Raw genomic sequence first — 72,089 nt, 5'->3', positions numbered from 1 at the left:
GAATGAATTACCCCCCGGCGCTGAGCCTGAGGGGAAGTTTGTTTATATTTTTTCCCAAACAACTTATCATGAGGCCGAGGATTCAAAAATGATAAGAGGCCAAGAAAGCGAGTAACAGTGGCTGTGAAGTTTCCTATTTGTTGACTTTGGAGACTTTCCTCCTCCACTGATACTTCCTTCTTGGCAACCAAATGTTGTGAACCACGCATATATGAACCGTATTTCTTTTCTATTTCTATCCGATGTGGGATATAGACTAAATTTTGTCAAAAAGGTTGGTGTAAGGAATGCCTCTGGTATCGAGCTTGACAGCCTTAAATACCAGTGGGCCCTCCTTACACCGTAATTAACTATTTGAATATTCCCATATATAACAGAATGTAGCATATACTTTTTTGTCGACGTGGGATAGAAAGTTTTAAGCACAGGCCATAACTCATGTTTTTTGTGTGTTTTTTGTTTTTTTTTGTAAAAATCATTGTGACGAATGCGTTTTAGCAGCTTGCTTCTAATTGCATAAAAAATGCATAGTGCGACTTGGCATGCATAAAAATTGCCTAATGCGATGCATGCATAAAAGTTGCATAATCATAGAGTAGTATGGCCCCCCATTTTTATAAAAAGAAACAAAAATAGAGGAGAGTTGTACTGAATATAGAAGCAAAATAAAGAAAAGTTTGGCTGACTGTGGACATATTCAGCCTTATTTGTGAAGAATTTGTAGCAAAATTGACAAACTTAACTAATGGAAATACCTTTTCAGGTGTATTGCGTTCCAAGGACGCGCAATGGGACGTCCGCCAGCTTCGGCCAAACGATATGCTCCTTTCCCCACTACTTCGGTAACCCTGTAGGGTCCGGTCCAATTAGGTTCCAGTTTCTTTACATGAGCTGTCTCCTGCTTCAAAACCCAATCGCCTACCACAAAGTTCCTGAATCTGACGCGTTTGTTATAACTGTTACACACCTGCTGTTGGTATGCCGCGAGCCGAATTGTTGCTGCATCTCTCCTTTCGTTCACAAGATCAAGGCTATGTTCGAGTTGTTGCTCATTGTTCCCTTCCAGTACCAAGGATGTCCGAAGGGTTGGGATTATGGACTCGGTAGGAATGACAGCTTTGGATCCATATGCCATAGCAAATGGGTTTCTCCCGTGGGTCGTCTTGGAGTGGTTCGATAGGCCCAGAGCACTCGAGGGAGATTCTCGTACCACTTTGTCTTCAATTTCTCCAATTTTTTCTTTAAGCACCCGAATATCGTGCGATTAGTTATTTCAGCTTGCCCATTGCCTTGTGGATGACTAACTGCAGCCAATTTTTGCAGGATTCCATGTTCGCTAAAGAACTTTCTTGTACTTCTGTTATCGAGGTTCTTACCATTGTCCATTACGATGACTTTTGGTACCCCAAACCGGCAAATAATATTGCTCCAAATGAAATGCTTTACTTCTTCGTGGGTGACGCTAGAGAAGGCTTCAGCTTCCACCCACTTGGTGAAGTAATCCGTAGCCAGAAGCACATGCTCCTTTTTTTCCATGGTTTTGGGTAACGGTCCTACTATATCAATCCCCCATTGGGCGAACGGCTATGGATTAGCCATGGCATGCAAACCTTCGGCAGGTTGATGCTTTATTGGACCATGGCGCTGACACTTGTCACATCTTCTTGAGTATTCCTCGGCATTCCGAGCCAAGTATGGCAAAAAATAACCCTATGTTAGAATTTTGTGTGCAAGGGATCTTCTTCCCGAGTGGTTTCCACAATCTCCTTCATGAATTTGTTTTAGAATTGTGAGAGCCTCAGTAGGGGTTAAACACTTGAGATAAGGACCGGAGAATGACCTTCGGTACAACTGGTTATTGATGATTGCGTACTTAGCCGCGGTAAGCCTAAGCTTCCTTGCCTCAGCTTTTTGATTTGGGAGAACTCCTTCCTTGAGGTAGGCCTCGATTGGATCAATCCAGCAGGGCTCGCGTGGAACTTCCGGGATCACCATCACCTCTTGCCGGGGATTAATGCTGGGTTCTTCGAGAACATCGATTGGAACAAGCCGAATCAACTCTTCGTCTAAAGATGATGCGGCTGCGGCCAATCGATCTGCTTCGGCATTTTCGTCTCGTGGTACCTGATAGAACTCGATTTGATCGAACTCCCGGATAGCACTCTCTACAGCATCTTTGTATGACTTCATACGTTCCTCCTTGGGAGAATAGTGCCCTGTCACTTGATTGATCACAAGCTGTGAGTCACTAAAAACTTTTAAACACCGTACCTGTAGCTGTTTAGCTAGCCGAAGTCCGGCGAGCAACGCCTCATACTCGGCCTCGTTATTAGTAGATGGGAAATCTAGCAAAATTGACTGCTGCAACTTGGTACCCTCGGGTGTTGTGATGTCAATCCCGGCCCCTGCCCTTTTCTGGTTGGAAGAGCCATCAACCTGTAACTCCCAGTACGGCTCTTGAAGTGTCGGTTCCTCAGGTTAATCTTCGTACTCTAGTAGGAAATCCGCTACTGACTGCCCTTTGTGAGATACCTTCGGTGCATAGGTGATGTCAAAAGAGCTAAGTTCAATAGCCCATTTTGTAATTCGACCAGACAGGTCTGGTTTAGCTAGGATAGCCCGTATAGGGTGATTTGTAAGTGCCACTATGCTGTGAGACTCGAAGTAATGTCGAAGTTTCCTCTTGGCATAAAATAACGCCAAAATTACATTTTCTGTCTTGCTGTACCGTGTCTCGGCATCCGTCATCGTTTTGCTTGTGTAAAAGATTGGGTTCTGAACCTTGCCTCCTTCTTTGATCAATACTGCGCTTGTTGCTACAGTTGATACTGCCAAGTACAGGATGAGAGTGTCTCCGGGCGTTGGAGCAGAAAGGATTGGGGGTTTGTCATGTAGCTTTTCAATTGATTGAGAGTAGGGGTGGCAATTCGGGTTCGCGTGTCATAATCGTGTCGTGTTGAAGTAGGGGTATAACACTAAACAGGTCAACCCGAACACGACACGATTAATAATCGTGTCACATATCCTAAACCCGAACACGACATGTTTATTAAACGGGTAACACGACACGACACGTGTAACCCGTTTAATAAACGTGTCGTGTTAGACACACCAAACACGACGTGTTTAACGACCTATTTAACATGTTTACCGTTTAACCTGTTTAACCCGTTTAACCTGTTTAAAGTGGCGAAGGCCCAAAGATTAAAATACTAGCAAACATCCAAAAGAGAGATTAAATGCCAAAGATAAAGATTAAGTCACAAGTCATAAGTTACAAACTGAAATAAAGATAAGTCATAAGTTATTACAGACCGAAATAAAAATATTTAATAGAAATGTCAAGTAACATGCAATCTTCTTAAAAGCCAAAAATCCACAACTCAAAAACTTCCTTCTGGAATTTGCATGCACTCTTTTCTGAAACACCCAAAAGTAGAAATTCCTACAAAATAGGTAAGTGTAAAATAAGTTTAGATAATAATAATTAAAAAAAAAAAAACAGATTGAAATATAAAAGATTGCATATAACAAATTATGTGAAAAATAAAACAAATGTAAAGGGCTTTTTTACCTAGCTGGATTTTAATATTCGGTCACGCTAACACTGGTGGAACATTGGCCTTCAACAGGGTCATCATTGTTGATATTAAGTTTCATCACATTATCAATCAAGTCATCCACTTGAAGCTTCATTGTATCTATAGTAAAACATACACAAAAAATTTATTACTTCACTATTTTCTGCAATAATAAAAATATAATTTGAAATTTATTATAAGTTATTTACCTTTCAAACCAAAAAGCCAATCCCTCGTGCATACCAAAGCCTCCACATTTTCTGGTTTAAGTGCACTACGATATTGATCTAGAACCCGACCACCAACACTAAACGCAGACTCAGAAGCAACTGTAGTGATTGGAATGCTCAATATATCACGAGCCATTTGAGCAAGCACGGGATACCTAAACTGATTGGCTTTCCAATAGGTAAGCACGTCAAGGTTCGCATTCCTATTGATTTTTGGTTCATCTAAATAGAGTTCCAACTCTGATTTTTGGGCATTTCCAAGCAATTTATCATTCTCAAATGAGTCAAATTCCTACATTTCAGTAATTAAGAAAAACAAATAGATCAATCAATGCTAAAAGTAGAAAAATAAATAGATGTAATGAATAAAATAGGCATTAAATGAATTTAATATCTCACAAAAGTATTATTCACCTTCATAACATCAATGAACTTTTTAGTTAACTGTCCTTCATCAACTTGCCGGTTCCCACTTTCATCATTTGGTGAAGATGTGGATTTGGTGGTACAAGCCATAGGAGAATTCAACAAATATTGATCAAAAAGGTTAAACAATGCATCACGAACTAGTGTGCTCTCAATGTTGTTATCACCATTAAGCTTGTTATAGCTAAAAATAACAAACCCAAGCTTGTATCTAGGATCTAAAATCACAGCAATAGCGAGAATCATGCTATAATCAGACCAATACTTTGCAAACTTTGAATACATTTGAGTTGCCATCTTGCTCATAAACTGATCCTTACTATCCATTTCCTCTCGCAATGTCAATTGAACCGAAAACACAGATGGAAAATACAAGTTTGCTGTAGGATACTTGGATCCAGAAAAGATGTTTATAACATCATAAAAAACAGTCAAGAACTTGTAAATCTTTTCTATCCTACTCCACTCCTCTTGAGATGGGCAGAACTTGTAATTTGAATCACTCAACTGCAAATGACAAAAAGCCCGACGATAATAAATGGCTGACTCAAGCATAAGATATGTCGCATTCCATCTTGTAGGAACATCTTGCCTTAACCCTCTTTTACATTCTAAGGAAACATGAGAGACACATTCCAAGAATTTTTGTTTCCTCATTTGAGAACCTTTGACATATTTAACACTCTCACGAATCTTTATGATAGATTCATCAACCTCTTTTAACCCCTCTTGCACTATCAAATTTAAGATATGTGCACAACAACGAATGTGAAAAAACTCCCCACCACTTAATAAAGCATCATTCAAATTAAGTTGAGACTTCAGCAATTCAACAAATGAACAGTTTGAAGAAGCATTGTCTAGAGTAATTGAAAATAGTTTCTTTTCAATCCCCCATTTAGTTAGCAATGTATAAATCTTTTCTGTCAAAGCAAGACCATTGTGTGGTGATGGCATGTAAGAGAAGTTCAAAACTCTTTTTTGTAAGCGCCAATCCACATCAATAAAATGTGCAGTAAGAGATAAGTACCCATCAGTAGTCAGAGAAGACCACAAATCAGATGTTAGAGAAATCCCACCATTTGTTGATTCCAACATATGTCGAAGTCTACCCTTTTCATTTTTATGCATCCTTAATATGTCAGCCTTGGCTGTGTTCCTACTTACGGGCTGAGCCTCCTCATTTAAATAACGACACATGTTTCTAATGCCCTCATATTCAACAAATTGAAATGGTAGATCATGCATAATGATAGCAGCACTCACTAACTCACGAAATTTATTAAAATCAAACTTAGAAGCACGCATAGATATGGATCCAGATGACTGAGATAAAAGCAACTGACCTATGTCCCGTGTATCCCTCCTAACACACGAATCTATATGCCTCTTTAAATTACCAGTGCCATACCTGCCCTCCGCAATATACTCAGTCCCACACTTTTTACATCTGCATCTTCTTTTCTTGTCCTTGCCGGGTGGAAGTATATCATAGTGCAACCAAACTTTTGATGTGAGTTTTCTTTTGCGCTTCGAGTCCTGTTTCTTTTTCGGTTGCACTTGCACATCTGCATTTTCATTCTGATCCACTTCAAGGTCAATTAAATCAAGATCATCTTCTGATCCACTTTCGTCAAGTCTCATGGCAGAATCCATCTAAATATTACCAAAAATAAATAAATAAATCAAACATATATAATAATTAATAAAGAGGATATATATAATAATTGATCAAACAAAAATTAAACAACTTGACCTATTCACCCCCTTTAAATTATTAAGTGTGAATCACAACTTAATCAACATAACAAAATATTCGACTAAGACGATAAGGGTGCAGGATACAATAAACGTTTTATAAAAAGCGTTATTGTGTTACGGTTCCAATGTTTCTATGATTTTATTAATAAAAAATTGTTGTAGTGCAAAGTTGAATATGTCTTGAAAAAGAACCCACAATACCCTCTTTTCTTTCATGATTTTATTTCCCAACTTTTATTAATATAAAATTGTTGCAGTGTTTGCATTGTCTTGCTCTTTTATCTTTCATGATTTTTTTTTTTCCTTTTATTAATATAAACTATATCATTCCAGTGGAATAAAATTGGTCCGTTTAGATCTTCCTAGTCACAGTGCCGCTCATACTCTCTACAATGAGTTGGCAATTTTGAACTAGTCAAACTGTCACATAGTTGAATATCTATTGACCTACATTACAAGTAAAAAACTTTAGTGGTGGTAGAGTTTGAATTAACTTAAACTTCTATAAATAGTAATTTGTAAGTGTCAATTAATTAAAAATTATATCATTTTTTTTTAGATATATATTATTACTAATTAATTCTTTATTATTCTATTATTTATTTTATTATTTTACTAAATAAGACAAACGAGGTAAAGCCACGTTCGCCTTAACAAAGCCCTTAATTAAGATATGATTGTCTCCTTAGAATGAGACCAAAGTGAGAATAATTGTAGATTCTGTAAATCAAACTTTTGACTTTGATCATAATAGTGGTAGTATTTGAACCATTTTCCAATTGGAAATTGTCCCCCTTGGTTCAAATGAAATAAGCTTACCAATTCACCTCCAGTCAAGCTTTGACTTTGATCAAACTACTACTACTACCTACTGCACTAATAAATTGATGTCACAACAACTAAAGGCGATTTGAAAGAAACAATAATAATGGAAAAAAATAACAATAATAATGGAAAAAAAAATAACAATAATAATGGAAAAAAAAATAGATAAAACTTGTTTAAAAGTAGATCTGAAAGAAAAAAATTAAAGAAAACTTGTTTTCAAATAGATCTGACAGAGGAAAGACAAAAAAAAATCGACCTCTTGTTGTTTCAGAGTAGATCTGAAAGAGAGAAGACAAAAAAATTAAAGAAAAGTATAAAACTTACTTCGTGTTCTTCGCTGGTTCGCTCGAAGTGTAGACTGTAGTGTTCTTGAACTTCTTGGTCGCTCGAGGTGTGCTGGTGTGGTGTGGATTTGAGAGAGAAAAGGAGTTGTCTGGGTTGAATTTTTCAGAGAGAGAGAGAGAGAGAGGAAAGAGGAGAGACCGAGAGACTGAAGAGTGAACCGTGATTCTGTGAAGCACTGAAGGCGCCGCGTAAGGTAGTGTTCAATGATTTCAATCTGTTGATATAATTTGTATAATAGCCTTAATAGGGTTTCTTGTGTAACAATAAAATGACCAAAATGTCCCTAATAATCAGGTCAAAACAGGTAACGGGTTAGACGGGTTCATGGGTGACACATTTAATTAAACGGGTTAAACGGGTTGAGCCACATGAACCCGAACACGACACGTTTAACTAAACGGGTTATTCGTGTCAACCCGTTTACGACACGAACCCGTTTATGGTAAACCCATTACCCATTTAACTCGTGTCGTGTACGTGTCGTGTTGGCGGGTCGTGTCGAACTTTGCCACCCCTAATTGAGAGCTTCCTGTTGCTGAGGTCCCCACATATCTTTGTTTTTGGATCGAATAACATCAAAGAAAGGTTTATACTTATCAGATAATCGGGATATGAACCGGCTGAGAGCCGCAATTCGGCCGATTAGAACTTGCACTTCCCTGCGGGTTTTTGGCTCCTGGTTCTGTATGAGTGCCTTTACCTGAGCTGGGCTTACTTCTATTCCTCTTTTATTTACGACGTGCCCGAGGAACTGTCCTGACGAGACAGCGAAGGAGCACTTGGTGGGGTTCAGCTTCATATTGTACCTCTTGAGAGTATCAAAGACCTCCTGGAGATGCTTCGGGTGGTCCTCTTTCCGTATTCTTTTGACCACCATATCATCGATATAGGCTTTAACTGTATTCCCCAGCAGATTATTGAAAATTTTATTGACAAGTCGCTGGTAGGTGGCTCCGGCATTCTTTAGACCGAAGGGCATCACTCTGTAGCAGTAAGTGCCCGTCTCTGTGATGAAAGCGGTTTTCTCCTCATCTTCAGGATTCATGGGAATCTGATTATAGCCGGAGTATGCATCGAGGAATGTGAGCTTCTCATAACCTGTCGTAGCATCCACCATTTGATCAATCTTGGGCAGAGGGAAGCTATCTTTTGGGCAAGCTTTGTTAAGGTTGGTATAATCTACGCATACCCTTCATTTCCTATTCTTCTTTTGAACGACTACTACATTTGAGAGCCATTGTGGGTATTGCACCTCTCGAATGAATCCTGCTTGTAATAGTTTATTTACGGCTATTATGCGATTCCGTTCAGGTGCGAACCGTCGGTGCCTCTGCTTGACTGGCCTGAATTCTGGGTTAACCCTTAAACTATGGCATAAGACCATAGGATCGATTCCCACCATGTCCGAGTGATCCCAGGCAAAGACATCCGAATTGCACCGAATGACCCTGATCAATGCTTCTTTCTCTTCGGCTGTGCAAGATGAGCCAATGTAGGTGACCTTCTGAGGGTCTCCGAGGAATACCTCTATAGCTTCGAGGGACTCCTCGGTAGGTGCTTCAGCCTCAGCTTCTTCCTCTGCCTTAAGATACTTGGGCAGAGGATATTGTAACTGCTATTTGATTGCGCCTTTGGGATTCGCCTCTAACTGAGGTGATTTCGACTCCTTCTTTGCTTCATGTAGCGTTAGCATGTAACATTCTTTTGCAGCCACCTGGTCTCCCTAGAGGTTGATGACTTCCCTGCCATCTGGGGATAAACACCTCATTACTTGATGAAGGGTAGAGGGGACTCCATTCATACGATGGATCCAACCTCTCCCCATAATGAGGTTATAAGATGGATGAATCTCCGTCACGACAAAGTTCTCCTTCAGAGTCCTTTTTGCTGCAGTAACGGATAGATCGATCACCCCAAGCGGATTTACCTTAGTACCATCAAATCCCATTAGGGGGCTGGAAGTTGGCCTGATGGACGATGGTGAAACCCCCAACTGATCAAAAGCTGTTTTTGTAATGATGTTGGCGCTACTTCCCAGATCTATCAGCACCCTCCTGATCATATAATTTGCTACCAGGAGGCTAATGACCAAGAGGTCCTCATGCGGGCGCTGGACTCTAGACAGATCATTGTTACCGAATCCAATATTGATGCTGCCTGGTGCAACCGTGTTTACCGAAGACAATCTTCGTAACTTATGAGCCTCTCTCAGCCTGGATCTGTACAACTCTTCAGATTCTTCATCATCCTCTGACCTTCCGTGTATTGCATGGATAACCTTTACCTGACCGCCCTCTACCCGTCGAGGGTTAACTTCCCGAGGTTTTACGTACTCCTTCGTGGCGAGATACTCCACCAACTCTCCTCTCGCTATCATGCTTTCTACCTGTCGCTGAAGGGACCTGCAGTCATTGATGGTATGCCCATAGTCTCTATGGTAGGCACAATGTTTGCTTTTGTCCCTCTGCTCCAAGGGTTGTTTCATGGGCTAAGGAGTTGCGAACCTCGTCTTATTCTCTTGGAATAGGCGCGCTAAGGTAGTACGGAGAGGGGTAAGCCTATCCTCTATCCTTCGCTTCTTCTCAGGTGCTTGGGTGACTTGTGTGGCGGTATGAGGAACCTTCTGCATCCTTGTGCTCGCAGCTTTCTCTCGAGACTTGTTTTCCACTGTCACGAGGGTAGCGTGCTGTGCACGGTGGGCTACGTTTTCCTCCAGCCGAATGTAGATTTATGCCCTAGCGTTCAAAGTCTGCATATCCGGGGGGGAATATTTGACCAAGGATGTGTGAAACTTGGTTCCCTGGATCATTGCCAACTTAAATGTTTCGATTGCCGTAGCAGGGTGGCAATCTGCTATCTCCGAGGCCTCCATGTTAAACTTGGATAAGAAATCTTGCAGAGTTTCTCCCTTCCTTTGCCTTATGGTGAAAAGGCTGGTGATACTTTTTTTCTGCTTCTTATTTCCGCAATACTGGGCTAAGAACATAGTGCACAAGGTCTCATAATCAGGGATAGACTTGTGTGGCCTATTCCTGAACCATTCTAACGCTGCACCGGTTAAACTGGTAGGAAAAACCTTACACATCCACAGATCGTTATGATCGTCCAGTGCCATTTTTTGCGCATAATGATCGAGATGCCGAGAGGGGTCTCCTGTCCCATCGAACTGGGTGAAGGATGGCATAGTGAACTTCTTTGGTCTCTCCACAAGGTACACATCGTCAGTAAAGGGGGTCTTGACCAAGGAGTTCTTGTGCTCTCTAGCCATCTCGGCTGGTGTCTGAACTCTTAATAGCTTCTTTTTGTCGAAGGCATCTTGTACGCGTGCGCCATCTAGAACGCTATTGGACCATACCGTAAGCCTATGGCTGGACTCGGCCTGTTCGTCCTGTGTGCGGCACGGGAGATTATCCAAAGCAACCGCCTTGGACCTCGTCCCTTACTTTTGCTGAACCTCATTAGGTCGAGCCCCGTTGGGTGGTGTCCCGTTGGCCGGAGGCTCGTGAACTGGAGGTAAATTCTGGGTGGGGGGTGGTGCTGCAGCATCGCCTGGTGGTGGTTGTGGCGTTAGCCTGGCCATTGCCGTGTGCAGCGTATGAGTCTGCTGCTGAAGCGCAGCTATCTGGGCGACACTCGTATCGTTTGCTTACCGGAGTGTCTCAAATTGGTGCAAGAACTCTTCTCGCATCTTTTGCATCAATTCTATCTGTTGATTCATTGCTGACTCTTTGTTTGACATTCCAGATACGACTAAGGATTTGATTTGAAGAACAAGTGGGAGTATATTTTTATACGTTTCCCACAGACGGCGCCAAAGTGTAAGTGCAAAATTTCGCTCAACCAATAATGATTGAGAAAAATAGAACAACACACTCAAAAGAACAATAAGAATAAATAAGAACAGTGTATAGAGAAGCGTAGAATTGCTTGATCCCTTTATTGGAGGTCTTAGCCTCTATTTATATACAAAAGATTGTAAAATTATGGTAGGACTCGCGTTGCTTGCCCTCCAATTCTTTCTATATAAACATTCTTTACTAATAGAGTTCTTTCCATTGTATAATTTTGCATACATAGAACTTGCCTTGTACAGAACTTCCTATCTCAGAATTTTCCTTCTACGGTAAATCTTTCAACTGGTAGGACTTGTGCATTCTTGAATAACTGGGCTGAACATATTTTGATCCGGCTGGGCTTGAGTAACGGACCGGATGTTAAATACTAACAAGTTGGGCTGATGACCTCTTGATTCGGCCTTGATGGAGGTTGGAGGACAAATAACAATGGTCTTGGGCTGTAAATACCCTCAATTTGGGCTTGAGCATGATGGGCCTTATATGTCCTTAGAATGTAGGTATGTGTAGGGGCGACGTGTGCGCTTGTTATTGGAGGGAGTTTTTTTCCCTCCACAACAGGGTTCTGAGATGTTTCATGTTATTTCATAACCAACGCTCTAATGGAAAGCAGGATTGTTGTTATAGTTATTTATGAGTGTATGTGTGAATGACAATATATACTGATATTATTTTTCTTTCAAATATTTTTATTTTTATTTTGATAATTACCTTTTATTACTATATAATGGTAAAATTAAATATAGAAACTAAAAATAGGATGAGTATGATTTTGAGTTTAAAAAAAAAATGATATAGGTAGATTTGATAAATGACCGTTACATTAATCTAAGGCTCCATATAAAAAGTGTGTATTAATTTTTTTAAGAGCAAAAGACCACGACTATATATATATATATATATATATATATATATATATATATATATTATGGTTCATCGTATCACTGTTGCACACTTCCATAAACAAAACTATTCGGTCAGTTTGTATCGATATTCATGTGAATCCATTATATCGCTATCGCAAACATGACTGGAACCATGGTTTATAATATGAAAGTAGGATGGGTATGATCAAAACCAGGATTGTATGTAGAATGGTATAAAAATTATGTTTTTATTATCCTTTTCAAAATTTATTTAGTCTTTCATATTCTTGCGAAATAAATTTATCTTATTTAGTGTTGATGATAGATTCTGCGCAACCCGGATCTGATCTGACTTCCTGAACAAAGAGAAGAAAAGGTGATCCTCTTGAACAAAGAGAAGAAAATGTGATTCTACAAACACCGGTGTGTTACCGATGTAGTAGGCTCCGACGAATAAGTCAGTGTGTGAAGTAATCTCTCTAGAGAAATCAAGAAATCGAGTTAGGATTTATTACATACCTCCAAACGTCGATTAGCCCCCTTTATTTATAGGGCTTAAGTCAGGAAGTCACGTAGAGTTACCGTTGTCTTCATCCTTATCATAATCTGTAGGCTTAATCCTTATCATAATCTGTATGTTTAATCCTTATCGTAATCTGTAATCTTTATCGTAATCTGTAAATCTTATGAGATAGCGTGTTAATTTAACAACCTTCCCTTATCCACGGGTATTTAATTTATACATCCATCAGTTGCCCCCTATGATAACCCAAGTTTTTCAACCCGGTGTGTCAGTGATGAACCGAAAGTTGATCCGATAACGGATCTAAATTGCGGAAGGGAAAGATAAACTAAATTCTCTAGATATACAGATCATCTCTAAGACACAAGAGTGACCTTCCATGAAGTTACGGAACTCAAGTAGTAACCGAAAGCGAAAGCTAACATGAAAAGGGTCAAATGGTACCCTATGGTACCAATGACAACCAAAGGAACAAGATCTAGTTCAAACTAGACCAGGTACACCACTAAATGGCTTAAACAAGATCAACAAGGTTAAATGGGAATGAATGAAGCAAGGTTAACCTGTTTAGGCAACAAACCAACCAAAACTCACAAGGCACCTCCATTTCAGTCAACCGAAATGGAGCATCGGTCTACCGAAATGAGCCTGGAAAAAGAAAAATAATTTTCTAGGCTATATACATCCTTGTAGATTAATTCTTATATAAAGAAAAAAATAATACTAATTTTCTAGATTTGATACAAGGCATACATATAAGTTGTATAATAATGAGAAACACTCAATACAATACACAAATAATCCTAAAACATCCCCTACCTCAATTTGAGATGAAAATCTCAAAAGCCCACCGAAAAAAAAGTGTTCTGAATCCGACGATATCAAAGGGTTTTGTCGTGGACAACACAATGAACAAGAATCCCCAAGAAGCCCCATCAAAATCACAACTTGACTTCAAACCCAAACTCAAAAAATGGTTAAAAATGGGTTCTAATAAGGGGGAAAGGTAGAGCATGACGAGGGGAACAATAAACGTGAAGGCCGAAGACTTTTCACTTAGGAAATCAAGTGGAAGAGAAGAAGAAAAGGTGGCAGCCCAAGGAGCTCCCATGGTTGCCAGCCAAGAGGGGGAAGAAGATGATCAAAATTTGACTTTTATTTTTTAAGTCTCTTATTTATAGAAAATCTCAAAAAGTGCACCGAAAGGGCCCCACCGGGTCCAGAAAAGTGAATTTTGAGCAGACGCGCTCAAACGGTGAAACTCCGTGAGCAAAAAAGATTCAAAATGAGAAAACATGAATAACGGAAGAAACGACATTGAAAACCGAGTCTCGAGCAGAAAGATATGCCCCGAACAAGTTTGGCGGCAACCGGAGTTAGAAATTCTGAAACTGAAGAAAAACGACTAAAACGGAATTCTAAGAGTACACTGCTCAACGAAATGTGAAAATGAATCTCGTATGAGGATCCAGACTCCAGACGAGGTATTTTTGCAATAACTTTCGCTAATTGCACAATGGCCCCTCCAAAAAGTGAAAACTGCACTAATGACCCAGAATGAAAATATATTTCAAAAATATTTTCTTAAAAACCCCTGAAATAAAATATCTTCAAAAGATATTTACGAAAAACACCCCAAGAAAAGAAAATAATTCCAAAGAACTATGCATTCATGCCCCTATGGACACCGGGAGCAACCAGAGTACTTTCTTATAAAAGTAAAGATATGTGTTTCGTGGAAACCACTTAGAATGAAGATATGTGAAGTCAAAAATTAACTCCGAACACAAGAAGTGAGGTTATGCCAACAAGGTGACAAACGAAGAAAAGACAAAATAGGGAAAATGACGAAATAGGGAAAAAGACGAAATGTGAATAGTGTCGAAGAACGAAAAATGTGGAAATGATTTGGTTCTCAAAGGAAGTTGTCAATCCAAAGAAAAGAGTCTCGGAAATCATTCCAGAGTACTCGAGATGACATTAAGCGACGAGAAACTGAACTCAGAAAGGAAAAGACTAACGGAAAGAAAAATATTCGTAAAAATCTGAGAAAAGTAAATGAAGGAAAAAGACTGGGTCATTACACCCACCGTTTCGAAGGATTGTTTGACAAACCGTTAGAATTGTAGTAGAGCCTTATCCATTAACCTGACTCATATTGCCCATTCGCCAATACAGTCGGGGGTCGAGCTAATAGATAGTTAGAACTGTAATAAAGCCTTGTCGATTAGCCTGACTCATATTGCCACTTCGCGAATACAGTCAGGGGTCGAGCTAATAGATAGTTAGAATTGTAGTTAGAATCTTGTCCATTAGCCTGACTCATATTGCCACTTCGCAAATACAGTTGGGGGTTGAGCTAATAGATAGTTAGAATTGTAGTAGAGCCTTGTCCATTAGCCTGACTCATATTGCCACTTCGTGAATACAGTCGGGGTCGAGCTAATAGATAGTTAACATTTAGTATAAAATCCAACACTTTAATTAGCCTAATTACATTTACAATAACAAAAATTAATTTAATAATAAAAAATAACAAATAAGAGAGAGCCGACTTTATTAGTAGGCACAATCCAATTCTTGTCAACATTTTTATGGATCGATCCTTCGTGGATTCTTGCACAAATTTGGATTCCACAATCTTTCTAATAACATGATTTCCTAAACAACTAGGTTGAATCTTCTTGATATTTAAGCGGTTGGATTGGGGGTCTAGTGAGCTTTTAGGGCTTTAATACTTTTTTGATTTTTTTTTAATTATTTAATTCAATTTAAAATTATCATAAAATGAAGAAAGAATAAAAGTATAAATTATAGATTATAAAAAAATATTGATTTAATATTTTTTTATTATTAAATGGGATGGAACAGGGTTGGATTTGGCGGGTTTTAAACTCCCTTCCCCAACTCACCTATAATCCTATAAAAATTATCCTAAAGTCGTACAGATAGGGCAGACACTTAAATTGATATCATATTGCTTAACTTAAGATGTTATTGCTTTTCCACCAATCCTAAATTAAATTAAAAATATATAAAAAATCATCAACTCGTTTTTAACCTTTCAACATAAATATGTTAATCTTTTTTTACCAATGCAAGTTAAATTAAAAAAATAAATACCAAAATCATATTGCCTCAAATTTGGATATAAAAGAAAAAGAATTATGAACTCAATTTTTACCTTTCAAACAAAAAATAAAATTTAATAATTTGAATAGAAAGAAAATTGAACCAATTCATGCCTAAATGCTAAAATAAGAAAAACATATATCATTGGCCCTGTGTATGCTTTTATCTCATTGGTCCCTAACATAAGTTTCTAATATAATTAATGGGTGAACGTGAACCAAAACTTTGAATGCTATTTGATTTTTAGATATAGTTCTAGTAGAGTTCGCATTTTTAGTAGATCAATTTGTAAAATTGAACTTAATCAAGGGATTTTAAAGGCATTAAATATCAATAGAAGATATATATGTATATATACATATATCTTTTGTATGAAAAAAAAAAAAAACAACAACTACTAAAATATTTTTCAAAAAATATTTTTTTATTTTCTGGTGTTTTGTTGTTGTAAAATATCTACAAAGAAAAAAAATATTAAAATTTAACAAAAATAACTTATTCATTAATTTTCGGCAAGTTATTTTACATGTCCCACCCGATGGACTCGACTTTAACCTTGACGTATATCTTTACCAAACACCGAGAAAGTAAAAATAAAAGAATATTTGACCTGAAAAAAAAAGAATAACTTACGTAAAAACAAACGGAGCCTAAGTAAAAATGCAATTAAGTTATGATGCACATTTGATTTTACTAAAAATTGTTGCATAGTGCCATAGGCGACATAATCGTGTTGCATGTTTAGGTAATTTGTTGTAAATTAAGTATGCGATTAGTACTTTATAAATGTAATTAAGCTATGTTGCTTTTGCAAAATATAATACAAATATCTAATCTGAATAAGTTAAAATATTTATGTTAATAATTTAACGCAATTATATGTTTAATAATATATACTATCAATTAAGTTTAAAACAGGAATAATAATAATAATAATTAGATAATTATTTTTAAAAAGTAAAATAATAATTTAAAGAGTTAAAGTTAGAGATTGAAAGGACTCGCTTATGATGCTTTAAAACACGACCTACCTCACATAAGATGATCTTGATTCGAGATAAGAGAGGGAGGATGAAAATACTTTTTTAATATTTAAGAGGATAGTTGTGGTATTTGATACAAGTTATTTATTTATCTATAAAGTTAGGGTTGGAGGTGTCACATTTTTAAAATTAGAGTGTAATATGAGAAAAATAGAGTGACACCTTTTAAGTCACGTAAAGCATGAGTGGGAGCGCAAAAATAATAAAATTAAGTCACAAATATTGAAAAAATGAGCAGAAATGCATTAGGAGCCTGAAAGCGTTACCCGTTGATAAAGTTTGTGTGACTTAGACACCCCCTCTCTTCCTCAAAAAATAATTTTATATAGTAGAACTTTTTTAGTTATCATTTGCTAAATCACAATTTGTATCAAGGGCCCACTCCAAAGTTATTTATATATTAATATAGGTAATTTTATCTTAGTCAAAAAAAAAAAAAAAAAAATTATACTTAGTATTAGCCCACTCAAACAAGTCCAAATAAACTAAATTTATATTTACTATTAGCTTATCCCATTAACAATTTCTGGATCAGCCTTAATTTGTATGACTACTTATTGTATAAGTTATTAAAGTAGTAATTTTGGCTTTTAAAAATTTGAAATATTTTGTCTAGTTAAAATGATTTGTTTCTTAGTATTTCATCAGAGTAATAATAATACGTATTTTTAAGAGCAAAATTAATGTAACTTATACCAATCAAGAGCATCTGCACCGCGTCTAGCCAAAGCCTTTTTTTTGAGATCGGAATTTTTTTTTGTTTTTGTTTTTGCCTTTAGCAAAACGGTGACGTTTTGCATGAAGTTTTTTTTATTTATTCTTATTTTTTTAAAGGTTAGGAATAATGCCTTAAGGCACTATTTGATAGGATGGTTTTTTTTCGACAACTAAAAAAATAGGTTGTTTTGAGCTCTTTTTTTTTTTTTTTAAATAATAAAATTCATTAAATAAAAAATATATTGTTTAGGTATTGTTTGTCCAATATATATATATATATTTGGGCCAAAAATAAATTAAAAAACTTTTTTTCCCCCTTAAAATTTATTTTTTAAAATTTGTTTTGTTTTTTTGTTTTTTTGTTTTTTTTTTTTTTTTTTGCTTTAAATTTTAAATTTATGACACAAACAATGCATTTGGCCTTTAAGGCACTGTTTGGCTGACACAAATAGTGCCTTAACTGCTATATTTTAAAAAAAAAAGTTTAAAAATTCAATTTTATAAAACTTTTTTTTTTAAAAATAATTAAAATTAAAAACTCATTTTTTTTATTCCCATAAGATTTTGTAATCCTTATTTTTTTAATTTAATTTTAATTTTAAATTTTATTTTTTAGATATAGAAAATTCAGAGAGTTTGATGAAGTGCATATTTTTTGAAAACAAAAGATGCTGACATGATTCTCGAAATTACTAATGTGACTTTAAAAATAATTAAAGTGACATTTTTAAAGTTCCAAAATTCGGAATGAGGGGGGTACAAATGGCCTAAGTCATTGGCAATGTCTACTCACACTATACACACTGGTAGTGTTTCTCCAAGACAGAAGGGTTAGTTTTGTCATTTGAGAAAAAAGGATAGCTGCCCTCTTACGTGGCATACAGCAGTTGAGCCATATCCTCGTTTATCTTATGCCAAACGAAGGGCTCAAAGGCTTCAAGGCAATCGCTTTCCGGACTCACCTCAGCCCCTCAAAACCAAACACACTTTATCCGAAAGGACCACATCCGATCATCCACCAACCTACCATAATAACTTGTATATCGATTAGATCGGCAGAATCAACGGTCTCTGGACCGAACAATCTAGGTTTTCAAACTAATCATCTGGGTACATACTATTGCATTTGGTAGACCATGTCACACCATATCAACCATTAATAAATTTTTTATGAGAAAACAGAGAAACAAAAATTCAAAAACCTTCTTGTTGCAATTACTAACACCACTTCAGAGTTTCACACACTGAGAGGTGTTGAGCTTCAAAGCAGAGAACTTTGATGGCAAAACCAGTTTCAATTGAGGTTTGGAACCCTAATGGGAAGCACAGAGTTATCAGCACAAAACCCATGCCCGGAACCAGGTGGATTAATCTCTTAATCGAACAAGATTGTCGCGTAGAAGTAATAATCTTCATCACCTAAATACTCTCTCTATGTATATATCTATGTGCGTGTTCTTTTTTATTTTGAACATGCCTTGTAATCGTGATAGATTTTGTTCAAAATCGTTTTCAGATATGCACACAGAAAAAAACTATATTGTCTATTGAAGATATCATTGCTCTGATCGGCGATAAGTGTGATGGAGTGATTGGACAGGTATTTATACAATTCTGTATAATTGGGTTGTGTTGGCTATGTTTGGAAATGATCACTTTTTATTTGTTTCTCGAAATTATGGTTTTTGTGTTCTGGGTTTGTTTGGATTGATCTTGTTTTGGTGCGTTTCAGTTGACTGAAGATTGGGGGGAGACACTGTTCTCTGCATTGAGCAGAGCAGGAGGCAAAGCTTTCAGCAACATGGCTGTTGGATACAACAATGTTGATGTAGATGCTGCCACTAAGTATGGTGTTGCTGTTGGAAATACTCCTGTAAGTTTATTTTTCTCTGGAATCTATTCGTGTTCATGTTCATATTTGTTTTAATGAATGTTAGTAAATTCATGTGGAGTATACATGTTATGAAGAATAGTTGCATTTGTAGTGATTGATAAAATGTTCCACAGAAAATTTATCATTACTGGCATGTCATTGTTCTCTTGGCACAACGCAACCTTCTCGCGATGCATTAGTCTTAGCTACATTAAACAGCATGTATTGCCCCCTTTGTTGATCCGGGGAAGCCCCAATCAGCAAAACATTTGTATTCATTCTTTGGTTCATTTATAGGCAAATACAATATTCTTGGATACGTTTGGGCATAAAACTGATTCTATAAATATGCTTCATGAGAAAATAGTTACTATTTTGGCTTTGTATGATCCAGATAAGGAAAAGTTTTGACATTGTTGCAATGCTCTTTTTATTAGGGAGTACTCACGGAGACTACGGCAGAGTTAGCAGCTTCACTTTCTTTGGCAGCAGCGAGAAGGATTGTTGAAGCAGATGAGTTCATGAGGGGAGGTTTATATGATGGATGGCTTCCTAATCTGTATGACTACTATTACTTACCATTACCTTTGCTTAGTTTCTGTATATGTTACTTGAAAATATACAAATTTCAAGTGCTTCAAAGATGAAACATGACCTGATTTGGCTTCTACTTTCTAATAGATTTGTGGGGAACTTGCTTAAAGGACAGACTGTTGGTGTGATTGGAGCTGGTCGTATTGGATCCGCTTATGCTAGAATGATGGTAATCTCCTTACTGCTAACAGAATATCTCATGCAAGTTTTAAAACTAGACCAGATTCACCTCATCCACATTATTTGGTTGGATGCTGGATTAATTAGTGCATTTATAGGTAGTAGGTACTCATGAGTTCTATAAATTGGTAACTCAATTTGGAAAAAAGTTGTTTATTTCAGGATGAGATTTTACCACAAAAAAGAATTATCTGATCTGTTCTAGAAAAATTACCGGGCACATCGCCCTCAATCTTTATCTCATTGGTACATTTTATGGTCTTTTGCTGCATAAGACCAAACTATATTTTAACTGATCTAATCTCATTGTATCTTCAATAGATGATATTCCAACTGCTCACAAATGTATTCATTTATATATGTTTATCCTTTTTTGTCTTACCACACATCCTTCTCAACATATGAACTGCAGCGACATTCATGTTATGAACAGGTTATTTCTTGATGGGCCAACATTTTGTCTCCTAAAGTTTGTCTATTCTTTATAAAATTCCCTGTTAGTCTTAAGTTATATTTATATCCCTATTTTTATATCCAGTTTTCCTAAATTTACATTCCATATGACAATTTTCTCCTTGGTATACTACACTCTTTTGATGCTAAAGCTTCTCTCCAGACCTTTAAATTAACGTTTATCCTTGCTTTAATATAGTGAATAAAAATAATATCATTAGAAAGGAGCACGTATCATGTTTCATTCTCAACATGTTTTAGTAGTTTTTCCATAACTAACCAAAAATATATATATATATATATATATATATATATATATATATATATATGCTTTAATGTTGACCTGTAAGCTGCTAAGCTTATAGTCATAGCTCCATAGTACATGTCATTTATCATGTCAATAGTACATGTCATTTATATATTTTTTCTTCACTCTATCTTTTTAGTCTCCTGACTAGATGTCCCTTGCCATTTTGGGAGCATAAAAGAGTTGCACACTGCATCAGTTAAGGGGCACATTGTAGTATTTAATCAAATATTCTCAGTATTCATGTTCAAAAGGGAGTCCGGCAATGTTTTGTTACTGTACCAGCTGACAGTACAACATAGAAAGAGTTAGGCAAGGTATAACCAGAGAAAAAAATCTTGGATTTTATGCCTGTTTTCTGTTCTCTTTTCTCTTTCTTCACTGAACAATCACGGGCCTGTTTCTCATTTAGATATTCTCAAGTACATTTTCATGACTAGCGAGTTGATTCTCACAGACCACTGCTTGACTTGGCTCTGAGGGACTCCAAATATTGATCTGTAGGGATGAATAATTTCTGTTGTTCTACTGTAACAGGTTGAAGGGTTCAAAATGAACCTAATTTACTTTGATCTGTACCAAGCCACACGCCTAGAAAAGTTCGTTACAGGTACGTCTGAGTCAATCTTTTGAAACTAATCAGTTTCCCTAACTACATGCTTATATCAATTTGTTCACCTGTTGCAGCTTATGGTCAGTTCCTAAAAGCCAATGGCGAACCACCTGTTACTTGGAAAAGAGCATCAAGCATGGATGAGGTTCTCCGAGAAGCCGATGTGGTAACACACTTTTGCTCAGAGTTATTATGCATTTTAGGTTTTTTAATTATAGTCATGCTTTAAATAATATGGGTTTGCTTGATACTCTTGTTAGATAAGTCTTCATCCAATCCTGGACAAAACAACTTATCATCTGGTAAATAAAGAAAGGCTCTCAAAGATGAAGAAGGTGAATCTTGAATGGGTGCTATGTTGTTCTTGATAATTCAATTAAGGAAATAGATAGCAAGTGCTTGTCACTTAAAATCATGCATTCTAAATCTATAGGAAGCGATCCTTGTGAACTGTAGTAGGGGGCCTGTGGTTGATGAAGCAGCTCTTGTAGAGCATCTGAAAGAGAATCCTATGTTTCGAGTTGGTCTTGATGTCTTTGAGGTAAGTTAATCCTCCTTCCAGTCTAGGGTCATATCAATTTGCAAATTACTTCCAAGTTAATGTATAAATTATTAATTAATGGTGTTGTATTAGGAAGAGCCTTACATGAAACCTGGGCTGGCCGACATGAAGAATGCTATCGTGGTACCTCACATTGCTTCTGCTTCCAAGGTAATTTGCTTGATTTTCCATCGATCACGCATAGTTTGAAGATTGAAAGAAAAACTTTAACAATAAAAGCCTACAGAGTTTTCCACACTCAGAAGTTTATCTATTTGTTACTCTGTTGCCAAAATATTTACCCTCCCAAATGGTTCATGTAGTGGACTCGCGAAGGAATGGCCACTTTGGCTGCTTTGAATGTCCTGGTATGCAATCTGGGCGCTAAAGAACTTGTTATCTCGAACTGCAACAGTCTGTTTAAATTTGATTTCTGTTAGTTTGAGTTTTCTGGTCTGGCTTGGCAGTGATATTTAGACTTCTAATAAAAACTATGACAATGCTTATCTGTGCAAAATATAGGGAAAGATTAAAGGATACCCAGTTTGGTTCGATCCAAATCGTGTAGAACCATTCATGAATGAGAATGCTCCACCTCCTGCTGCATGCCCAAGCATTGTCAATTCAAAAGCCTTGGGTATAGTATTTTATCATCTGAACTTTGCCAATTATAAGCCATTTCTCTAATACCCATCTTTTCTTACAGGTTTACCGGTTTCAAAGCTGTAAGCACGGATGCCTTATCAGTGATCCGTACTCCATAGGGCCCGTAATGCAGATGTACTCATTTTTTGAGGATGATGGTGCTCTATAGCGAGTTTTCATTTATGGAGAGTGCTTGTAACATTGTATAATCTTAAGAGGAACACTGATAACATTGTATAATCTTAAGAGGAACACTGATAACATTGTATATTTGCTGCACTGTCTTATATATAGTGGCATTTTGATCATGTCTAATGTAAGGGCTTTCAGTGGCTTCCCATCTTCTGAGTCTATAATGGCATTTGTGATTATGAGTCTTTCTGGATTCTATGCCCTTGATTAATTTGATAATCTTTCTTCTTCGTCCACTACTATATTTTAACTGACTATCCGAGAGTAAAAGCAAGGTCAGTGTGATTACTTGGTTTTCTTACAGGGAACAATATAATTGGAATGCTGATCAATGATCAAAATCACAATTATCATATATATATATATATATAATTTTGGTTCAGCAGTTGCAACTTTTGGATTTAACCATACAATTTTTTAATTGAATCTTTATATTCAAATCTGAATGGTTCTTACTTATATTTGATGTGCTTGTGACCCACCAAAAAAAAAAAATGCAACAGATGTTGAAATTGTGAGTTCTGTTTTCCAACCATTATTCTTTCTATTTATTAGAAATTCCTATCGCCGAACAAAAAGTTAAGAGTAGGGGAGAGAAGAAAAGAAAGCAAGCCTCACGCATTTCACTCTCCGCCCTTGATTGCCCGCAAATCCTTTTATCTTTCAAATAAAAAATTAAAAAAAAAAAGAGAAAAGAAAAGAAGAAAAAAATATATAGGACTTGAGAGGATTAAATAAATAGAAAATTATTCAAATCAATTTAGTATAATCACTACTTTTAATTTATATACCTATCATTGATTTAAGGTAATGTTTCGTACATTACCAAAAAAAAAAAAAAAAAAAAAAAAATGAAGAAGAAGAAGATAACATTAATTAGAAGGAAAAAGAAAAGAAAGTAGAGGATAGTGTTAATTATTTGTAGTTTTTGGTTGATTAATAAAGAAAAAAAAAATTGATAGTAATCATGTTTGGAGAAGGAAATGAAATGAAACTATTGTATTGAATTTTCAACTATATTCTCTTTCATAGAATTTTTTTTTTTATAAATATGAGGGTAAATTTAGTATTAACAAAATTTCATTAAAGTGTTAGCCTTTTATTTCATTTCCTCTTATTTATTTTTTTTGGAGAATAACAAGAGTTACTATTCATGCCTAATTCTATCCCTCCAAATTCTTTATTTTCTTTTCCATCCAACATTTCCTATCAAACGCATATTTTATTTCCATCCATTACCATTATTTTTTTTTCCTTTCATTTATGTTGTACCAAACTGACCTAAATGTTCTGAGATTTTTCTTTATTGATTAGGGACTAAAAATTCTGGTTGGACACCAATAATTGTCACATTACTAGTTTTTATTGCGAAATAATATAATTTTTTTTTTCCTAAATGAAATAATGTAATAATTATTGTGATAAACACGATAATATATCTTATTTATTATTAATAAAGAAATTTTGTTCAATATTATCCATTGAAGTCTTATAAAATTAGTAATAGGATATTGTAGCATTATTTTAAAAATATTTAAGGAAAAAATTATTAAAATTACTTTACCAAAAAAAATAAATAAACAAACAAAAAAAAATATAAAAAAGGAAAAATCTTTAAAGTCGGTGGACTACACGGTAACTCCAAATCCCACACCGCACAGTACTATTTAAACCCCTGCTCTTCGTTCGACCCTCTTTATCTTTCTGTACATCTCACAAACACTCTCTCTCTAGGGTTAGGGTTTTGTTTATTGCTTTCAGAGACACAGCTATGTCGACTTCAAAGATGATCCTGTTGAGAAGCTCAGATGGCGAGACCTTCGAGGTGGAAGAGGTCGTGGCGTTGGAGTCGCAGACCATCAAGCACATGATCGAAGACGACTGCGCCGATGCAATCATCCCTCTGCCGAACGTGACCAGCAAGATCTTGTCCAAGATCATTGAGTACTGCAAGAAGCACGTCGAAACCCCCAAGTCGGAGGAAAAGACTGCCGACGATGCTCTCAAAACCTTTGACACCGAGTTCGTCAAAGTTGACCAAGCCACCCTCTTTGATCTCATCTTGGTTTGACCTCTTTTTGCCCCTTGATTTCATTGATTATAACTGTTATATTCCTTTGTTGCTTTGATTTTTTCTTTCTGTCGATGGTTTGGTTTGATGTGATGATACAAATACATGTGTTTAGGGTTTTTACATATCCTTGAAATTAGTTGTCATTTTCACTTTATACTCATCTATTATGATTTGGAAACTGTGTACATATACTATTCAGATATTCTGTTCAGATATTCTGTAGTGTGAGAATGATTTTGGGGATGAATCAGGTATTACTTGATGTTAGGGTTTTTCCCCCTGAATATCATTTAGGTTTAGGATACCTGCAATGGTGGATATTGGTGGTGTTTCTATGTGAGTTTGTGAAGGAATGGGGACATTGTGAGTTTGTGAAAGAATGGGGACATTGTGAGTTTGTTGTTGTTACTTGGGTCTTTTTTGATAACAAAAATAATTTTGCACTTCTGTTTATAATTACTGGGACAACACAGCAGTTCCAGAAGACAGCTGTGAATTATCAGTAATTTTACAATATTTAGTAATCTACGTATTCAGTTCCCCTGTTTTGCCATGGATCTTCTATGCTTCCTTGTCTGCCATTCTTTGGGTTCTTCACATTGAAATATGGCAGGTAGAAAGGGGCACATTCTTGGGAAGGATGAGGTTGTGGTCAAAGTGCACGGGTAGCATTCAGTATTATAAACATTTCTTACAGTGTGGACTTGTCTTTTTCGTTTTATGCTCTGCGCATATGAATTTTAAGATGCACTTCTTTCATATGGATGATGTTTATATTCAGAGTGATATGTTTGTTTTTGCTAGTACATGTAAACATGACTTGTGTCTGACACACTTGAGTAAACAGTGTATAACATTTTGACTGGTACTGTTACTGTAACATTACCAATGAGAAAGGAGAAATTTTTACTTCACCTGTAATAGAACAGATTTGTTTTTGGGTTAAAGCTTTTATATAGGAACATTGGATATTTCCAGGTGGGATTCGGCATTTTATGCTGACCTTCAAATCTAATATTCGCTTTCATGACCCTTGCTGTGGTTTATGGATGAGTATGAGATGGTGTGGTGCTCTACATTGTTGTTTAGACTTGAGTTATATCCTCATTCCATTGTTTCTTTAAAGTAAATGTTCTTCTTTAAAGTAAATTTTCGGGTGTACTATTTGGTTTTGACAGTTGTAGTTTATTGTTCTTTCACGACCTTGCAGACATGCTGTTTGCTCATGGATCTTGAAAATTTTGTTTTGCGTTCATATTCATTCTTTTGGAAGTTAAACTCATGGTGTGTATTTCATGGTCTTTGTAGGCGGCAAACTATTTGAACATCAAGAGCTTGCTAGATCTGACATGCCAAACTGTGGCGGATATGATCAAGGGGAAGACTCCGGAGGAGATTCGTAAGACCTTTAACATTAAGAATGACTTCACTCCCGAGGAAGAAGAGGAGGTGCGCAGGGAGAATGCGTGGGCGTTCGAGTGAAATGCGGAGCAGTGTATGCAATGTCAATAGTATGATAGGATTGGGATATTATCACATGTGCTATGCACATTATGTTTGAATTGGTGAAATACATGGGTTTCTTTTTGCTTTGTGAAAACCATAACTTCCTTTCCAACAAATATGAACTTCTTTATTGGCATATTATATGATATTGGCTCTTCTGTGGTTGGAAGTTTTTTTATACAATGGTTTTTTTTTTCCTTGTACTGTAGTACTGCTCTTATTTCTCTCTCACAAAAGAAATTCAGGGCTAGAAAGCTGAACCACTGGAGTTTGGGAAAAATGTCCCAACTGGTAGAGCATGTGAAAGCATGTGAACCAACTTCTTCTGAAACTGGTAGTATATTTTGGTGCCCTTGCCTGCTATTGCATTTCACCAAAGGCCCAAAATTGCTCCTCCAATAATCTAGTCATCTCAATCCGTGTTGTGCCTTTTGGCTGTGCATGTGCAATCGTTTCTTTGAAGTAAGTTTAGGATCCACCTACAATATCAAAACCCAATTACACTTTATTTGTGTGCGTTATTCCCCCTCTAATTTAAGATCAGACAGAATAATCATTAGAAGACCAAACTGAAGACCAAACTGCATATTGAATAGAATCACTTGATGAATACTTTTTTATTTGGTCCCTTCCTTTTTGGTCAAGTAAAATTTGTATAACAGTGAGAAGAATTTACAGTATACAAAGGGGCATGCCCCTGCAAGTTTGCAACTAGAAACCTAAGCTGAATCTGAGCTAGTGACAGTAAGCACAAATCTTGCAAATCTTGAAAGATCAGTAACTTCTCAAACAAAACAGAAAAATTGAAAATAGGGTTATAAAAAATGGCACGATAAAACTAGAGGTTCTTTCTCTAATCTACTACGGCAATTTTCTTCTTGCAAGAGATGCATGGAAAACCATATTGAGGTCTCGAAAATATATGATATGAATTAGTAATAGTGTAAAACCATAGTGGCTTCGCTTGTGTGAACTTTGCATATAGTATGGTGTATGTCTATATATATTTTTGTATATATACGTTTGTATGCATAAATATGTATATAATCTAATCTATTCCAATCAAACAGATGTCAGACATGCAAAAGAGAGAGAAGACAGGGCTAGGATTATATATTAGAATACATATAGCCATTTGGCCAAATAATTATTTCCAGTAACTGCGTTTTGAGAGTGTGACATTAAGAAAGACCAAAACTCGAAACTTAATGACTAATACATTAATATTAACTTCTCTAACAAAGAAAAGTAAATAAAATCCTATCAACTGTGATACTAAAAATTATAAGGGAAAAAAATTAAGTTGATTACTTGTAACAAGAGTCATGCAACATGGCACGATAAAGTTCAGATAGTGCAGTAGCAGCACAGAGTTGTGCAGTCAGATTGTTCTTCTCTTCTTCTAATTTACGGCGATTTTCTTCTGAGTCTTGCAATAGATTATGGTAGACCTCAGAAGATGTTTTCGCGGCATAAAGCTTTGTAGCAATATTGCATTTCTCCTCCTCCCACTTGCCGCAATCCTCTTCATATTTTTCTGTGGCTTGCCACAGCTTTTTCGCCCATTTATCTTTCTTTTCCTTCAACTTCTTCCGGTAATCTTCTTCATACTTATTTCTTGATGCTTCCAATTCATTTTTCTTTGCTGCCTCATCGTAACTTATTTTCAATATATTCCTTTCTTCACATGCTGGTAAGTCTTCTTCCAATTTGGCATTTAATTTCCGTGCTTCCTTCTTGTCACCATCATTATTATTTTCTTTTGCCGTGTTCAAGTCCTTGCCATTGTCATTTGCAACAGTTGAACGAGCTCTTTCCGTCTCTTCATTCCTTTTATCTTTTCCTGCTTTCTTCTCTTCTTCTAGGTGGCAGCTACCGTTGCCACCACCCTTCCTGTCACCATCATTTTCTTTTGCCGTGTTCAAGTCCTTCCCATCGTCTCTTGCAGCACTTGAACAAGCTCTTTCCGACTCTCCATTCCTTTTATTTTTTCCATTCTTCTCTTCTTTTAGGTGGCTACCATTGCCACCATCATTATTGTTACAGTCATCTTCTTTTGTAGTCTTGCCGCCATTGTCAATTGCAGTTCTTTTCGATTCTTCATAGTACTCTTTTTCTTGGCGGGCCATCAGGTCACCGCTCTTCTTTTGGTTATTCTGGTCGCATATAACCTTTTCTTCCTTCAACTTCAGATCCTTCGATGGCGGTAGCTTAGCACACTGAATTTGTCCCTTTAACTTGATGTCAGTATTAGCATTGTTCCCTCGCAATTCGTTATTAATATTTCGATTGTCACCTTTTTCAGTTTTCTGTGATATTCAGAAAATCTATGAACTCAGTAATGATATTAAATACAAAAAAGAGACCAATACTAGTAGTAATGATAAAATTTCAGATTGCGGATTGTGAGAACATGTATTTCATTGGCTTTATTCCAGTAGTATAAAATATTAGCTATGTATTATCACGATTGAGGTGTGCCATGGCCTTTTGATTATACAAAACAAAACTTTGATGAAAATTTCATATGCAACAAGAAATTGGGTATATCTGATAATTCAATTTATCAGATAATTCTGAAAAATTATATGTTCATTCAATTATAAATTTGATTGTCATTTTTAAAAAGATGACACCTAAAATAAATTAAAAGTTTAAGTAACAATGACTTCAAAATGGGTTTGCTTATATGAATCTTGCATATAATTGGTGTCTATAATCTATATGTACCATTTGTGTGTGCGTGTGTATATATATATGTGTGTGTATATATATATATATGTAATTGTACACATGCATACAAGGGTGGAGCCAGGATTCCATAACACCAAAATAATATTACTATTCATTATATTCATACAAAAATATTAAAGAAGATTTTTATATTAAAAAAAAAGCCCCAACCCAAACAAAGCCAAATAAGATTTTAAGTCAAAATTTTAAAACATTCAACTAAAAAAAATTACACTTTAATTTATAAATAAAGAAAATTTTCATGTAATAATAGCACACATTAAAAAAAAAATAGCTCAACCGTCTATTTGTTTTTTTTTTTATTTTTATTTTTGAAAATTGGTGAAAATTGATTACCTATTCTGTTATTGGGTTATTTTTTTGAAAAATAATATTGCATTTTGAGTGAAGAGAGCCACCATACCTCAATTAGGTGTGATTTTTGAGATGCAGTGCCGATCTGGAAACAGAAAAATCAAAATATAAAGTGAGAAAATTTTGAATCTGAAAACAGAACCCAGATCTGATGAAAATAATATTAAGCGAATTTTAGAGCCCCTTCCTTCCCTGCATGCGTATGAAAACAATATATTCCAATCAAACAGGTATAGGCCACGGCTAGGGTTTACCTTGGGATTTAATTGTGAGTCAAAAAACACCAGCAAGTAGAGGATGTTGGTGCTGGAAAAGAGAATCACGGCCAATTGCAGACCTACTCGGGCCCACTCGAATGAAAACCAGAAACATATTAGCAAAAGTAAGATGGTAAGCCGTTCCGTCCGGAATGCAATTCTATACACTTCAGCATCAACATCATCATCACCATTGTTTTCTCGTAATTTCTCACTAATATTTCCATTGTCCCCCTTCTCTGTTTTCTGCAATTTTTAGAAAACGAGGCTAAATAGAGAGTAATGATAAAGAGTCCCACAATCCCACAAATCTAACTAACTAGGAATTTGGATGAAATTTCCAATCAAAAAATTGTTTCCAACTATACCCATATCTCCTCCATCTTTCATTCATTTTTACTTATCAAAAAATGAATTAAGAACAGGGGTTAGGGTTTATATATTATTGCGCACCTTGTGATTAAATTTTGAGGCCATGTCGATAAGAAAGAGGACAAAGTAGATGATGTTAGACAACAAAAAAAGAAACAAGGCCGTAGCCAGATGAAGTCGGATCCACTGATTTGATGGTTCTGCTTCTTGTTCTACAGCAAGCCAGCAGCGACATATTAACACAAAGGCAAATCGTTCAAACCAAATGGCAAATCGTTCCATCCAAAATGCAAGTCTATAATCCTCTTCAATCACATCCGCCATTACAACAATGTCAACGATGAGACCGGGTCTAAATTTATATATGTGTGTGTATTTGAAGGTATGTATATTAGTATATACGATATACGTGTTTATATCAATTTGCTTGGAATTTGGAAATCTTTTCCTTGAGTCAGAAGTTTAGTAAAACACTGTGGCCTGATGTTTAGGACTTGCCTTACCTACGACTCTTCCATGTAAAGTAAATTTAATTACCTAAATCAAAAAGTTCCCGTATAAAGTATGTATATTAATAGTATATACAATATACGTGTTTACATAAATTTGTTTGGAATTTGGAAATATTTTCCTTGAGTCAGAAGTTTAGTATAACACTGTGGCCTGAGGTTTAGGACTTGGCTACCTAAGACTTTTCCATGTAAAGTAAATTAAATTACCTAAATCAAAAAGTTCCCGTATAAGGTTGTCTATGTCCTCCATATAGAAAATGTGTCATAAAATAAATCACATTTTTTATTTTTACTTTTTTTCAAAAGTTGAATCTATTATATAAAATAAAAGGAACTGTACAGGGATGGCCTTTGGCCCAAACAAAGGGACGAAAAAGAGCCCAGAGGCCCAAACAGAAAAATTACATATTTTTAACAGCCCAAGGCCCAAAATGAAACAAACAACTCCACTATAACGGTCAATTAGCCGTTAATGGTGGAATCAGGCACAAATCCGGTGAGCAAGCTTTAATGGCATTCGAAGCTCAATGGCTTCGAGACTTCAGTCCGGCGGCCGTGGCGGAGGACGCATTATTTATTTTTTATTTTTTACTCTAGGAGCCAATAATTTACCTTAAAAGAGACCCCATTAATAATATAATAAAAAACAAAGGGAGACAGGTGCACAACATTTTTTTTTTATAATAATTGCACTTCATTTTTTTTTTTTTTTTTTTGTTCCTTTTAGACTTCGTAAGAAGGAAAAAGGGAGAGTAAAGGTTTCTCTCTGTTCGGTTGGATAGAAGAGAATGTAAATAATTGGTAATTTAATTTGATTGGTAAAAGTAATTTATCATTAAACTCATCATTTACTTTATTTATGAGATTTGTTAAATATTTATGAAGAGTGATACAACAGTTAATATGCATTGGGATGAAGACGGAATATAAATGTTTCCTTCTCCATGAGGCTTCTCTTTATTAACCAGCATTTACTTCTCCTATCCTAATCCGATTCACCCCAATCTGATTCCCCTAATATAATGTTTTACGTTGCCACAAATTGATGTTTTCTATGCTCTTCTACATGGATAAATGGTGATGGAGAAAAACTGGGGTGTTGGACGGAAGGTTAAGCAATCGAGAATGAAAAACATAATAGAATTGGGCAAGTCACTAGCTTGAGATAGAGAGACAGACAGGCTAGGGTTTTGATAGCGTGAGAAAGAGACGCAGTGAGAATCATATTATGATTTGATTTGGATACTTTTGGGTTTAACCCGAATAGCCTCTCAATTTTTTTATTTTGTATTGTTGGACACTTGTCATTTTATTTTAGCGACATATGAACTTTCTATTCTTACTTAATGGAGAGTAGGCAAGTATTATCCGATGAAAATTTGTGAAGGAAGAAGGAATAAAAGATGACTCATCCTTCATATTATTCTTTCTTTTCTTATATCATCTTTACAAGAAAATTTGTTTATTCCTTCCACTCCTTTTCTTTCATTCTAACCAAACATAACATTAAGAAAATAACAAAAAGGTCAATGAACTTAATTATAACACCATAATTAACTTTTTTACTATATATATATATATATATATATATATATATCATTTTTACCTTCATCACTACTACTACTTTTTTTTTTTTTTTTTTTGATGAAAACATATAATTAATTCAACATAAACAACATGCATCATAAACAAAATGAATCAAAAGCAGAAATGAAAAAAGACATACTAAATTTTTCTACCATGTATTACTTACTTCCATCTCTTCCTAAAGATTGTGCATTTTTTAGTTATATAGTACAGTATTTATATGCAAATTTGGAAAATCAAAGAGAGTTGTGAAAGTCTAGGGGTATGGTCTCTCAATGTAGGGGCGGCTCCCTCTAATTTGGGGCCTTAGTCAAAAAATAAAAAGTAACTTTTTCAACAATATAAATAAAATTAGTCACAAATAAAAAAAAAATACAAATATATATACACACACAAATTTATAATAACAAAAATTAATAAAATTAAAAATAATTAAAGAAAAAGAACAATCGAGCCTGATTTAAACCCAAATCCAAAACTTCCACAAATTTTTTATTGAATAAAAATGCGTTCATAACAACTATAAACTTGTAATGAGAGTGTAAGGAGAAGACTTGTTGAAAAGAAGAAGATAAAACATAAAAAAATAAAGAATATGTAAAGTTTTCACCATTTTCCTAAACAATAACGTTAAATAGGTATTTAATATTTTATTACTGGTGTAACTTACCAAAAAAATGTTTTTTTTTTTTTTTTTTTTTTTTTTTTAATGATACAAATTTGTTGGCCTAATATTAAATTTCTATATTGGTTAGGATTTATTGTAAAACGTGAATGGGAGTAGAAAAAGGGAGGGAAAAAAAGTCATATAAGGATGTAAATCTTTGGGGGTTAATATTAAATTTATGTATGAGTAGAAAAAGGGAGGGAAAAAAAGTCATATAACGATATAAATCTTTAGGGACCAATATTAAATTTGTGTATCAATCAGAGTTCAACGGAATGAGGGTGGAGAGAGAAAAGAGAAAAGAAGAAGAAGTAATTTTTGCATACAAATATTTGAGGCCTAATATAAAATCGAGACAAAAGAGAAAAAAAAAAAAAAAAAAGAAGTTATTTTAGGATATAAATATTTGAGGCCTAATATAAAATCGAAACGATTGTGGAGAGACAAAAAAGTTATTTAAGGATATAAATATTTCAGATCTACTATAAATTTTTTATATTTATTAGATTTTAAAAATATAAAAAAATAATTACAATATAACTTAATATAAGAAAATTTTAAAATTTTGAAACCTTCTAGGACCTTGGGCATCCTGTGGTCCAATATATCTCTTTTACCTTTCCAAAGTGGTGGGTGTGGTATCTACTTAATCTCCTAAAGTGGATGGTGAATATTTGCATTCCCAAGCTAGCATATCGGGTGTGGGAATAGTGTGTATTTTTTGCCGATTAAAATAATAATAATAATAATAACAATAAAAAAATAAAAATAAAAATAATATCATAATATATTGATACAATTCAACTGTGCTCAAATTTCTTTTTAATATTATTATTTTTGGCAAAAAGAGACAAGAAAAAAAAAAAAATAAAAAAAAAAAAAAAAAATAAAACAGCTGGAATAATGTTGTCATTATTTTTAATTTGGGACGTTTGCTATATACCATGAGGTCCATGACTAACAGACAAAGCCCCAAACTTTTTTCACCAATAACTTCTCTGACGATGAAAAAAATTTAAAATTCTATGAACTGGGAATACTAAAAAGGCACCAAACTGAATGACTAATAACTTCTCTAACAAAGGAAAAATACTAAAAAGACACCAAACTTTGTGACGAATTACTTCTCTAACAAAGAGAAAAAATAAAAAATAAAAATAGAACCCTATGAAGCTGGACAACCTAGGGTTATGCAAAATGGCACAATAAAGCTCGGATAGTGCAGTAACGTACAACTCAAGGGTCACGCAAAATGGCACGATAATGCTCAGATTGTGCAAGAGCAACACAGAGCTGTACAATCAAATTGTTCTTCTCTTCTTCTAATTTACGCTGATTTTCTTTTGAGTATTGCAAGAGACTGTGGTAGACCTCAGAAGATGCTTTCACCGCATAAAGCTTGTAGCAATATTGCATTTCTCTTCCTCCCACTTGCATTTTTCCGTCTCTCGCTTCATCTTTTTTGTCTATTTATCTTTCTTGCTAGATCTGACATGCCAAATTGTGGCGGATATGATCAAAGGGAAGACTTCGGAGGAGATTCGTAAGACCTTTAACGTTAAGAATGACTTCACTCCTGAGGAAGAAGAGGAGGTGCGTAGGGAGAATGTATAGGCGTTTGAGTGAAATGTGGAGCAGTGTATGCAATGTCAATAGTATGACTGGGATATTGTCACATATGCTATGCACATTTTGTTTGAATTGGTGAAATACATGGGTTTCTTTTTGCTTTGTGAAAACCTTCAACTTCCTTTCCAACAAATATGAACATTTTTATTGGCATGTTATATGATATTGGCTGTGTGGTTGCAAGGTTTTTTATACAATGTTTTTTTCCTTGTATTGTAGTACTGCTTTTATTTCTCTTTCGAAAAAGAAATTCAGGGCTAGAAAGCTGAACCACTGGGGTTTGGGAAAAATGTCCCAATTGGTAGAGCATGTGAACCAACTTCTTTCTGAAACTGGTAGTATATTTTGGTGCCCTTGCCTGCTTTTGCATTGAACCAATGACCCAAAATTGCTCCTCCAATAATCTCGTCTTCTCTATCCGTGTTGTCCTTTTTTGCTGTGCATGTACAACCATTTCTTTGAAGTAAGTTTAGGATCCACCTCCAATATCAAAACCCATTACACTTATTTGTGTGCCTTATCCCCCCTCTAATTTAGATCAGACAGAATAATTATTGGAAGACCAAACTGCATATTGAATAGAACCTTAGAATCACTTGATGAAAACTTTGTTTTTTTTGGTCCCTTCCTTTTTGATTTAGTACAATTTGTATAACAGTGGGAATTTACAGTATACAAAGGGGCATGCCCCCTGCAAGTAGAAAACAAAGCCCCAGCTGAATCCAATCATCAGAGTGGCTATAGACAATGAGTAACAGAGTTAGTGACAGTAAGCACAAATCTTAAAACATTAGAGTTTGCTTGGTTTGTAATTTTGAAAACAGTTCCAGAAAACATTAAACAGTTTTCAGAGAACAATAAAAGACAATTATTTAAAAATAGACATTTTTATAACTGAGTTTTCATAAACCTGAACCAAGAAAGTTTTTTGTACAATTTTCTATTTTTAATTTTCTTTCTGTTTTCAAAAATACAAACAACTACAAAGAAAAAATAGAATCCGATGAATTGAAAAAATACTAGAAGGGTCATAAAAAATGGCACGGTAAAACTCAGATAATGCATTAGCAGCATAGAGATTGTTCTTCTCTTCTTTTAATTTACTACGACAATTTTCTTCTTGCAAGAGATTATCTTAGACCTTAGAAGATGCATGTCTTCTGTTACTGTATTTTCGTCGACCTTGCCATTGTCACATACAACAATTGAACAAGTTCTCCGATTCAAAAAAACTATATTGAGGTCTCGAAAATATATGATATGAATTAGTAAGAGTGTAAAACCATAGTGGCTTCGCTTGTGTGAACTTTGTGTATCTATATGTTTGTGTGAACTTTGTGTGCAGTGAGTGTGTTATTTCAGGTTGGGCCCGCCCGAGCTGCCCTATAAAAAATGGCACGATAGAACACAGATAATGCATTAGCATCACAAAGGTTGTTCTTCTCTTCTTTTAATTTACTACGGCAATTTTCTTCTTGCAAGAGACTTATCTTAGACCTTAGAAGATGCATGTCTTCTTTACTGTATTTTCGTCGACCTTGCCATTGTCACATACAACAATTGAACAAGTTCTCCGATTCACAAAAACTATATTGAGGTCTCGAAAATATATAATACGAATTAGTAAGAGTGTAAAACCATAGTGGCTTCGCTTGTGTGAACTTTGCATATAGTAGTGTGTGTCTATATGTATTTGTGTATCTATATGTTTGCATGCATAAATATGTATATAATCTAATCTATTCCAATCAAACAGATGTCTGACATGTAAAAGAGAGAAAAGACAGGGCTGGGATTATATAGTACTAGAATACATATAGCCATTGGGCCAAATAATTATTTCCAGTAACTGCGTTCTGAGAGAGTGTATAGAATATGACTAACAGAGCTAGTGGCACTAAGAAAGACCAAAACTCGAAACTTTATGACTAATAAATTAATAATAACTTCTCTAACAAAGAAAAGTAATTAAAATCCTATCAACTGGGATACTAAGAACTAAAAAGAAAAAAAAAAGAAAAAAGAAAAAAAAAGAGTTGATTACTGGTAACAAGAGTCACGCAACATGGCACGATAAAGTTCAGATAGTGCAGTAGCAGCACAGAGCTGTGCAGTTAGATTGTTCTTCTCTTCTTCTAATTTACGGCGATTTTCTTCCGAGTCTTGCAATAGATTGTGGTAGACCTCAGAAGATGTTTTCGCGGCATAAAGCTTTGTAGCAATATTGCATTTCTCCTCCTCCCACTTGCCGCAATCCTCTTCATATTTTTCTGTTGCTTGCTTCAGCTTTTTCGCCCATTTGTCTTTCTTTTCCTTCAACTTCTTCCGGTAATCTTCTTCATACCTATTTTTTGATGCTTCCAATTCATTTTTCTTTTCTGCCTCGTTGTAACTTATTTTCAATATATTCCTTTCTTCGCATGCTGGTAAGTCTTCTTCCAATTTGGCATTTAATTTCCGTGCTTCATTCTTGTCACCATCATTATCATTTTCTTTTGCCGTGTTCAAGTCCTTGCCATTGTCATTTGCAACAGTTGAACGAGCTCTTTCCGTTTCTTCATTCCTTTTATCTTTTTCTTTCTTCTCTTCTTCTAGGTGGCAGCTACCATTGCCACCACCCTTCCTGTCACCATCATTTTCTTTTGCCGTGTTCAAGTCCTTCCCATCGTCTCTTGCAGCACTTGAACAAGCTCTCTCCGACTCTTCATTCCTTTCATAGTACTCTTTTTCTTGGCGGGCCATCAAATCACCACTCTTCTTTTGGTTATTCTGGTCGCATATAACTTTTTCTTCCTTCAACTTGAGATCCCGCGATGGCGGGAGCCCATTCCCTCGCAATTCGTTATTAATATTTCGATTGTCACCTTTTTCAGTTTTCTGCAATATTCAGAAAATCTATAAATTCAGTAATGGTAATAAATACAAAAAAGAGACAAATAATAATAGTAATGATAAAATTTCAGATTGTGAATTGTGAGAACATGTATTTCATTAGCTCCATACCAGTAGTATAAAATATTAGCTATGTATTATCACGATTGATGTGTGCCATGGCCTTTTGATTATACAAAACAAAATTTTGATGAAAATTTTGTATGCAACAAGAAATTGGGTATGTCTGATAATTCATTCAATTTGTCGCTTAATTCTGAAAAATTGGAAATGATAAGAGTCTCCCAATTCTGAAAAATTGGAAAGGATAAGAGTCTCCCACCTCATCTTCCGAATTATCCTCTCCATCCGACTTGGCGTTGCCACATCAACCCACTACAAAATGCACTCACATTTCTCTCTCTGTACATATCTAGTCACCCCTTCTCCCCTCCATCGAATAAAATATACACAGCCACCTCAAATAAAGATTATGATCGATTAGTTGCTTCTTTCCGCACCATGTACAGACAATCAAACCCAAAATAGTTACTGTTGTTCCAAAAACATTTTTTTTTTTTTGGTAAAAAGGGTAAACTTAAAAAAAAGAAAAAATTGTTCCAAAAACTTTGTTTTGCCTTTGACCATATGTAAACAAATTGCAGGTGAATGAGATATAGATGATGGGTAGACTAATAGCAAAATTGAAGTCTTTGAGAAGGAGACCCATATGTGGGTGTATATATATATTTAGAGAGAGTTAAACCCATATATATATATATATATATCAAGTGTTGGCAAACCACGAACACCTCCCAACCGTCAACTTTGTAATCGAAACTACGTACAGTGGTGTCTATCGAAGTACCAATGCCCCAGTCAACTACCAGCACCATCTCCATCACCAACTACTGCGTAACGGCCTCCACTACGACACCCACCACATCCAGAACCCATCAACACCCACCGCCGAAATATAAACTACCACCACCATCTTCAAGCATCCAAGTTGGTGGGCTCTGAACAAACCCCTAAGTTTAATTTGATTTTTTGGGCAGTCCGGCAGAAGTGGCGATGGTGGATTAATGGATTTCTCATCCTCTCTTCACACGATTGAAGGTCTTTAGAGGGTTCACTGTTGTTGATTGTTGCTGGGTTGGAAGATTTGGGGGAAAAAGCTACAGAATCCGGTGGGGGAGGGAGAGGACCATATATATATATATATATATATATATTTATTTATTTTCTTGTGTGAACCGAAACAACGGGAACCAAAAGCGGTCGGTGATCGATGAGAATTCGCCGGGTTGGTCGGGTAGTGTATCGATAAATCCTTCCCGTGAGGTATTAAATACGTTGAATTTTCTTCCCTTACTCCAGCCAGTCGCCAACGACTGAGATCCTTTCTGGCTCATCAAACTTTATTACAAAGTAACTTTATTTTAAAAAAATTGTGTCTTTATTGAGAAAGCCAAAAAGAAAGAAAAGAAATAAAGACATCAGTCCATTTTGTAGTGGATTGATCTAGGAAGGTCAGGCCGGATACGAAGGATAACTCAGAAGTTAAGGTTTGAGACTCAAAAATTAAAATTCTAAGTAACAATGACTTCAAATTCTATGTACCATGTGTGTGTGTGTGATTGTACACATACAGTCAGGAGCAGAGTCAGAATCTTGGAATTGAGTGGCTAAATTTATAAAAAAATAAAGATATTCCATAAGACTATTTTAAGCATGCCAAAAAAAAATTAAGTCAAAATAATATTACTATTCATTATATTCATACAAAAATATTTAAAAAGATTTTTATATTAAAAAAAGCCCCAACATCTAACAAAGCCAAATAAGGTTTAAGCCAAATTTTTAACGCATTCAATTTAAAAAAAAATTACACTTTAATTTAATGTAATAATAGCACATATTAAAAAAAAAAAAAAAAAAGCACAATCGTCAAATTTTTTTTTTTTTTTTTTTTGAAAATTGATTACCTATTCAGCTATTGGGTCCTTGAATAAGAGTAATTTGATTTTTTATTTTTTTGAAAAATTATATTGCAGTTTGAGTGAAGAGACTTACCATACCTCAATTCCGTGTGATTTTTATATAAATTAAAATGTAAAATGAGAAAATTTTGAATTTTAAAACAAAACCCGTCTTTACTTTAATAAAAATAATATTAAACTTTGATTGATTGAGATGCATTGCTCCTTGAGCCATATTCCAAGGAAAAGAAAAGGTGGGGGCGGAGGGCAATAGGTCCACGTTTCCCCATTATGAATATAATAAACAAATAAATAATGGGCCAAAACATTATAAATATAATATAAACAAATGAACAAACAAAGACCAGGGACAAAAGGATTGAAAAAAAAAGAAAGAGTTTTTTATTTTAGAATATGTTAAAAGAAGTAATGAGATGTATATAAAAGATCACACATATATAAATTTTAGAATTTTAGAGCCCCTTCCCCTGCATGCATATGAATACAATATATTCCAATCAAACAGGTGTAGAACACGGCTAGGGTTTACCTCCGGATTTAATTTTGACTGAACAAACAGCAACAAGTAGAGGATGTTGGTGCCGGAAAAGAGAATCACGGCCAATTGCAGACCTAGTCGGGCCCCCTCGAATGAAAGCCAGAAACATATTGGCAAAAGTAAGATGGTAAGCCGTTCCACCCGGAATGCAAATCTACACATTTCAGCTTCAACATCAGCAACAGCATCATCACCACCATGGTTTTCTGGCAATTTCTCACTAATATTTCCATTGTCCCCTTTCTCTGTTTTCTGCAATATTTAGAAAACTCGTAATCGAGAGGCTAAATACAGAGTAATGATAGTACAAATACAGCAATGATAAAGAGTCCCACAATCCCACAAATCTAACTACAAATCTTTCATTTATTTTAAGGGTATATACTTATAAGAAACTGTATATACGAGTATATCAACAAAGATACTGATCTTTTTCTAATTAACCAGAAAAAAATTAATTACGATTTTTATTTTTCATATATTCTTTTGTAAAGATTATTAGCCCGTGGTATGGCTTAGTAAAAGTGTAAAACAGTAGTGCCTTATTTGTGTGGACATTGAGCACAATTGTTGTGTTCGTATATGTATATACAGATATACTCCATATATTGCAATCAAACAGATCGATGCGAGACATGGTAAAAGAGAAAAATTAAGAACAGGGGTTAGGGTTTATATATTATTGCGCACCTTCTGATTAAATTTTGAGGCCATGTCGATAAGAAAGAGGACAAAGTAGATGATGTTAGATAACAAAAAAAGAAACAAGGCCGTAGCCAGATGAAGTCGGATCCACTGAATATCAGGTTTCCACTGAATTGATGGTTGTGCTGGTTGTTCTACAACAATCCAGCACCAACATATTAACACAATGGCAAATCGTTCAAACCAAATGGCAAATCGTTCAATCCAGAATGCATGTCTATAATCCTCTTCAATCACATCCGCCATTACAACAATGTCAATGATGAGACTGGGTCTAAATCTATATGTGTGTGTGTGTATTTGAAGGTATGTATATTGGTATATACAATATACGTGTTTATATAAATTTGTTTGGAATTTGGAAATCTTTTCCTTGAGTCAGAAGTTTAGTAAAACACCGTGGCGGTTTAGGACTTGCCTTACCTATGACTCTTCCATGTAAAGTAAATTAAATTACCTAAATCAAAAAGTTCCCGTATAAAGTTGTCTATGTCCTCCATATAGAAAATGTGTCATAAAATAAATCACATTTTTGAATTTTTTATTTTTTACTCTAGGAGCCAATAATTTACCTTAAAAGAGGCCACATTAATAATATAATAAAAAACAAAAGGACACAGGTATATTGGCACAACTTTTTTTATTTTATTTTTATTTTTTTAGACTTAAGAAAGAAAAAAATTGAGAGAAGAAAGGATGATTGAAACATCGAGCAAATCCTATTAATAATATTCTTCAACTAGATACAAAAAAATATTAATAATATTCTTAGAGGTTTCTGTCTGTTCGGGTTGGATAGAAGATAATGAAAATAACTGACAATTTAATTTGATTGGTAAAAGTAAAAATAAATTTTTAAGTTATTTTTACCATTAAACCCATCATTTACTTTATTTATGGGATTTATTAAATATTTATGAAGGGTGATATAGCAGTTAATATGCATTGGGATGAGGACTGAATAGAAATGTTTCCTTCTCCATGAGGCTTCTCTTCGTTAACCAGCACCTAATCCAAATTAACCAGCATTTACTTCTTCTATCCTAATCCGACTTAACCACCATTTACTTCTCTTATCCTAATCCTATTCACCCCAATCTGATTCCCCTAATATAATGTTTTATGTTGCCACAAGTTGATGTTTTCTATGCTCTTCTACGGGCTATATGGTGATGGAGAAAAACTTAAGCAGCTGAGAGTGAAAGACATAATAGAATTGGGCAAGTCACTAGCGTGAGATAGAGAGAGAGAGGTTAAGGTTTTGGTAGCCTGAGAAAGAGACGCAGTGAGAATCATATTATGATTTGATTTGGATACTTTTGGGTTTAATCCGAATAGCCTCTTAATTTTTTTATTTTTATTATTTTGTATCGTTGGACACTTGTCATTTTATTTTTGCAATAGATAAGTGATAAGTATGAACTTCCTATTCACCGTGTGAGTAGATAAGTATTAGCTGATGAAAATTTGTGAATGAAGAATAACTCATCCTTCCTATTATTCTTTCTTTCCTCATTGGTATTGGTAGAATGAAGGAAATTTGTTCTTCCTTCTTATTTTCCTTCCACCTTTTTTTTTTTACTTCTTACCGAACATAAATTAAGAAAATAATAAGAAGGTAGATGAACTTAATAACACCATAATTAACTTTTATACATATATATATATATATATATATATATATATATATATATTATTTGGGTAAATTGCATTGACACCTCCCTTAGGTTTGAGTTAAAGACAACCATTTACAACTTAAACACTTTTTGGACAATAACACCCCTAAGTTTGACTTCTGAATTAACTCATGTGAATCATTAAATTACCTTTATGACCTCCTATTAGCTGACCAAAATGACCCTCAAGAATGAAAAAAAACAAATATGATTTTATTGTGATATGTTTATAAACGCTAAGAAATAAAAAGATTAACTTGTGTGATATTACTTGAATGTGATATTTAATATTTGAATATTAAAAATGGTCTTTTAATATTTAATATATTACTGTGGAATAATAAAAAAAAAATTTAAAAACCATATTTCTTACTTTTTGAGATGGAAAGTCAGAGTTTTGTATTAGAATTTTGTTTAAGTATTAGATAATATAAATAATCCATCTATTTCAGCGAGAGCATTAAACATGCAGAAAAAAAAAAAAAAAAATATCTTACAATAATTTTATATTATTTTAATATTTTTTGTTTACATTACTAGTTTGGTCCCCCTATTAAAAATTTCTAGCTCCGCCCCTATCTGTATGCATATGTCGTTGGTGGCCACAATGGTGGAGTTTGGTTTCTTTTTTTATTTTTTTATGTTTTGCTAAAGGCCATGTTGGTCAAATAAAAAGACTTATAAAGGTTAATATTGTACTTTAATAATTTAAATAGGTTAATTTAGAAGTCAAAGGACAATTACATACTCTTATTATGGTTGGGGGTGTTGTTGTTCAAGTTTGCAAACTTGGGGGCAATTAGATCACACTCTCCCTAAATCGTATTTATATGTCTTTATTGCAAATTAACCTGAAAGAATGTAAGTGCAAATTACCTATATTATTTTTACCTTCTTTACTACTTTTTTTTTTTTTTTTTTAATTTTTATTTCTAGGGAAACATACAATTAATTTAACATAAATAATATGCATTATAAACAAAATGAATCAAAAGCATAAATGACAAAAGACATACTAAAATTTTCATTTTAATTTTTATTAATGAGAAAGCATTCCCCATAGTTTTCTTTCTACCATGTATTACTTACTTCCATCTCTTCCTAAAGATTGTGCATTTTTGAGTTATATAGTACATTATTTATATGCAAATTTGGAAAATCAAATAGCATTGTGAAAGTCTAGGGGTATGGTCTCTCAATGTAGGGGCGGCTCAATCTAATTTGGAATTTTAGGCGGAAAATAAAAAATAACTTTTTCAACAATATAAATAAAATTAGTCACAACTAAAAAAAAAAAATACAAATATATATACACACAAATTTATAATAACAAAAGTTAATAAAATTAAAAATAATTAAAGAAAAAGAACCATTGAACCTATTTTGAAAACCCAAATCTAAAACTTCTACAAATTGTAATTGAATAAAAATGCGTTCATAATAACTATAAACTTGTAATGAGAGTGTGAGGAGAAGACTTGTTGAAAAGAAAAAGATAAAACATAAAAAAAATAAAGAATATGAAAAGTTTTCGCCATTTTCCCAAACAACAACGTTAAATACATATTTAATATTTTATTATTGGTGTACCTTACCAAAAAAATATTTTTAGTGTTGGTGTAAAAAAGTGAATGAGAGAGAAAGAAAGAGGGAATTTTTTTATTTTTTATTTTTTATTTTTTTAATGACACAAATTTTTGGGCCTAATATTAAATATTTATATTAGTTACGATTTATTGTAAAACGTGAATGACAGTAGAAAAATGGAGGAAAAAAAAGTCATATAAGGATGTAAATGTTTGGGGGTCAATATTAAATTTATATATCAATTAGAGTTCAACGGAACGAGGTGGAAAGAGAAAAAAAGAAGTTATTTTAGGATATAAATATTTGAGGCAAAGGGAAAAAAAAAAGTTATGTTAGGATATAAATATTTGAGGCCTAATATAAAATCGAAACGATTGTGGATTTACAAAAAAATTATTTAAGGATATAAATATTTGAGATCTGCTATAAATTTTTTATATTTATTAGATTTTAACAATATTAAGAAATAATTACAATATAACTTAATATAAAAAAAATTTGAAGCCTTCCTACTGAGTAGGACCTTAGGCAAGTCAAAATCGCCAAAGGCTTGAGTCGGCCTGTCTAATGTTAGATTATTCATTAGGAGCCTCACTGTCACATCCAACAACTAAAGATTCAGAGGTATGGTACCCCCTAACATTCTAGATTTTTCCCAAGCTAGGCTTACCATTGTAATAAATGAATTACAAAAGTTCTTGACCTCTGAATTATATGTAGATTTGATCACTAAATGACCCATACCAACATCAATTTGTTCATTGAAAGAGCCTGCAGCACTCTGTTCCTATGTACGACTCTTCAACCTTAGAGCCTATCGTAAGAGATCATTCATAAATCACTAGAGATCTTCCTAGCTTGTAAAATCCCATCTTTAATAGCTTAAACATAAAGGATAAGTGGTTCGTAAATAAATAAAAACCCAAGCCATTATTGTTTTATTTTAAAAAGATGTAACTTTTACATGAAAATTAAGTAAGATTAAGTTTCTTTTATTCTTCATTATAGGCTATAACTCATGCAATGTCATGAGCTCCTTCATAGCCAATCATATTTCCATATTGATCTAATTTCATTTTAGTTATCCTTCCTTTGTATGAAAATAAATAATGAAGATGAAAGATCTTATTTCTGAAGGTAAGACACCAACTTATATATTGTACCAAGGATCTTCTGGTCGGTCCAATATATCTCTTTTACCTTTTTAAAATGGTGAGTGTGGTATTTCCTTACTCTCCTTAGGTGGATGGTGAAGATTTACGTTCCCAAACGAGTATATTGAGTGTGTAAATAGTGTGTATTTCTTGCACATGCAAATAATAATAATAATAATAATAAAATAATAGTAATAATATCATAATATATTGATACAATTCAACTGTGCTCAAATTTCTTTTTAATATTATTATTTTTGGCAAAAAGAGGGGAAAAAAAAAAAACAGCTGGAATAATGTTGTCATTATTTTTAATTTGGGACGTTTGCTATATACCATGAGGTCCATGACTAACAGACAAAGCACCAAACTTTTTTCACCAATAACTTCTCTGACGATGAAAAAAATTTAAAATCCTATGAACTGGGAATACTAAAAAGGCACCAAACTGAATGACGAATTACTTCTCTAACAAAGGAAAAATACTAAAAAGACACCAAACTTTGTGACGAATTACTTCTCTAACAAAGAGAGGAAAAAAAATAGAACCCTATGAAGCTGGACAAGCTAGGGTCACGCAAAATGGCACAATAAAGCTCGGATAGTGCAAGAGCAGCACAGAGCTGTACAATCAAATTGTTCTTCTCTTCTCCTAATTTACGCCGATTTTCTTCTGAGTATTGCAAGAGACTGTGGTAGACCTCAGAAGATGCAGTTGCTGCATAAAGCTTTGTAGCAATATTGCATTTTTCCATCTCTCGCTTCATCTTTCTCGTCCATTTATCTTTCTTTTTTTTTAACTTTTTTTTTTTCATTATCTTCTTCGTAGTACTTATTTGTTGATGCTTCTATTTCATTTTTCTTTCCCACCCCATCATAATTATTTTTCAATATATTCATTTCTTTCACATGCTAATTTAGCTTTATGTGCTTCCTTCTTGTCACCATCATGTTCTTTTGCCGTGTTCAAGTCCTTTCTACTATCACTTGCAACAGTTGAACAAACTTTTTCCAATTCTTCATTTGTTTCATCTTTTCCTTTCTTCTCTTCTTCTTCTAAGTGGCTACCGCTTCTTTTGGTTACCCTGATCACATATAACCTTTTCTTCCTTCAACTTGATGTCAGTATTACCTTTGTTTTCTCGATTTCCATTGTCGTCGTTTCCAACATTCTGCAATATTTAGAAAAATGAGAGTAAATACAAACAAGGAGGACACTGATCAACAAGGACATGCACTGATCGATTTTCTTATATATATATGGATTAGTAAAAGTGTAAAACCATAGTGTCTTTGCTTATGTGAACCTTGCATATCTATTGGTGAATACATGTGTTGTATAGACAATACATGCATATGAATCTATATATATTATATATTCCAATCAAAGAGATTTCAGAAATAATGAAAAAGAGAGAAATGACAGGGTTAGGGTTATATTATTTCTTGCGCACCTTCTGATAAGTTTTTGATTCCGTATCCTCCATGTACAAGTATGCGTGTAACACATGTTGGAGATCAGAAAAAGACACACGTACGGACAAAGCCAGACCCAGTCGGAGACCCCTCAGTTGTTCCTAGAAGGAAGAAACATAATAGCACAACAAAGATGGCAACTCTTTCGGCCCAAAATGCAAATTCACGCCCATCATCGGCCATTGCACCCAACCCAATGAATTAACGAGACTTAGGTCAAGTATTATATATATATATATATATATGCACTTCATTAAACCCCATTATATCTATCTATATATATGGGTGCGCGCGCGCGCGTGTGAAGATATGTATGGTCCCGTGGGAGATAAGGAGGAAGAGTTTATGAGGGTATTGGAAATCTTTTCCTTAATCATAATGTTTAGTAAAACATTGTTTGTTACATGAGGTTTAGGGATTTTAATTTTAATGTTGAGCAATTATAAATTGTGGAAAGGCTAGAGTAGCCGAACAAGAACTTAAATGGAGAGCCCAGAGACAAGCCCGAAAAGAAACTCTAACAAGCCCAAACCAAGGGCAGCTATAAAAAGCCGCACAAGCCCAAAGGCAATATAACAATTAACTAATGGTTGGATCAGATCAAATTGAATCCCCTCAAACCTCTGTAAACCCAAGTCTCTCAAGTCCACGGAAGAAGCCCAAGTCCACCTAAGGCTTCAGTTAAAAAATAATTAATTATAGTATACGGAAACTATTTATATAAATATATATATCTTTTTTTTATATTTTTCAATCCTTGCTTAAACCTCGGTAATTATCGACATTTTGACTTTGCAATTTTTATTCCATCCAACCAAAATTTGCCACGTAATCAATCAATTGGTCCTCTGTTGGACGCTACCTACCACAAAGAATCGGACACAATACAAACCTTTTCTCTCTCTAACCAAAATTTGGGTCTCTCTTTCGTCGTCTTGTCGTCTCTTCTTCTTGAAGTCGCAGTCTGAAAGTGAGTTGAGAGCTAACTTCAAAATTTGGGCCCAGAATGGCCGAGTACGAGTCCTTAGTGAACCACGAAGAAGATGAAGAACAACCAGAGATTGTCACCAAGAGAAGAGCTAGAACTACTCGCGTCGCGTCTGTCGATGTTTTCCGTGGCCTCTCTGTCTTCGTAAAGCTCTTCTTTCATCTTCATACTTGGATTTCGATTTATTTTAGTATTTCAATCTTTGATTTGTTCAGTTTTTGCTATCACTTCGAACTCATGTGCTATTGTTCTTTCTCGATTCCTATTGTGCACAATAAATATCTAACATTGCGATAGCTTTATGTTCTTTGAATTTGGCATAGATTAGAAGTTTTGAATTTAGTTGAAGTTCTTGTGTGCCATTGTTTTGTATAAACGTTGCTCTCTGTTTTTATTCAATGGAAGTCCTTTTAGTCAATGGATTTATCTTTGCTTTCATTTCTGAGATGTTATTACCTTCTTTCTCATTTTCTCTCGGAAACCAATAAATTAGAAGAATTATGTCTTTGTCTATCTGAATTTGAATTTCTTTGTTTCAGTGATTAGAATCAAGTATCTTCTGAGTGATTGGTGGTTTATATTGAATTTGAACTGGTAGAAACGTTTTAGGAATCTGCATTGTTGATATTTGGTGGTTTGCCTAAAAAATTGTACATGCCTATTGTACCGACTGTTCAGCAAGCCGTGCACACTATACTCATTGCTAGTCAACTACTATTACATATAAGATTAATGAGAGATATTTTGCAAATCTAAATTTCGTAATGCATTAATACAAGTTCAATTAGCTTGTAATGTAACAATTCTAAATATATTATTGACTAGTTTTTCTGGAGCATTGCTTTGAGTGGTATTTCCTCCACTTCCCAAGGAAGAAGTTGAGGGTCCAACTACCAATCATTACAAAGTGTGGTGTGTGAGTGTGTCTTGCCTATTAAAAAGCAAAATAAATTTCGCTAAAGCTGGACGTAAGATCTCCTTGAATGATGGCACCAAAACAAGGTACTATAGCCTTGCATCTTCATTACTAATTTCCATACGAAGCAAGGGTAACTAAAATGGAACTAGATCAAGATGGAAATACGAAGACCTGTGAAGGTGCTTCTGACATTGCATGAGCTATAATGAGAATGAAGGAAATGTCGTCTAACTTTTCTTGTAAATGTTTCATCTTTTAAATGATAATGACATGGTATTTACTAACCAGTTCTCCTTAATGTTTAAGCTATTAAAGATGGGGCTTTACAATGTATATCAAGTTCTTGCACCTCTCAGTTGCTGCTCCTTCTCACTTATTGAAAATAAATAGATAGACATAACACAAAGTGCAAACAAACAAATAGAAAAGGGAAACAAATGAAAATGAAGAGATTTGGATCCAAAATATCTCAGAACTATGATTCTGATACATGTCAACCAACCACTTGTCCCAAAAGCAAGCTGTTAAGGAATGGGCCAATCCAAAATATCTCAGAACTTTGATTATGATATGTGTCAACCAACCACTTGTCCCAAAAGTAAGCTATTAAGGAATGGGCCCAATAATGTATATCATTCTCTCATTGTGTGCGTTTTAATTTTACATTTAAATGCAAATGGTAGTGTCAGTATGTGACAAGGAGCCCTAAGTATTTAAGCCTTGGAGCTTAAACATTAGCTTTAAATACTGGGATAGATATTTGTTAATTTTGTTATCATAATTTAATCAACTATAGATTTCATCATTTGTGATTTCCCTTTTTTCAGGATATATTTACTATTGTATACCATATTGTTTGCTTTCAGCTTATGATGCTTGTGGATTATGGTGGGTCGGTTTTCCCAATCATTGCTCATTCCCCATGGAATGGCGTACACTTGGCAGATTTTGTGATGCCTTTCTTCCTTTTTGTTGCTGGGGTTTCTCTTGCATTTGTATACAAGGTACAAATAGATAGGATTATAAGAAAATAAATGCTTTTGCAAAGAGAACGGTAACTTGCTAGTCTTAAGTATATAATCTCTAGCACATACACCAAAAAAGTTCATGTGATAAATTAGTGATCTGTGTTATGTACTTATAATTTCTGCACCATGTGATGATATGATATATGCTTCTGTTAATGTTGTTAATTGATTATTGCATTCGGTGAAGTTATCCTTTCTTTTCACAATTTCAGAAAGTTTCGGACAGGGTAGAAGCTACATGGAAGGCAGTACTGAGGGCATTGGAACTTTTTCTCCTTGGTGTTCTTCTTCAAGGTAATATTAAGAGAAACTATATATATCCTTCTAAGATATATTAATTGCCTAATTGTTTTTGGAAGGCATTTCATGCAACCATATGTGAACTGCACTTTTGAAGCAAAGCAACAATTTGAACTATTCTTCGTAATGCAGGCTACAAACAATATGACTGGTCCTTTGAGTAGCTTACTTTGCTTAAAGAGATAGCTAAATAGTAAGGTATCTACAATATTTGTGGCTTTGGTCTACTTATTTCTACCCATTTATTTTGAAAGCATAAATCCTGGAACCTTCTGAGATTGTATGTCTATGACTATACATTCTTTGATTCAAGGGTCAAAAGTCAGCAAGTCAGATTCTTTATTGTTTTGTCTTCATTTTTCAGTGGCATGCTGGAACTTTGAAACATAAGAATATGATGGTTTATCTCTTTCACCTGAATAATAGCAATGATGGATTGTCATTTTAGGTCTGAAAGCAAGGAGAGTCTCTACCACTTCCTCAAAATTAGTTTAAGAAATCAGCATCATATTATAGACTAAGGAAATAATAACAATTAGACAAAAAAAGTACATCAGTTGCCAATCCACATGCAGGGTTCAAGTCTGGTTGTAAAATGAATGTGTGAATATTTTCTATGAAGAAGTAAAAAAAATAGAAGTACCCAAGTGGCCCTAAATTTTTCATCTTCAGAGAGGAACAAAAGAGTTATTTAAAGTCTTTCCAACCTTTTGGTATAAGTATCCATGAGTTCTTGTTAAGATATAAGAATGACTGGCAGAAGGCCCGCTAGCCACAACCTTGGAGCTTGATTCAACTCATAATCTGAGTTTTTGAGCCGCTGTACATGGATCTATCATGGATGTACCCTGGAGGAATATGAATTTTGACTATACAAACTCTAAAAAAATATTAGAGTTCTCTAAGGTAAAAGTGATCAATTATGTAAATTTCATTTTAGCACCTGGAGATGAAATTCACAGTAATCTATCTGGTATGCTTGGTAGCCTTCAGAGAAAAAATTATATTTTTTTTCTTTATTCAGTAAGTTCCTATTTTTTATTGCTTAATAGTGAACACTGCAATTGACATTCAGTTTATAGGGAATGTCTATTTACTACAACTGATTGAAATCCGTGGTAGGACCTCTTTTTTTCGTCCTATCTAAGACCATATAGCATCTATTTGAACTAATGAGGATGAGGAGGAGCTTTGAAAGTAGTTCATCTAGAATTGAAGAAAAGAGATTTGATTGAGTTGACAAATAAAGCTGAATGATACCATTGATATAAATGGACTTGATGTTATCGAAGCCTTTTAATAGGCAAGGGGGAAAAAGCATATGACAGGAAACAATTAGGTGGATAGGGTTAGGATGGCATCTAGTCAACAATTTATTCTTCCGGCATTGTTGGTACTGCCATCCACTTATTGACTTAACACATTCTCTCTCTTTACGACTTATTTCTGTTAATCAGGAAATCTATTCTACTTGTTATTGCATATATATTTTTTAGATTTATTGACCATATGACATTCAGGTTAGTTGGAGTTCTGAAACCTGCGATTCATTTTATTTCAGGTGGTTATCTGCATGGAGTAACTTCTTTGACATTTGGTGTTGACATTGAAAGGATACGTTGGTTTGGCATTTTGCAGGTGATTAAGATAAAATTTCAAGACTAGTTTTTTTTTTTTTTTATGTGCAATTTCTAAAACAATTCCGGGTTACAGAATTAAAAGGAAGCGATGTTATGGTCAAACTGTTGATTGTCAATTTGATGGCTCTTTCAGCATGTCTTTCTGGTTATGATGGCATGCTAGTAAATTCTAAAGTACCTTCAATTTGAATTGAAGGCCCTAATCAGTCGCAATCTATAGAGACTATCAGTTCGGCTCTAGGCATATTAACACTGCCCTATTGAATGATTGTCTGTAATTTGTTTTGAATTGTTTAAAATATAATTTGAAATTGGGGAACTAGTCTAGAAAGAGTTTCTCTAAAACTCCTGACACCTTAGCTATTTATGATATGAATTAATGTCCTTTTTTCTTAATATATATTTAAGATATATTTAGTGATCCAACGCATCTATTTTTTTCAGTCTTTTTCTTTTTTCTATAATAAAAGAGAGAAAAAAATAAATAATAAAATAAAATAAAATAAAAAGCGACTCTTGTTTTATTAATTGGAAAAATATTGAGTTGTTTCTTTCAAACTCTTGGAGTGAGGCAGAAGCATATAATACACTAGGAGCCCCTCAATTTACTGTTTTGTGTGTTTGTGTGTGTGTATTTGTGTTTCCGCTTTGCTCTATTTCTTTGATTTGTTTTTCTTTAATTAGTTTTAACTTCTTAATTAAGACCATATTTTTGTTCAAATTTCTGAAGATATTACTTACGCTCATCCATTTTTCTTGATGTTTTGATTTCAATTAAAAACATTTCTCGGTTTGATCATTAGTGGCTAATTTTGTAACAGGTTTTGATGTAAAATTGAAATTACTGCATTTTAAAGTGATTACTCACTTAAATTCCTCGACTCTCATACATTTGTAGTTACATTTTCCAGTTTAGACAAAACTTCTACAAATACTGGGTACAAAACTTACCATTCAATTTCAGAATAATCAAGTGGTCCCTGTAACACTATTGTTTTTTTATGTATTTTTCTCAATATTTTGCTTAAGCCTTAACTTTTGTCATAAAATAATCCCCTTCCTTTCTTTGTCAATTTTATTTTTCCTAAACATGTCTGAAATTTTTTACCTCCTAATCTTTTAGTACTTAATATTGATCTTTCACAAAATCATATGTCATTCTTAAGTTACTTTGTGGGCTAGATGAAAATAAAGAACTAAGTCAAATGTATCAACATTGTGTAAGTTATGCTATGATTTGCTGTATTAGCTGGACGTTGGGCCCATTTTGGTTAATTAGCCATTGTGGGTAGAAGTATCTTGTGGCTAAGCTAATATTGCATTTTGTGTATTTTGATTCTTAGAATGGAGTACAGTTAAGTTTCAGTTTCATCCAGTAGCTCCTTCTGTTGCCAAAACAAAGAGGATCCCTTGCCCCTTTTTTTTAAAGAGAGTTTGAAAGCGCGAGCTAAAAAGAAATTCTCAGGGACACTTCTGTGCTCACTTAGGACCTTTGTTGTTTCTATGAACTCTACTGCTTAGGATAGCTGCTTATATGGATTTATTTTTTCTATCAAAGGATATAGACTATCTAACTTCATTTATTGTCAATTAATCCAGAGGATATCTATTGGATACATTGTCGCGGCTTTGTGTGAGATATGGCTTCCATGTCAAAGATGGAGGGGAATATGTTCTTTCAGGAATTATTCTTGGCACTGGTAAGGTCCTATCCGGCAGTATGCTGCATGCTACAAACTTCAAGGCTGTTGCATAGTGATGATCAAAATTATTTTTAACATGGATAATTTCCATTTGCAATGTCGAGGGTTGTTTACTAGATAAAATTACAATTACCAGCCCTCGTTTGCTCTATTTGTTTTCTTTCTCTGGGTCGATAACCTGGGTTTTGGTGTATCTTGTACCTTAGTAGATGTTGAAAACCTTAAGATCATCATTCAAGATATATATATATATATATTTAAAATCCAGAATCAAGAAAAGCAGAACACATTTGAATCATGACTTGACAATGAGACATATAATTGGATGTTTAGCGTGCTTCACTCGGCTTGTGGTTAAGTCAAGCATTCAGTTTTGAGCATTGTGATGAAATATGTTATTATTCCTCCAAACATCATCAAGAGTAAGTCTTATTTATGAAACAAAAAAGTTTGGAGTTGAGAGCCAATGTTCTCATCGCTTGGTCTAAGTCCTTAGGTGAATTCGATGTTTGAATGGATGACATGTTTGTAGGACATCTTTTCTCCAAGTTCACCAGAGTGTAGATGAAGTAGACCAAGAGAAGGAGAATTACAAATGTAGTTTGAAAAGTTGAAATAAAATGACTGATACTTCAAAAGGAGTGAAAGTTCAATTGACTTTTCCATTCCTAAGAAGCACATGGAATTGCTACCGTTAAATGATCTCCTTCAGGGGCTTTTCATTGTCTTTTACAGGCATAGAAAAATGTCTTTTATTAAAACTCTCTCTCTTCAAGATGTCGGTTTTGGCCATGTTAATATGTTCTCCCATTTCCAAGAGTTACCCTTTACTTGGGAATTCATCCAAAAATAAAAAATAAAAACTTAAATTTGTAGTTCTTGCCCCCGAAAATGCTTTTTCAACTTGATTTTATGCACTTATGCAGCATATTTTTAATAATTTAAAATTTCATGATCTAGGAATATACAAGCCACCATATCACAAGGTGAATAACTTTTCGGTATGTGCTGATTCTGAATAAGTGCCATTCTATTGTGTTGGTCCATCCTATGCCAGGTGTTGGTAGGGCATAAGCTTATGAACCTAACATTTGATACTTAATACAAAGGAGAAAATAAGTCAAACTTTATGATTTTTTATCAAAATTTTATAAGAGTAATTTTTGTATTCAAGGGTGTCATCTAGGCAAACAGTGTTGATTGCCTACTTTCCATCACTTCACTCTTAGTTCTTCACTCGCCAACTTGATCTTCATATACTTCTGTTAAGATAATCGATTATTTGCCCAATTTAAATAATAAAGAAACAATTTTACTTCCCTTTTTTTCTTCTTGTTTTTGGTTTATTCGTCTTCCACATATGGCTAACAATTGATTTGCTACTTTGTAGGTTAATTGCATTTTCATTGTCTGCAATATACTTGGGGTTATTATATGGTTTGTATGTTCCAGATTGGCAATTCAAAGTTCTGGACTCAACATCTTCTTTTCTTTCAGCGAATGGCAGCTGTATTTACAAGGTATGTATGTTCTCCATTCTCCTTCACTTTCTTCTTCCTTTTTTCTTTTCCTGCAGTGGTTCAGGCTGTTCAGCTACTCTATCCTCATGGTGTTATTTATTTGGTAATTTATGGCTTTCAGCTGGACTCAGCTTATTTGACTTCCCACTCAATGCCAAAAGATTTTGATGTGTTCTTTTTAAAGCGCAGTAGATTTTTCAAACCTTCCTTTTCACAGTAAAATGTAGCTGCCGTACTACCTATTATAAGTTATTTTGAACTTAAAATTTCTTATTAAACAAGGAGAATTTGGTTTTTCAAAAGATTAGTTTTTTTGCACTAAAAGAAAATAATGAAGTTATTTTGGCTGGAATTTTATGATGTCAACCACATGATAGGTTACTCCAAAGTCTAAACATAATCAAGCTGCATGGGGACAAGTTGAGACTTGCCCCCAATCTTCTTGCATTTCCAGGCATGTTGAATCTTTGTAGTTATCTGCTTCAAGTCGGTCTAAGAAAATAGGAATTTCTATTCTATTCTTCAGTGATTATTATGATTTCTGAATATAACTGCATCAGCCGTTTACTTGTTTATTCCATCTTTTTTATAATGGAAAAAATAGCTGATTACTTGCTAATATCTATGTAAGTTTATGCTAATGATTATTGTGCATACACCAAAAATTGCTAAATGATCATTGATCTGCGTGCATGTATAGGATTTATAAAGTTGCACATTTCATTCTATTTGATTGATGGCAGGTGACATGTTCTGTAAGGGGTGATCTTGGACCTGCCTGTAATTCTGCTGGAATGATTGATCGTTACGTTCTTGGTATTAACCATCTGTATACAAAACCTGTATACAGAAACCTACAGGTAATTCTGATTCAAAGGTAATCATAATAAATTTTTGTTCAACACTTATGACAGTATGACAAGGGTGGGCCTTGGTGCAACTGTAAGATTGCTCCACTATGACTTGGAGGTCATGGGTCCGAAATGGGAAACAGCCTCTCCACATGTGGAGGTAAGACTGTGTACATCAGACACCGCAATGGCAGGAGTCCCGTGCACTCGGCTAGCTTTTTATTTGCATCTATTTAACACGTAAATGACATCCCATTCACAGGAATGCAATATTTCCAACAATGGCACAGTTCCAGAAAGTTCACCTTCATGGTGTCATGCTCCTTTTGATCCTGAAGGTATATTAAGGTGAACAATCTGTGCTTTTCTTCTCCGCAGTGGTTTTTGGAACACTTGTGATACTTGTTTCACTTCATCTGTATCTCTTCAGTTTGATGTTGTTTGGCAGATTAATCTTGTTTCCACTATTTATTTGTTATACTCACATTATACTTCATGTAAGACAGTTTAGCCTCTTAAATGGTAAATAGCAATCTATAACTACATTTGTAACTAAAACAACTGCTACTGTTGCTTGTACTGCATTTATTAATTACCTCTCCAACAATTCCTTGGTTGCATTTATACTGTTTCTCCAAGATGCTCAAATTTAAACATTTTATTTTCATTTGATAGGCATCATTAATTTCCATCTCTGATCCATGTTTCTGGCCTTCTTTAAATCTCTTCGATGTGAACTTCTTTTCAGATGAACACTATTTTTCTGTAGCAGTACAATCATTAGTTGTTATTGAACCTATTTGAATTATATTATTCGATGTTCTGAATTTTCCCTCGGTGATTTAATTTACTTCTTATGATAGCAGTCATGCTGTCATCTACCATTCTTGCCAATCAATTGCAGGATCCTTATTTATGTGACAAAGCTTATAGAGATATTTTGTTTTTCATGCATTGAGTACTGTAGCCTATATTTTGCTTAAAAGAGTTGTGTAGTCTATATTTTGTAGTTTGGATGGACCCGCTACTTTAGCAATTTCACTCTTCTGGGGTTCTAAATTTTCTTTAGCCCTTTGGCCCTGCCAATGAATGACCAACCTTATTCTTTTATCTTCGCAATAGTCATAATACTACACTCTCTATAGGGGTTAGATATGTGCAATCTCAATGCCATATGGTGGTTATTGTTACCTTTATTATATAAACCTGCAGTATGCAAAAGATTTTGCCTATCTTATGCAATGACATCTGTTTCTGAAAATGATTTAATGTCCATTTTATCACCAACGGTACCTTGTAATCTATTCCCAAACATTACTTAGTGTCAAAATATATGTAGACTAATAGCTTATATGATCCTTGCCTTAATCCCATATGAATGAATTGGCCACATGAATTCTCTTTGTAACTCAATTTGACATCTCTTATTATATGTAACCTTTTGAAATCACTTATAATAACTCCATCCCTTGTTAGTTTTCATTTGTCTCTTTGTTTCTTAACTTTTATGCAAACTAATCTATCTCTTCTTACTAGTGCATTTATAGTTCTTCCCTGTATAGGAGTATATGACAATATCATCCAAATCAACTTTATCATATTTTTCATTGATAGGCATTACTCCTTATTTTTCCCTCACACTTCGATTAATAATCCTATCTCTTCTAAATCACTCCTACCATCCATCTTAACATTTTCGTTGCAACTGCATGTGTTGTTCTTTCTGTGAAGCCCTGAGATAGATGGAGTAATGGTTGATCTATAAATATTTTATTTAAATTATTTCTCATTGTTTTAATGTATAAAATACCACTAGCCTTTTTTTATATTCCTAATATAATTTCTTTAATTTAACCACAATTTATCATTCCAATTGCATTTTTTTGGGTAAATATTTGTTCTATAAATTTTAAATCTATACTACCTTTCAGTTCTTTTCACTTTCTGTTCTGGTGGCATTTTCTTGCTTTTTGAAATTTAAGTTCTTTAATTAGTAACTATAAGATTAATGTTCGATGTTGATTTGTGACACGTTTTCCAAAAATCACTTTACCTTCTTTAGATGAGACCAGTACCTTTCTTCTATTTGAGGAATAATCAATTTGGGTTTTATTCATTCCACTTTTATATGCTGTTAAATGTTCTCTTTTTTTAAAAAAAATGTATTTATCATAGCTAACTCGTGCTTTTACAAATTCTAAGATTGTTTTTCCTGGCTCATTTTGCTCTCCAAAACCACATATCCTCCATGAACTTGTGCATACTCTATCCAGTCATGCTTTGTTTACAAGTTGATATTTTAATAGGTAGAAATGACTGAATTTTTTGTTACTAAGCCTCTATGGACTCTTACTTGCTACATTGGCACCATGTATTTGCAGTACATTAACGGCCGCTGTAACCTGCATAATTGGACTTCAATATGGCCATGTTTTTGAACAATTAGAGGTGAGATACCTGTGCACTGATTTAATGTTCACCCTTCCCTTTGATTTTTTATTTTATTTATTATTATTATTTTTAAGAGTGATTTTTGCTTTAGAGGAAGAGGAGGGAAACACCAGTTGGTGGATATAACTCTATTGGGTCTCATCAGTTGATCATGCTTTTTAAAATTTAATCTAGTATATTAAATTGGAATCTTAACTGAAAGAAGATCGGAAATATACAAGGTTGATGTTTTTCTTGAACGCTTTTACTCCCTTGTTACTGACACAGATAAGTTTTGGAAAGAAAGAATGCCAAACCTAAATGGATACATATTTCAATTGATGAAAGTTCCATGTAACTTTTGCCATGCTAAGTTATGCAGGATGTGATATTTCATCCAGATAAATGGCCAGATTTGACATTTTATCACCATTGAACTTTACACTTGTATATGCTGTAGATGGAAGTTTGCCACATGTATTCTTAGAAAGTAATAGCTGCTCAATCCATGTTTCTATAAAATGACAACTTTTATTACGTAAGATGGAAGACGCTCTTGCACAGTTGCACTACAGTAGACCTTATGCAAATGTCACATAAGGACTCAAAATTCATGATTCAATAAATATTTTCAGACTGAAGAAATAATCTTCTGCAGAAATATCATTTGACCTGAGTAACATTCTATCTGTTCAGTTTTATCAGATACTTACAGTGAATCTGATATTGCTCAAATAAAAACTCAGGACCACAAAGAATGTTTAAGCTTGCATTTTCATTTTCATTTTCATTTTTAGTCTATGTATTATTCCTTGCCCTAATAGGTGCTTTCATTAACTGTATCTTTTTTCAGGACCATAAAGAACGTCTGGTTAAGTGGCTCACATTTTCATTTTCTTTTTTAGTCCTCGGATTGTTCCTTGTCATTACAGGTATGATATTGTTAACTGTATTTGTTCTCCATTCAACTCTGCTACTATTGCTATGGACATGCAACCGCATGCATGCACACACTTGAAGGAAAAAAAAAAAAAAAAAAAAAGGAAAATATCGGTATTACAACTTAAAATCATATGAGATGTTCCAACTCCAGAAATCCAATATCTTTTTACTTGGTTGAGAATTGAGATTGACCCTGGACGTTCGTCACTGTAAAGACTGATGCAGTAAAATTGATATATGGATTTAGTTCCAGAAATGATAAACTTCAACACGGCATGATACTGATATCACAGTTCTTTCCTTTCTTCTTCAGGTATCCCTTTGAATAAATCTCTGTCCACAATCAGTTATATGTTGGTTACATGTGGCTCTGCAGGAATCACCTTTTCTGCTCTATACATATTGGTGAGTAATGAGTATTAGTACTGCTATCTTTGTCATTAGATGGTTGAATATATTGAAATTCACAAATTGTGCTATCAATTTTTAGATCATAGCAGTTTTTTTAAACTCACCCCAGGAAATTCTAAGGAAAAGAAGAAAGAGATAAAAAAAAAAAAATGTTTATTTACAATAACCAGCCATATGGAAGAAATGTATTTGAATTTTGAAGGATTCATATCTGTCTATGCCACACTATTTGTTCAATCACGATTAATGAGTTTTAGATAATCCATGAAATCAGTAAATCACACATAGATCTGGACTTGAATGACTTGTTAATATAAAAATGTCAGAACATAAATTTTCATAATCTAATGAACATGCTCATGTATTATCTGTGCAACAGGTAGATGTTTATAATTACAGGCGCTTGACATTTGTTCTCGAGTGGATGGGAAAGCATTCTCTAAGTATTTTTGTTGTTATAACTTCTAACTTGGCTGTTATTGCAATTCAAGGATTCTACAGGAATGCTCCTGAGAATAACATTGTAAGTGTTTGAGGCAACTATTGTGACCAAGAACACACAGGCACTCGTCCTCTTTCGATCACACAAATTGCCATGTTGTTCTGAATTGAAATTCCAAAACAATAATGCCTGTCTACACACTCTTGTTCAACAGATTCATTGGATCGTGACACGCTTTGTGCACACATGATATGGTAGCTCAGAAGTGCATAGGTAACACCTTTTATTACTGTTTTTCGCTTTATGAGGTCAATTAACTGCATCAGTGTGCTATGTATTGAAGGAGACACTTTAAGTAGGTCCTAAAGCATTTATCTCATTATTGTGAGTGGGTGGGGTTCTCCTTTCAAACAACAAACTCAAGCTCTCACAGTATGTTGATTGAATAAAACTATTTATATGATCAGAGTTCATATAATATTCACAAGTGTTTCTGTTGCCCAAGTAATGACCCTAGAAGGAGGGGGGGGGGGGGGGGGGGGGGGGGGGGGGGGGGGGTGGTGGTGGTGGGAAGGTGGGGGAGAGCCAAATATGATTCATTGTGATTGAATGCTTTTCTAGTGAGTTGTAGTGTAGATACCACTTAATATTTGGAATGTAAAACAATGAGCTTGCTACACATGAGAAGATTGCTTTTAGCAAATGACAAATTCATTTTGTACATTGAATCATGCTAATTAGTCATGCAACTAAGTGTGATCATCATTGATTCAAATAAATGAATTCCTTTAAGCTTCTATGCATTCAATTCAACTAATCATTTAGAATTAGCATTTGCACAATATTGAAGTGATTAATATTCAAGGTGCAAATGTTATGAAAACATTATCATAGAGTTTATAACAAATTTATCAAACACTTGGTGTGCATATAAACTCTAAAGGTGAATGATGTGTTGAATATGCATTTTGTCAAACACTTGGTATGCAACATCATTTTAGCTATATATGAATCAAATATAGAGCATATAGTCTAAGCTAAAATCAATCACTCATTAAACTTAATCCAAGCATTCATCCAATCCTCCTCATACAATCAATTAAGCTTCACATACTAGTTAATTGATTTATATAACTATTCTACTCAAAATAAACTAAACATTTGATATATGAAGTTTTAGTAAATAAATATGCAATCAAATGTAAAGAGAGTAGAGATTAGAGAGTAGAGAAAATGCAAACCAAGGGACACACGATGTACATGGTTCGGCATAATCTCGGCCTACGTCCATGCCTTGAGAAAACCTCTCAAGGATTCCACTAAAGCTCCTCCTTACGGGTGGAGAGCAGACCTTCACATGTTCTTGCTTGCGGGTGAAGAACTGACCTTGTAATGAAGCCATCTCGCTTCTCCTTCTTTTGACGGCTAAGAAGGAACCATTGCTCACTCTTGTGGGTGGAGAGCTCTACCAAATCCTCTCATTAGAGAGACACCTTCTTTCTTTTATGGGTTGAGAAAAAGAACCCTTACAATAGCTTAAACAAACTTTCCCTTGCCAAGAGCACCTCTTGGTCTTCTTCTCTCAAGAATGGATATATAATGAAGCTTACATTGAATGTCTCTCAAATAAACAAATATACAAATCAAAGCTCTCATACTTAGAGTTACAATTGAAATAATCAAATGAAAGCTCAACTCTAAGTTTGTAAGATGAATCACATGAATGATATGCAATGTATTTCAATGGTGATTCCTAGTGTGGACTACTAGAGCAAAAGCTCCACAAGGAGGAGGAGGAACTAGAGCAAAAGCTCTATAGAAGTTCCTTTTAAGACCCTTAACACGAAACCAGAAAACCCTAACTCTATTTATAGAGTTTCTAGTGCATCTGATATCAATAGAGCTGTTGGGCACACAGTTCGAGAGGAAATAGCCGTTCAAATTCAAATCTGGGTAGTTTCGGTCGACCGAACTAAAACACCATTGTGTTTTGGTCATCCAAAATAGTTCAAGGTTGGCTGTCATTCCTGTTTCGGTAGGCCAAAATAATTTTTCTTTGTTTCGGTCGACCGGAACTCCTTTTTCCTTTATTCCAAAACTCTTTGTGAGAATCGGTCGTCCGACGACCGATTCATATTACTACTCCATTTCGGTCTGACCGAAATGGAACTTTAGTTTCAAAAATTTTGTTCTAAGAAAACAGATGAAACAGTCTGTGCACAAGTCATCTGCACATACCTTATTTCCATTGAAAACATTTAAGTAAATGTCCATTTACTTTAATTTTGCAATGTAAATAAGGAAGTACCCCCCATTTGGATTCAATAAAAAATACTAGAAAATTGAAATCCAACTAAATCAAAATGTAGAAATTCAGTTTTAGTACAAATTTGGATTTCCGACAGTTTTGGTAAAAATAAATCCGTATGTAGACCAATGTAGACTTAGTCAAAAATTCTGATAAAATCAGTTTAGGCTAGTTGAAGTATGAAGAGTTATTACCGGGAAAAATTATTTTGATATAATCATTATTTCAAAAATTCATTTTTCACACTTAGCCAAAAACACAGTTTTTCATGACGCACATTCTGGGGTCCTAATGTCCGTTACCAACTCATGGTAATGAAGGCTTCTCATGCCTTAATTGTTTGCCAATATGAATTATATGATTGATGTGCATGGTCTTAGCATTTCTAGCACAAATGATGAGTTCTTTCAAAGCTTATGCAAGCTTGAACTAACTCACTCTTTAGCAATGACTTCATGTGCAATTATATATGAATGCAATGCATAGTCTATTACTAATATATAAAGGAACATATGAATGATGATATGATATGCATGATCCTATAGAGATGAGCTTTCAAATAAAGTTACTTCAAAAATAACTTTACAATTTAAGCTAGCACTCACCAAGCTATCTACCCATTTCTTCAAGCTTTGTTCATGATCTTTTAGGTTTTGAGGTATTCTTGTTTTCTTCCTTTCTTTAAGTTGCTTTCTTAATCATTGATGTCCAAGTTATCTTTGGATGGACTTTGCATTTGGTTCCTTGCAACTTCATGCCTTCTTTGTCTCCTTTATTATCCATAGATGTGATCTTGAGTAATGGAATTCTTGGAATGGTCTTTATGATCTTCATTGAGGTTCTTCTTTGAATGTGAATCATCTACAACACTCAACGTGAACATTAGTCCATAAACACCATTAATGGTTTGTTATCATCAAAACACCTAGATTGTCCTTATATGAAATCCTTAAGGTCAACAGTTTCTTTTAGTTATAATATATGTAACCCAGAAGTCTAAAATCATCATTTTGCTCTACTCCTCTCCCGGATCAAATCACAAACCACTAGGCTATATGGTCCACTGGTGAACCGTATGTCAAGCTGCCCCACCAGTTGTAACCTAGTTAGATAAACTAGTTACAGATCTCAACAGGACTGTTAGTAGTCAAGAAAGCATGTGAACTAAACTTTTTGCCAAAAACCCTTGGCTTATGTCCTTCCAATGTTGCATTGAGTTTTATGAAGCCTTGCCTTGCGCCCTTTCAATTTGTTCCACCCAAAAGCACTTCTCGAGTTATTAATTTATGGAAAACATGTTTGTGTTAAGAGTGGAAAAGCAAACCCCAAATAGCATACACAGGTTTGAATTAGTTGGAATAATATTTTGGGTTAAGTTTTGAGAAAATTAACATATAGTATATTTTTCTATAGAGGGAGAGAGATAACTCTTGGTTTATCAAATATATTTGAAACTCCAACAATGTATTTCTTTTTGTGAAGAAATATATTGGAAATCCTATATAGGATTTTTGCCCTTTAATAAACTAACATATTGATTAGGCAATTTACTTTCTTGTGTTCTTGTTCCATGGTAATCTTCATTATGCTTATCAGGTCATTATTTATTTGCATGTTTTCATTTCCAGTAATGCAGGTATAAACAGAGCAGAAGAAATATCATCGTTGCTGACAAACGTATTTCAAACCTCAAGGTTGCAAGTTGTAATCTCTTCATGTAGTCGCCTTAAAATGGTTGAAACAAAGAAATTGAGATTTGCTTTTGCAATCATTTAACCATAAAAGAGTTGTTGCCCTGTACGGTGTATGTATCCTTTGTCATACAAGAGACGGTTCCAGTAGTGCAATTTTGAGTGTACATAAAAAGGTTATAACACAATGTGGTTCTTGTTAGATGAGGGTGGTGAGATTGGACATAGACTTTAACCCTTTGACATTATTTGAGTGTATATACCGTAATACACATCATGTACATCTGATGAGTCTTATGTGCAGGCTTCACCAGTGTTGTCAAAGGCGAGCCTAAGCTCCGGCCTAATATAGGCACAAGATTACACCCGTAGTTTGTCCAGGTGCGCCTTGGACAATATTTGCGCCTTCAATATGGAATTTGAATTCCTTAATAGTAATTTAATTTTTACATTGTGCACCTCAATTCACTGAGCTTGCGCCTTGGCCTTTTGATTTCACTGGGGTTGACGCCAGCAGTACAAGGTTCTGCTTAATAGATTTAAAATGAAGTATTGTCTTTACTGATCATTATCAACATCTCACGACTAGAGATTTGATGTCATATGGACTAAATTCCCAGATATTCATCCACCTAATTTTGTTGTAATTAGTTTTTTTTTTTTTTTTCTTTGGTTTGGGTAATGTTGAATCAGTGCACTCTATGTTTGTTCCTTTTGTTCTGGTTATCAGATACGCTTTTGGGCAACGTTGAATTAGTGTACTTTGATGAATGAATGTATGAAGTTAAAGTTCGGTTAATTAAAATTTTGGAGTATTTTATAATTCCATATCTTGTATAAGTTTAATGTGTCTTTATTTAATTTGATCCAATATGACGTTTGCCATCCTATTAGGACTTGAAATTTGAACCTTCATCCAATGGCGGAATACATGTACGGTAGAAGAAGAGGCTTGTCAAATACTAGCTGACATATAAAATCACGAGGTTAAATAATCCCAACAGGTATGCAGAGGACGGATATTATAGGGTAGGTCAACAATTAAAACTAGAGGTGCACTTTCTTTAGTAACTTCATAACCTTACATAGATTTTGGATCCAAACCAAGTTACTCTTGAATCTTTTGAATATAGTATTTGCCAACATATTAAAATATATATATATATAATTAAAACTAGAGATGCACTTTCTTTAGTAACTTCATAACCTTACATAGATTTTGGATCCAAACCAAGTTACTCTTGAATCTTTTAAATATCAATCTAAGTTAAATATTAGTATTTGCTAACATATTAAAATATATATATATATATATTAATATTTGCTTGTTCACCATTATTGAATTTACCTTTTTTTTTTTTTCAATTCCAAATGGTAGCAAGACACATCACAAGATGATCTATCCAACTGAGGATATTTCTCAGGTTGGGCAAACAATTCATATAGCATTGGCTTATTCCTGTGAAATGTGCGTGCTATGTCATTTTCACTTCTCAGTGAATGAGACACATGATCCTGTGTCATTTTCACTTCTTAGTGAATGAGACACATTATCCATCCAACTGAGGGTGCTTCTCAAGTTGGGCAAACAATTCATATTGCATTGGCTTATTTCTGTGAAATGTGTGTGCGTGTCATTCTCACTTCTTAAAGAATGACACGCAAGCACATTTCACACATTTAACAGAAATAAGCCAATGCTATATGAATTGTTATATAATATATAATTTCAGTCAAAAGATTAGACTAGGAGTCTAGAACTCACGATCAGATTAACTGGTTTGGGTATTTTTATGCCCCAGTAATTTTATATAAAGCACGCGTGGTATAGACTAATCCAGAGTAGAGCGTGAGGTTTGTCTATCTCGCTCTGTCCACTAATATCAATCTTGACACTAGCAAATCTCGTCCTACAATACAAACAAGTGGCAACACAACCTTTCGGTAGACCCCAGTCTTTATTTCAAAGTCTGATATCTCGTCCAACAAAAATAGGGTTAACCCAACAAGAAAAACCACCTTCCATCAATTTCATTATTATAACTAGTTTCTTATGAATTGTCATTTTCCCATTTGTGTTACTCGCTCTTCTTATTAAATGAGACACATATATAATTAAATATATATATATATATATATATATATATAATATAATTTCAAAAGTTTAGTGCTCCTAATTAGTATTATGGGGATCCACTCTTATTATTACTAAAATAAAATGTCAAAAAGCTCTTGTTCACCCTTGTTTAGAATTATAACAGGATTTTTTTTTTTGTTAAAAAATTATAACAGGATTTTACTAACTCTTTAATGTCCATTCTTATCTCACTTCTGTCCCATCTTTATCCCAAACCTCAAACCATCATTCATGGCCCATTTTATGTCCTTTTTTGACATTTTATTTTATTGATAATAGCAGTGAATGGTGAGAGTACTATTTTGGAACGTCAATATCACATCCTATTTAAAAATAAAATAAAAATTTTACACAATGAGGAAATCGGAAAGGCATACATAGAGTAGGAAATATATATATTTATATATATATATATTGGGTAAATAGGGTAAGAAATTGTTGATTATTAGTGAAAAGTTGATCAAATAGTTTCAAATGTGAAAATCGATTTCTTTTATATAATAACCCACTTGCAAAATTTTGATAGTCATTAACTATTGAATATACATAGAAGAATTTGCATAAATTAATGGGTAGATGTTGTTAGATGGCTAAGAAACTGGGATGGCAAATTCTTTTAATGTGCCTTCTTTAAATTTCTTAATAAATACTTTTTATAAATATCATATTTTGATTTTGAAAAAATAAAAAAATTAAAAGAACAACGAAAACAACTTGCATATCGTATTCGTGGTCCTACAGAATAGTATGGGTGCGTGAGTGAGTGAGAAATGAGAGAGGATGCTGCTAGCTGTCTACTTTTTGGTACATACAACCGGCATTCCCTTTGTTGCCAACTCGCAGCTGGCCTCTGTTTTCGTTCAGATAATTTTGTTTTTTTGTTTTTTTTTTTTCTTCTTTACGTATTTATATACTGACATACTGTATATAATAAAAATATATATATATTGTTTGAAATTACTAGTAAGGCTGAGTGTGTTATATTGGGAAGTGTAAAAAGTATAATTAGATTTTTTTTTTTCATTTTTTTCATTTGTGTGGTAATGAGATAATGTTGAAGTGGGTATTTATACATGAAATTAGTGAGTTCCAACCAAGAGTTTAGAGGACTATATAATTACAGAACGTGAAAAAAATATGAGTCCAGGGCACATTTTTATTCTCTGTTTTATCGGAAGTACCCACACACACATTGCACGCCCGAGCTCGAACCCCTCCCCTCCTCTTTCGAGGGCGGGGGAGGGCGGGGAGGTTATACCATTGCACTAATGGCTTATTAGTTTTTCTCTAAACATTCTTTGTTTTCAAATTATCGCTTTGGCTTAAATGATGTTTAGCACAATCTTTTGAAGGTTAAAGGGTAGTCTGGTAAATTTATTTTAAATAGTTTCCTTTGTGAGATGTTAAAATTATCCTTTTTTTAAAATTAACCATTTAAAAAAATTTAATCAAAAAAAAAAAAAGAGATACAAATACTTCTTGAAACTCCAACACTTAAAATTAAGCTTTTAAAAAAATATAGTACGTTTTCAATTTAATGACACAATTGTACAGTTTTCGATGAGAATTATGAATAAAAAATTTATTTCAAAGTACCCTTAAACACGTTGGGCCATTAGCCTAGTCGGTATAATTTCTCCTCCCCCATAAAGGACAAACAGGGGAGACGAGGGGTTTGAGTCCCTAGCATTTTAATGTACCAAACCAAAAATAAAAAATTTACTCTCAAGGCATGAGTACAGTTTAGCTACTGATCATTGGCATGAGTACAAAAAGGGGTTGTGAATACTTTTGTTACATCCTTGCAGGTGCCTAGATGGAAACCACCTGCTAATGGAGTTTACAAATTAAATTTTGATGTCGCTTTCCAAAGTAAGGAGGTAGAGTTTATAAACTAAATTTTGATGCCGCTTTCATGGGGCAGAGTAAGGAAGGTGCAGCTGGTTTGGTGCTTAGAGATTTTACCGGTAAAGTATTCAAGGAGAAGCTATTAGCTTCTGCCATAGTTGCTGAAGCTATCTCTGCAAGATTAGCTCTAAAATGAGAAATGAGCTCAAGTTGGGGTTTGAGTGAGGTGGTATAGAAGGCGACTGTGGTGATCAATTATAAAAATAGTTCATTGAGTATTGGTGTAGAGGACATTGGCTACTTACTTCAAATGCATACTGAGTGGAAATTTGAGTGGGTAAGAAGAACTGCAAATGGATTAGCTCATGGTACAACACGGTATGCCATGCAAAGAAAAGATTGTATATATTTTTCTAATATTTTTCCATCTTTCATTCAAGAGCTGGCCATTAGTGATTCTAATTTTTCTTAATCATTGATCAATGAAAGTTTTCTTGCCCTGAAAGAAGGGGAAAAAAAACCTTCCTCCTTTCATTTGCTGTATGCTGTATGGATGTGTGACTAATATACATATCAAAATAGGGGTGCACATGAATCGGTTTTAGAATATTTTGGAACCAAACTGATTATTGAAATAGAATCGAATCGTGAAAGCAATGGAACTAAACCAAACCTTGATAAAACAGTTTGATTTTGGTTCTAGGCTGCTTCTTTTTTTATAATTCAACCCTATATATATATATAATTTATAGTACAAATTTTGCTAGTTTGGGTTTTGTTATATAGGACCCCAAACCAGAATCGAATCATTTATAAATGGTTCCATATATTTGAAACCGGAATTGGACCGAATCAAACCGTGAAAAACCAAACCAAACTGATCGATTCGGTTTAATATACAAATTCAGTCGGGTTGTTGTGCACCAGAACCAGCTAACGGGTCCGATTTGGTCTCAACCGGTTTTTTATTTGCCCTTGTATCAAAATACCATATTGATGTCCAAAGATACTGATTTTCTTTCTTTGGTTTTTTTGGGGGGTGTGGGAGGGATGCTACTCTTTGGTATATATGGATTAATAAAATCAGAGTGCCTCTGTATTTGTGTATGTCTACATTTGTATGCATACTTAAGTACATAATATGTTCCAATCAAACAATCAGATGTCACAAATATAAAAGAAAGGAAGGACAGGGCTAGGGTTACAGTCTTGTGCACCTTCTGTTTATTTTCTGAGTCTGGCTCCCCAATAGCGAGCGCAAAGTAGATCGGTAGAGAACATTAAAAAAAACACGGGACTAGACAGCCCATCAGTTGTTCCTGAACGCCGAATGCATAACACAAGAAACATAGCAACTCGTTCCATCCAGAAAAGAAATGTCAAAACACCAGAATCAGCTAAATTATTAGCTTTGTTTTCTCGCGATTCCTTGCTAATATTTCCATCGTCACCTTTTCCTTTTTCTGTTTCCTGCAATACTTAGAAATTTGAGAGTAAATGCAAACAAGAAGGGACCATTAACAGAGTAATGCTAAAATTTCATTTTTGTGAAGGGTGATAACATGTACCTCTTTGTTGATAATTAGGAATAAGAAAATTGATTTTGAAGTATTCCCTATGCATATTACACTAAACAACACTGTAGTTGTATCTATATGTATACATATGTATATAATATATTTCAATGAAACAAGCGCATACATATATATATAGGGTTATATTGTTGCGCACCTTCTGATTAATTTTGGATTGCCAGAGGCCCAAGTACATCCCGTTGGAGAACACAAAAAAAAGCACAAACAGATCCAGCTCTACAGTTTCCCAGATACAGAACAAAATAAACATGACAAGCCGCTCCATCAAGAATGCTAACTCCATAGCACCCAACCCAATGATAAGACTAATTACTTAATTAGGTCAAATTTTATGCACTTTATTAAATTTAAACGCTACTATGTATGTGTGAGTACTAAGGGAGAGAAGACTAGTTTATATATAACCCGTACATTTAAAGACTCCTCTTTATTTTAAGGCTTGGGAAGCATTTTGATGCGTGAATAGATTAACTACTAAAAGTTGCTTTTTAATATACATTGTAAAATGACAAAAATATATAATAATAATTAATTAATTAAGTAATAATAGGGTAATTTATTTATTTTTACCTTTCTATCTTGACTATTTTAACAATAAAAAATAAAAATAAAAATGATTTGTAAAATTACATACTTGCCCTAAAATATCCTCCCTCTTCCTCTCTGTGTTCTCTTTACACCACCGTCGCCAACCAAGACCACCACCCTTCAACCGCGGCCATCTCTCAACCTCCTAAGCCACCCTCCATCGCCACCCTTTTAGATGTATATAGATATAAAGAGAATCAACCCACAAGCAAGAGAACCATAGAACCAATAAAATAATAATAATAAAATCTTGTCTTAATGCACTCCTCCTCACATTGGAAGCAAATCAATCACAACCCTAATGTGGCTATTCCCACCACCCTATCTCAAGCCCAAATCAAAAGAAACATATATAAAATTTTGTCAAACAAATTCTTCTAAATTTTTTAATCAGCAGAAAATTCTTTAATCCGATTGGTAGAGCTTGAAATCAATAGGAGGATAAACAACGTGGTTAGATGGAATCATGGAGAAGTCTTCGGCTACAATTGTGACTAAGATCCATATATTCTTCTTACCAAAAAAAAAAAGACTACGATCCATATGCTGAGAGAGACTCTTTATATATAAACCCAAAGGTCCCAAACCCACCGTGCTTCTGTTTGGTATATAAAGCATATATATATACATATATATATATCATATACGTAGTAGTATGTAAAATGTATATATGACCAAACCCATTTTGCACTGCGTCCTCTCCCTAATGACGAAAACCCTAAAATCGCCGGCTATTCCACGTCGCCGCCGGTTCAAGCGTCGAGACATCTTCAAGAGTGTTATATTCCGTCTCATTTAGTTGTCAGTATTTGGGTTTCTAACTTTTTAAAGGGCTCCACGAAATCTCTCGCGCTTCAACATTATTTTATAAAATAATATTATAAACAATAATATTATAATATTAACAATAACTCAAGAAGTCCGGAGACTTGACCGAGTTGAAAAAGTAACGATACGGGAATGCTTATATCCTAGGTTCTAATCCGTCTCGACGTCTCCAGTTTGTAGCCGGGGGTGGGTCCCGAAGGGGTGCTGGTCAGGTGAGCTTCGGTGCCAATAAAAAAAAAAAATTAATAATAATAATAATAATAACTCAAGAATGATGGGGAGTCCAAGTTTTCTATTATTAGCATACTTTTTTGTTGGATTATAGACAGAGATTGTAAATTCATAAAGGAGATGGTTGATTTTTTACACTTTATAAGAGTTTAGAGGCTCTATTAGACTTTGTGTATTTTATGAGAAATGCATTGAAAAAATAAAATATAGAATACTACTTACCTGATAGTTCGCATCTCTAGTTCTTTCCCTTAAGACTGCTGGCCGTTTAGTATATCCTTGGGGGTATTTAGACAATGTAATTAATTATTCTTTTACAATTTTACCCTTTAAGTATATTAATTTAGTGGTCATTACAGATATGGTGTGTGAATGGTTCTTGAACTAAGAACTCGTTTTTTCCTAAATTCAATTTTATTAACCATCACAAGAAACAAACAAGAGGGAGAACCCTCACATAACAGTACAATACAAAGCTAAAAAAAAAAAAAACTGAAAAACCCATTTTCCAGAATCCAAACACAAGGAATAAAAACCAAAAACTTAAAGGAACTCAACAAAGCTGCTGTTGAATCAATCACAAGTGAGAAAGGAGAAATATTCACTTTACCGGTAATATAACAGTTTTTTTAGGGTTCGAACCTTCATATAGGAAAATGTCTTGGACAGCTATTAGATCTGCCATGCAGTCGATTTGGGAATAGTGTTTTGGTCAACTTTTTTATTTTGACTTCCAAAATGCGATGTTGCAAAGCTATAAATGGCGTTATGGTAGTCTTTGAATTGTACATACAATTGCTTGATTGCTCTGATAATGTATTACAGACAATTGTAGCATTGCTAAATTAGTGAGTTCCACCAATGTTGCCATCAATATCTCCCTCACTAGTCCACGCAAAACGCTTACGGTGTGAATGTGTATTATAATGAAGGAGAAGGTGCATTTCAAATGATGCATTATATCATCCAACAGAGTTAGATGACTTGTACAAAAAATACCTTCTAGCTAATGTCAATGGACGAACCGACTGACCACTCTAATTTAGATCAGACAGAATAATCATTACCAGAGCCAAACTGCTTCTTGAATAGAAGCTTTGAAGCACTTAAATTTAGACTACATGAGATGGCAAATCATCTGCGGCTATAGCTACAGTTATCAATGGTAATTAATCATGTATTGTGTGTGTGTGTGTGTGTGTGTGTGTGTGTGTGTGTGTGACTTCATCTTTATTTTAGGGTGGCTGCATACTATGACTAACA

At 34.4% G+C, this 72,089-nt stretch overlaps 4 protein-coding genes across 5 annotated transcripts; 3 read left to right on the top strand and 1 right to left on the bottom strand.

Moving 5' to 3' along the window:
* Nucleotides 1–18,499: 18,499 nt before the first annotated feature.
* Nucleotides 18,500–22,820, top strand: LOC132293840 (glycerate dehydrogenase). The gene is made up of 13 exons (XM_059791484.1): nucleotides 18,500–18,708; nucleotides 18,823–18,906; nucleotides 19,039–19,179; nucleotides 19,617–19,738; nucleotides 19,861–19,942; nucleotides 21,251–21,323; nucleotides 21,401–21,492; nucleotides 21,587–21,661; nucleotides 21,760–21,867; nucleotides 21,961–22,038; nucleotides 22,191–22,235; nucleotides 22,390–22,504; nucleotides 22,574–22,820. Exons 1-13 carry the CDS (start codon nucleotides 18,586–18,588, stop codon nucleotides 22,594–22,596), a joined length of 1,161 nt encoding a protein of 386 aa, XP_059647467.1. The 5' UTR covers nucleotides 18,500–18,585; the 3' UTR covers nucleotides 22,597–22,820.
* A 1,568-nt stretch (nucleotides 22,821–24,388) lies between these two features.
* On the top strand, nucleotides 24,389–26,467 carry LOC132293842 (SKP1-like protein 1B). The gene is made up of 2 exons (XM_059791485.1): nucleotides 24,389–24,769; nucleotides 26,087–26,467. Exons 1-2 carry the CDS (start codon nucleotides 24,476–24,478, stop codon nucleotides 26,258–26,260), a joined length of 468 nt encoding a protein of 155 aa, XP_059647468.1. The 5' UTR covers nucleotides 24,389–24,475; the 3' UTR covers nucleotides 26,261–26,467.
* Nucleotides 26,468–27,427: 960 nt separating this feature from the next.
* On the bottom strand, nucleotides 27,428–30,319 carry LOC132285680 (uncharacterized). The gene is made up of 4 exons (XM_059787877.1): nucleotides 30,103–30,319; nucleotides 29,647–29,895; nucleotides 29,442–29,477; nucleotides 27,428–28,593 (listed from the first exon to the last, which is right to left on the bottom strand). The coding sequence occupies exons 1-4, from the start codon at nucleotides 30,301–30,303 to the stop codon at nucleotides 27,592–27,594; spliced, it is 1,488 nt and encodes a 495-aa protein (XP_059643860.1). The 5' UTR covers nucleotides 30,304–30,319; the 3' UTR covers nucleotides 27,428–27,591.
* Nucleotides 30,320–47,326: 17,007 nt separating this feature from the next.
* LOC132293836 (uncharacterized) lies at nucleotides 47,327–64,345 on the top strand. 2 transcript variants are annotated; one of them, XM_059791480.1, is made up of 14 exons: nucleotides 47,327–47,558; nucleotides 49,200–49,337; nucleotides 49,574–49,655; nucleotides 51,223–51,299; nucleotides 52,901–53,001; nucleotides 54,395–54,524; nucleotides 55,268–55,384; nucleotides 55,638–55,723; nucleotides 57,757–57,823; nucleotides 58,659–58,737; nucleotides 59,061–59,152; nucleotides 59,538–59,681; nucleotides 59,815–59,873; nucleotides 63,545–64,345. In XM_059791480.1, exons 1-13 carry the CDS (start codon nucleotides 47,433–47,435, stop codon nucleotides 59,848–59,850), a joined length of 1,275 nt encoding a protein of 424 aa, XP_059647463.1. In that variant the 5' UTR covers nucleotides 47,327–47,432; the 3' UTR covers nucleotides 59,851–59,873; nucleotides 63,545–64,345. The 2 variants fall into 2 exon arrangements, with proteins under 2 accessions (XP_059647463.1, XP_059647462.1); XM_059791479.1 differs by having other exon boundaries at nucleotides 63,537–64,345.
* The last annotated feature ends 7,744 nt before the right edge of the window (nucleotides 64,346–72,089 follow it).

This window comes from Cornus florida, unplaced genomic scaffold (genome assembly GCF_030987335.1).
Source record: "Cornus florida cultivar Cherokee Brave unplaced genomic scaffold, ASM3098733v1 CherokeeBrave_3.0.0_Hap2_Chr02, whole genome shotgun sequence".
In the NCBI taxonomy this organism is placed as follows: Eukaryota; Viridiplantae; Streptophyta; class Magnoliopsida; order Cornales; family Cornaceae; genus Cornus; species Cornus florida.
This window is presented reverse-complemented; position numbering and strand designations above follow the sequence as displayed.

Coding starts and splice junctions, on each gene's coding strand:
- LOC132293840 (XM_059791484.1), top strand. CDS start 18,586: ATGGCAAAACCAGTTTCAATTGAGGTTTGGAACCCTAATGGGAAGCAC. Junction 21,324..21,400: donor CCTAGAAAAGTTCGTTACAG/GTACGTCTGAGT, acceptor CACCTGTTGCAG/CTTATGGTCAGTTCCTAAAA. Junction 21,868..21,960: donor TTGGTCTTGATGTCTTTGAG/GTAAGTTAATCC, acceptor GTGTTGTATTAG/GAAGAGCCTTACATGAAACC.
- LOC132285680 (XM_059787877.1), bottom strand. CDS start 30,303: ATGGAACGATTTGCCATTTGGTTTGAACGATTTGCCTTTGTGTTAATA. Junction 29,896..30,102: donor CCTCAAAATTTAATCACAAG/GTGCGCAATAAT, acceptor TAAAAATTGCAG/AAAACAGAGAAGGGGGACAA. Junction 29,478..29,646: donor ACTCACAATTAAATCCCAAG/GTAAACCCTAGC, acceptor TTCTGTTTCCAG/ATCGGCACTGCATCTCAAAA.
- LOC132293842 (XM_059791485.1), top strand. CDS start 24,476: ATGTCGACTTCAAAGATGATCCTGTTGAGAAGCTCAGATGGCGAGACC. Junction 24,770..26,086: donor CCCTCTTTGATCTCATCTTG/GTTTGACCTCTT, acceptor TGGTCTTTGTAG/GCGGCAAACTATTTGAACAT.
- LOC132293836 (XM_059791480.1), top strand. CDS start 47,433: ATGGCCGAGTACGAGTCCTTAGTGAACCACGAAGAAGATGAAGAACAA. Junction 49,338..49,573: donor CTCTTGCATTTGTATACAAG/GTACAAATAGAT, acceptor TCACAATTTCAG/AAAGTTTCGGACAGGGTAGA. Junction 53,002..54,394: donor AGGAATTATTCTTGGCACTG/GTAAGGTCCTAT, acceptor GCTACTTTGTAG/GTTAATTGCATTTTCATTGT.